Source organism: Eleutherodactylus coqui, unplaced genomic scaffold, assembly GCF_035609145.1.
Source record: "Eleutherodactylus coqui strain aEleCoq1 unplaced genomic scaffold, aEleCoq1.hap1 HAP1_SCAFFOLD_24, whole genome shotgun sequence".
Lineage (NCBI taxonomy): Eukaryota > Metazoa > Chordata > Amphibia > Anura > Eleutherodactylidae > Eleutherodactylus > Eleutherodactylus coqui.
Window position 1 is genome coordinate 898411 of NW_027102295.1, and position 72089 is coordinate 970499.

The following is a 72089-nucleotide window of genomic DNA, read 5'->3' on the forward strand; positions in this document are numbered from 1 at the left end:
GACGTGGCCGAGGACGCGGAGGGCCAAGTGAGGGTGTGGGCACAGGCCAAGCTCCTGATCCAGGTGTGTCGCAGCTGTCTGCTGCGCGATTAGGAGAGAGGCACGTTTCTGGCGTCCCCACATTCATCGCCCAATTAATGGGTCCACGCGGGAGACGGTTATTAGAAAATGAGCAGTGTGAGCAGGTCCTGTCCTGGATGGCAGAAAGTGCTTCGAGCAACCTATCGTCTACCCGCAGTTCTGCGCCGTCCACTGCTGCCAATCCGAATCCTCTGTCTGCTGCTCCTCCTTCCTCCCAGCCTCCTCACTCCACTACAATGACACCTGCTCAGGAGCGGGAACACTCCCAGGAACTGTTCTCGGGCCCCTGCTTAGATTGGGCAGCAGCGGTTCCTCTCCCACCAGAGGAGTTTATCGTCACTGATGCCCAACCATTCGAAAGTTCCCGGGGTCCGGGGGAAGAGGCTGGGGACTTCCGCCAACTGTCTCAACAACTTTCTGTGGGTGAGGAGGACGATGACGATCAGACACAGTTGTCTTGCAGTGAGGTAGTAGTAAGGGCAGTAAGTCCCAGGGAGCAGCGCACAGAGGATTCGGAGGAAGAGCAGCAGGACGATGAGGTGACTGACCCCACCTGGTGTGCAACGCTTACTCAGGAGGACAGGTCTTCAGAGGGGGAGTCAAGGGCATCAGCAGGGCAGGTTGCAAGAGGCAGTGCAGTGGCCAGGGGTAGAGGCAGGGCCAGACCGAATAATCCACCAAGTGTTTCCCAAAGCGCCCCCTCGCGCCATGCCACCCTGCGGAGGCCGAGGTGCTCTAAGGTCTGGCAGTTTTTCACAGAGACGCCTGACGACCGACGAACAGTGGTGTGCAACCTTTGTCGCGCAAAGCTCAGCCGGGGAGCCAACACCAACAGCCTCACCACCACCACCATGCGCAGACATATGATGGCCAAGCACCCCGCAAGGTGGGACAAAGGCCGTTCACCGCCTCCGGTTTGCACCCCTGCCTCTCCCCCTGTGCCCCAACCTGCCACTGAGATGCAACCCCCCTCTCAGGACACAGGCACTACCGCCTCATGGCCTGCACCCACACCCTCATCTCCGCTGTCCTCGGCCCCATCCAGCAGTGTAGTTCAGCGCACCGTTCAGCCGTCGCTTGCGCAAGTGTTCGAGCGCAAGCGCAAGTACGCCGCCACGCACCCGCACGCTCAAACGTTAACCGTCCGCATCGCAAAATTCATCAGCCTTGAGATGCTGCCGTATAGGGTTGTGGAAACGGAGTCCTTCAAAAGTATCATGGAGGCGGCGGCCCCGCGCTACTCAGTTCCCAGTCGCCACTACTTTTCCCGATGTGCCGTCCCAGCCCTGCACGACCACGTCTCCCGCAACATTGTGCGCGCCCTCACCAACGCGGTTACTGCCACGGTCCACTTAACTACGGACACGTGGACAAGCACAGGCGGGCAGGGCCACTACATCTCCCTGACGGCACATTGGGTGAATTTAGTGGAGGCTGGGACAGAGTCAGAGCCTGGGACCGCTCACGTCCTACCCACCCCCAGAATTGCGGGCCCCAGCTCGGTGGTGGTATCTGCGGAGGTGTATGCTTCCTCCACTAAAGCACCCTCCTCCTCCTCCTCCTCCTCTGTCTCACAATCAAGATGTGTTAGCAGCAGCATGTCGCCAGCAGTCGGTGTCGCGCGGTGTGGCAGCACAGCGGTGGGCAAGCGTCAGCAGGCCGTGCTGAAACTACTCAGCTTAGGCGATAAGAGGCACACGGCCCACGAACTGCTGCAGGGTCTGACACAGCAGACCGACCGCTGGCTTGCGCCGCTGAGCCTCCAACCGGGCATGGTCGTGTGTGACAACGGCCGTAACCTGGTGGCGGCTCTGCAGCTCGGCAGCCTCACGCACGTGCCATGCCTGGCCCACGTCTTTAATTTGGTGGTTCAGCGGTTTCTGAAAAGCTACCCACGCTTGTCAGACCTGCTCGTAAAGGCGCGCCGGCTCTGCGCACATTTCCGCAAGTCCCACACGGACGCTGCCACCCTGCGCACCCTGCAACATCACTTTAAGCTGCCAGTGCACCGACTGCTGTGCGACGTGCCCACACGGTGGAACTCTACGCTCCACATGTTGGCCAGGCTCTATGAACAGCGTAGAGCTATAGTCGAATACCAACTCCAACATGGGCGGCGCAGTGGGAGTCAGCCTCCTCAATTCCTTTCAGAAGAGTGGGCCTGGTTGGCAGACATCTGCCATGTCCTTGGTAATTTTGAGGAGTCTACCCAGGTGGTGAGCGGCGATGCTACAATCATTAGCGTCACCATTCCTCTGCTATGCATCTTGAGAAATTCCCTGCAAACCATAAAGGCAGCTGCTTTGCGCTCGGAAACGGGGGCGGGGGAAGACAGTATGCCACTGGATAGTCAGGGCACCCTCCTGTCTATTTCTCAGCGCGTACAGGAGGAGGAGGAGGAGCATGAGGAGGATGAGGAGGAGGGGGAAGAGACAGCTTGGCCCGCTGCTGACGGTACACCGGCTGATTGCCTGTCATCCTTTCAGCGTGTATGGCCTGAGGAGGAGGAGGAGGAGGAGGATCCTGATAGTGATCTTCCTAGTGAAGACAGCCATGTGTTGCGTACAGGTACCCTGGCACACATGGCTGACTTCATGTTAGGATGCCTTTCTCGTGACCCTCGCGTTGCACGCATTCTGGCCACTACGGATTACTGGGTGTACACACTGCTCGATCCACGGTATAAGGAGAACCTGCCCACTCTGATTCCCGAAGAGGAAAGGGGTTCGAGAGTGTTGCTATACCACAGGACCCTTGCGGACAAGCTGATGGTAAAATTCCCAGCCGACAGCGCTAGTGGCAGAAGGCGCAGTTCCGAGGGCCATGTTGCAGGGGATGTGCGTAGATCGAGCAGCATGTACATCCCAGGCAGTGCAACAGTCTTTAAGGGCCTGGCCAGCTTTATGGCTCCCCACCAAGACTGTGTCACCGCTCCCCAGTCACGGCTGAGTCGGCGGGAGCACTGCAAAAGGATGGTGAGGGAGTACGTAGCGGATCGCACGACCATCCTTGGTGACGCCTCTGCCCCCTACAACTACTGGGTGTCGAAGCTGGACACGTGGCCTGAACTAGCCCTGTATGCCCTTGAGGTGCTTGCTTGTCCTGCGGCTAGCGTGTTGTCGGAGAGGGTGTTTAGTGCGGCTGGGGGAATCATCACAGATAAGCGTAGCCGCTTGTCAACCGACAGTGCCGACAGGCTAACACTCATCAAGATGAACAAAGGCTGGATTTCCCCAGACTTCTGTTCTCCACCAGCGGACAGCAGCGATACGTAAGCAATACGTAGGCTGCACCCGCGGATGGAAGCTACGTTCTCTCTCACCATCCAAAACGGGGACATTTCTGCTTCATCAATCTGTGTCTAATATTCCTCCTCCTCCTCCTCCTGCTCCACCTCCTGAAACCTCACGTAATCACGCTGAACGGGCAATTTTTCTTAGGGCCACAAGGCTCACTCAAATAATTTTTCAGAACAATTTTTATAAGTTTCAATGCGCTTAAAAGCATTGGAACTTTAACTTGAACCAATTTTTCGTTACACTGGGCTGCCTCCAGGCCTAGTTACCACTTAAGCCACATTAACCAAAGCGATTAATGGGTTTCACCTGCCCTCTTGGCTGGCCATGGCCAATTTTTGGGATGTACATTAGTACTGTTGATACAGCAATTTTTGTGGGCCCTCGCCTACAGTGTAATCAAATTAATTTTTAGCCCACCTGCATTACAGCTGACGTTACCTCAGCTGTGTTGGGCAATGCAATGGGATATTTTTATGTACCGCCGGTGGGTTCCAGGGAGCCACCCATGCTGTAGGTGCACACGGAGTTTTTAATACATCTGTCCACTTCTAAAGAACCCCAGTCTGACTGGGGCATGCAGTGTGGGCCGAAGCCCACCTGCATTATGCACGACATTACTACCTCAGCTGTGTTGGGCAATGCAATGGGATATTTCTATGTACCGCCGGTGGCTTCCTGGCACCCACCCAGGCAGTGGGTCCACAGGGAGTTAAACCTACATGTGTCCACTTGTAAAGAACCCCAGTCTGACTGGGGCATGCAGTGTGGGCCGAAGCCCACCTGCATTACGCACGACATTACTACCTCAGCTGTGTTGGGCAATGCAATGGGATATTTCTATGTACCGCCGGTGGCTTCCTGGCACCCACCCAGGCAGTGGGTCCACAGGGAGTTAAACCTACATGTGTCCACTTGTAAAGAACCCCAGTCTGACTGGGGCATGCAGTGTGGGCCGAAGCCCACCTGCATTAACCCTTTCCAGTCCACTGTGTGACCTGTGAAGACATTAGGGTTTAAGGCTGTACAGCTCCGTTGTTGGTAGACGTCCGTCGGGGTTCTCTTACTGTATATTGCCAGCCTCTCTGCTGTCGGAGCCTATCCTACGTGTCAGCTCATGCAGTACTGGCTTTAGCCAGCATATAGCGCCGTTGTATAACAGCAGAAAAAGAGTAAGCCCCCTAGGAAAACCATATACAAATTGGATTGGAAAGGGTTAAGCACAACATTACTACCTCAGCTGTGTTGGGCAATGCAATGGGATATTTCTATGTACCGCCGGTGGCTTCCTGGCACCCACCCATGCTGTAGGTGCACACGGAGTTTTTACTACATCTGTACACTTATAAAGAACCCCAGTCAGACTGGGGCATGCAGTGTGGGCCGAAGCCCACCTGCATTAAGCACGACATTACTACCTCAGCTGTGTTGGGCAATGCAATGGGATATTTCTGTGTACCGCCAGTGGGTTCCAGGGAGCCACCCATGCTGTGGGTCGACAGGGACTTCACAATAGGGAGTTGTACCTGCCTGTGTCTATGAATTAAAAAGCCCGGTCTGACTGGGGCATGCAGACACCTTGACAGAATGAATAGTGTGTGGCACATAGGTTCCCCATTGCTATGCCCACGTGTGCAGCTCCTGATGGCGGTGGCACAGGATTCTATTTCTCATTGCTTCTGTACAGCATTGTGGGCTATCGCTCCGCCACTTTTAAAGAGAGTCGCTGCCTAGCCGTGCCAACCTCTGCAGTGTGTGCCTGCGGTCCCTCGTCATGGCAGACGCAATTCTAAATAGACATGAGCGTGGTGTGGCATGAGGGCAGCTGAAGGCTGCGCAGGGACACTTTGGTGTGCGCTGTGGGGGGGAGGGGGGGCGGTTGGGCAGCATGTAACCCAGGAGAAGTGTCAGTGGAGTGTCATGCAGGCAGTGATTGTGCTTTGTTGGAGGTAGTGTGGTGCTTAGCAAAGGTATGCCATGCTAATGAGGGCTTTTCAGAAGTAAAAGTTGTTGGGAGGGGGGGGGGGCCCACTCTTGCCGGTATTGTGGCTTAATAGTGGGACCTGGGAACTTGAGATGCAGCCCAACATGTAGCCCCTCGCCTGCCCTATCCGTCACTGTGTCATTCCCATCACTTTCCTGAATTGCCCAGATTTTCACACATGAAAACCTTAGCGAGCATCGGCGAAATACAAAAATGTTCTGGTCGCCCATTGACTTCAATGGGGTTCGTTGTTCGAAACGAACCCTCGAGCATCACGGGAAGTTCGTTACGAATAACGAACACCCGAACATTTTGCTGTTCGCTCATCTCTAATTATGACATCATAATGCAGTTTTACATTACATTATGACATCCTAATATAGTTCTATACTAAATTATAATTTCACTGTGAAAGTACCCCAGAAATATTAGATTACCATTCTTCATTTGGGGCATTTGAGTACAAAAGACAGAGGCTATTTGTCTTGATCCTGATGAATCGGCTCACTTATTACATCAGGGCCGTAGAAACACGTCGATTAAATATTATTTGTCTATCATCCTTAGCCTTCTGAAATAAAATTTATACCGTTATTACCACTGTATAAATAGCAATATAACCGTACCTGTAAATCTATTAAGGGAACGGTAATTAGCATCGGTATAGCGGATCACCACGATAAGGTGATATACCTATCCCCTGTCCTGTATGTTCTTTGGGTGTTTGTATGTTTATGTTCGTCTAGTTTTCTGATGTGTGCTGGGCCATTTGGTGGTGTGATTTAGTGTATTTTAAATAAAGTCCTATAATAAAAGTTATATTTTAATAATAGAACAGATTATCTAATCTAATATTTCTGGGGTACTTTCACAGTGAAATTGTATTTCATTTAAAGGACCCCACCTGTCCCAGTGACGACTGTATACTAAATTATAATGAAGTTCTACATTGTATCTTTTGTTATTACTAGATTGTGACATCATAATGGAGTTGTAAATTCTACCCCCTACTATAAATACATTATGACATCATAATGCAGTTTTACATTATGACATCATAATAGAGTTCTATATTACATAATAATGTTGTTCTACGTTGTATCTTTTGTTATTACTAGATTGTGACATCATAATGGAGTTGTAAATTCTATTACCTGCTATGAATAGATTATGACATCATAATGCAGTTTTACATTATGACATCATAATGGAGTTCTATACTACATTATAATGAAGTTCTACAAAGTATCTTCTGTTATTACTAGATTGTGACATCATAATGGAGTTGTAAATCCTATCCCCTACAATAAATACATTATGACATCATAATGCAGTTTCACATTATGACATCATAATGCAGTTTTACATTATGACATCATAATAGAGTTCTATACTAAAATATAATGGATTTCTACATTGTATCTTTTGTTATTACTAGATTGTGACATCTTAATGGAGTTGTAAATGCTATCCCCTACTATGAATAGATTATGATGTCATAATGCAGTTTCACATTATGACATCATAATGAAGTTCTATATTACATAATGTTTTTCTACTTTGTATCTTTTATTATTATTAGATTGTGACATAATGGAGTTGTAAATTATATTACCTGCTATAAATAAATTATGACATCATAAAGCAGTTTTACATTATGACATCATAATGGAGTTCTATACTACATTATAATGAAGTTCTACATTGTATCTTTTGTTATTACTAGATTGTGACATCATAATGGAGTTGTAAATTCAATCCCCTGCCATAAATACATTATGACATCATAATGCAGTTTTACATTATGACATCATAATGGCGTTCTATATTACATAATAATGTTTTTCTACATTGTACCTTTGGTATTACTAGATTCTGACATCATAATGGAGTTGTAAATCCTATCCCCTACTATGAATACATTATTACGTCATAATGCAGTTTCACATTATGACATCATAATGGCGTTCTATATTACATAATAATGTTGTTCTACGTTGTATCTTTTGTTACTACTAGATTGCGACATCATAATGAAGTTGTAAATTCTATCCCCTACTATAAAAACATTATGACATCATAATGCAGTTTTACATTATGACATCATAATAGAGTTCTATATTACATTATAATTATGTTGTATCTTTTGTTATTACTAGATTGTGACATCATAATGGAGTTGTAAATTCTATCCCCTACCATGAACAGATTATGACATCATAATGCAGTTTTACATTATGACATCATAATGGAGTTCTATATTACATTATCATTAAGTTGTATGTTGTATCTTTTGTTATTACTAATTTGTGACATCATAATGGAGTTTTAAATACTATCCCCTACCATGAATAGATTATGACATCTTAATGCAGTTTTACATTACATTATGACATCCTAATATAGTTCTATACTAAATTATAATGAAGTTCTACATTGTATCTTTTGTTATTACTAGATTGTGACATCATAATGCAGTTGTAAATTCTACCCCCTACTATAAATACATTATGACATCATAATGCAGTTTTACATTATGACATCATAATGGAGTTCTATATTATATTATAATGAAGTTCTACAAAGTATCTTCTGTTATTACTAGATTGTGACATCATAATGGAGTTGTAAATCCTATCCCCTACAATAAATACATTATGACATCATAATGAAGTTTCACATTATGACATCATAATGGAGTTCTATATTACATAAAAATGCTGTTCTACGTTGTATTTTTTGTTATTACTAGATTGTGACATCATAATGATATTGTAAATTCTATCCCCTACCATGAATAGATTATGACATCATAAGCAGTTTTACATTATGACATCATAATGGAGTTCCATATTACAAAGTAGTGTTGTTCTACGTTGCATCTTTTGTTATTACTAGATTGTGATATCATAATGGAGTTGTAAATTCTATTACTTGCTATGAATAGATTATGACATCATAATGCAGTTTTACATTATGACATCATAATAGAGTTCTATACTACATTATAATGAAGTTCTACATTACATCTTTTGTTATTACTATATTCTGACATCATAATGGTGTTGTAAATTCTATCCCCTACTATGAATACATTATGACGTCATAATGCAGTTTAATATTATGACATCATAATGGAGTTCTATATTACATAATAATGTTGTTCTATGTTGTATCTTTTGTTATTACTAGATTGTGACATCATAATGCAGTTGTAAATTCTATCCCCTACTATAAATACATGATGACATCATAATGCAGTTTTACATTATGACATCATAATGGAGTTCTATATTACATAATAATGTTGTTCTACGTTGTATCCTTTAATAGTACTAGATTGTGACATCATAATGGAGTTGTAAATTCTATCCCCTACCATGAATAGATTATGACATCATAATGCAGTTTTACATTACATGATGACATCATAATGGAGCTCTATATTACAATATAATGAAGTTCTACGTTGCATCTTTTGTTATTACTAATTTGTGACATCATAATGCAGTTTTAAATACTATCCCCTACCATGAATAGATTATGACATCATAATGCAGTTTTACATTACATTATGACATCCTAATATAGTTCTATACTAAATTATAATTTCACTGTGAAAGTACCCCAGAAATATTAGATTACCATTCTTCATTTGGGGCATTTGAGTACAAAAGACAGAGGCTATTTGTCTTGATCCTGATGAATCGGCTCACTTATTACATCAGGGCCGTAGAAACACGTCGATTAAATATTATTTGTCTATCATCCTTAGCCTTCTGAAATAAAATTTATACCGTTATTACCACTGTATAAATAGCAATATAACCGTACCTGTAAATCTATTAAGGGAACGGTAATTAGCATCGGTATAGCGGATCACCACGATATGGTGATATACCTATCCCCTGTCCTGTATGTTCTTTGGGTGTTTGTATGTTTATGTTCGTCTAGTTTTCTGATGTGTGCTGGGCCATTTGGTGGTGTGATTTAGTGTATTTTAAATAAAGTCCTATAATAAAAGTTATATTTTAATAATAGAACAGATTATCTAATCTAATATTTCTGGGGTACTTTCACAGTGAAATTGTATTTCATTTAAAGGACCCCACCTGTCCCAGTGACGACTGTATACTAAATTATAATGAAGTTCTACATTGTATCTTTTGTTATTACTAGATTGTGACATCATAATGGAGTTGTAAATTCTACCCCCTACTATAAATACATTATGACATCATAATGCAGTTTTACATTATGACATCATAATAGAGTTCTATATTACATAATAATGTTGTTCTACGTTGTATCTTTTGTTATTACTAGATTGTGACATCATAATGGAGTTGTAAATTCTATTACCTGCTATGAATAGATTATGACATCATAATGCAGTTTTACATTATGACATCATAATGGAGTTCTATACTACATTATAATGAAGTTCTACAAAGTATCTTCTGTTATTACTAGATTGTGACATCATAATGGAGTTGTAAATCCTATCCCCTACAATAAATACATTATGACATCATAATGCAGTTTCACATTATGACATCATAATGCAGTTTTACATTATGACATCATAATAGAGTTCTATACTACATTATAATGAAGTTCTACATTACATCTTTTGTTATTACTATATTCTGACATCATAATGGTGTTGTAAATTCTATCCCCTACTATGAATACATTATGACGTCATAATGCAGTTTAATATTATGACATCATAATGGAGTTCTATATTACATAATAATGTTGTTCTATGTTGTATCTTTTGTTATTACTAGATTGTGACATCATAATGCAGTTGTAAATTCTATCCCCTACTATAAATACATGATGACATCATAATGCAGTTTTACATTATGACATCATAATGGAGTTCTATATTACATAATAATGTTGTTCTACGTTGTATCCTTTAATAGTACTAGATTGTGACATCATAATGGAGTTGTAAATTCTATCCCCTACCATGAATAGATTATGACATCATAATGCAGTTTTACATTATGACATCATAATAGAGTTCTTTATTACATAATAATGTTGTTCTACGTTGTATCTTTTGTTATTACTAGATTGTGACATCATAATGGAGTTGTAAATTCTATTACCTGCTATGAATAGATTATGACATCATAATGCAGTTTTACATTATGACATCATAATGGAGTTCTATACTACACTAGCGTACCCGTCGCGCGTTGCTGCGAAGACAGACATACATACATACATTCGTTTTTATATATCTAGATGACGGCAGCAGCGACCACTGAGGTTTTGTAGGCCGCTGCTTCCCCCTTGCAGGCTGAATAAAATAGCCGTTGGGTGGAACATCCAATTTATCCGGCTGCTGTGGCTTCTTGGGAAGATAGCCTAGTACATGTTTGCCCACTTCCAACTCCAATGGAGACTGACTGTAAATGGCTGGCGTGCTCTAGTATTTATGGTTTCAAGCTGTACGTGTCATTGCATACAGTCTATCTATCTATCTATCTATCTATCTATCTAGGTTATTGCATACAGTCTATCTATCTATCTATCTATCTATCTATCTATCTATCTATGACATCCGGAAATGAGAGAATTAGATTCCGTACATAAAATTTGAACGCTAATTCTTTGGCGCTTTGAATTGAATAATCGAGTTGGGACCCATTAACTTTTCCTATTTATGACATAATCAATGCTCGTGCCAAATTTCAAGTTTCTATGACATTGGGAAGTGAGAGAATTAAATTCCGTACATAAAATTTGGACGCTAATTCTTTTGCGCTTAGAATTGAATAATCGAGTTGGGATGAGACATAAGGCCTTGCCCATAAGCATTCCCCAACCTCCAAGAACTGAACCTACCTACCTGAATGAGATTTTGTAGGCCGCTGCTTCCCCCTTGCGGGCTGAATAAAATAGCCGTTGGGTGGAACATACAATTTATCCGGCTGCTGTGGCTTCTTAGGAAGATATCCTAGTACTTGTTTACCCACTTCCAACTCCAATGGTAATTGGCTGGCGTGCTCTAGTGGTTCCAAGCTGTACGTGTCATAATACAGCCTTAATGACATCACAATGCAGCTTTATAGAACATGTTGGGGCATGTTCAAGGGCGTCAGATGTTGATGACATCAGTGATGACATCACAATAGCAGGTGGCTTACTTATTCGATCTACGTGGGGGGGGGCGTAACTTTCGACGACGCTCGCGCGCCATTTATCGTAGAATATTTGTACTATGCCTATAATCTTCCCAGGAGTGTACTTAACAACTTCCCAAAGTTTCATGGCGATCGGATGAATGGTGTAGTAGCGCATAAAGGACAAACAGACACGCACGCACGCAGACAGACATACATTCAATTTTATATATATAGATGTTGGGGCATGTTCAAGGGCGTCCGATGTTGATGACATCAGTGATGACATCACAATAGCAGGTGGCTTACTTATTCGATCTACGTGGGGGGGGGCGTAACTTTCGACGACGCTCGCGCGCCATTTATCGTAGGATATTTGTACTATGCCTATAATCTTCCCAGGAGTGTACTCAACAACTTCCCAAAGTTTCATGGCGATCGGATGAATGGTGTAGTAGCGCATAAAGGACAAACACGCACGCAGACACGCACGCACGCACGCAGACAGACATACATTCAATTTTATATATATAGATTATAATGAAGTTCTACAAAGTATCTTCTGTTATTACTAGATTGTGACATCATAATGGAGTTGTAAATCCTATCCCCTACAATAAATACATTATGACATCATAATGCAGTTTCACATTATGACATCATAATGCAGTTTTACATTATGACATCATAATAGAGTTCTATACTACATTTTAATGAAGTTCTACATTACATCTTTGTTATTACTATATTCTGACATCATAATGGTGTTGTAAATTCTATCCCCTACTATGAATACATTATGACGTCATAATGCAGTTTAATATTATGACATCATAATGGAGTTCTATATTACATAATAATGTTGTTCTATGTTGTATCTTTTGTTATTACTAGATTGTGACATCATAATGCAGTTGTAAATTCTATCCCCTACTATAAATACATGATGACATCATAATGCAGTTTTACATTATGACATCATAATGGAGTTCTATATTACATAATAATGTTGTTCTATGTTGTATCCTTTAATAGTACTAGATTGTGACATCATAATGGAGTTGTAAATTCTATCCCCTACCATGAATAGATTATGACATCATAATGCAGTTTTACATTACATTATGACATCATAATGGAGTTCTATATTACATAATAATGTTGTTCTACGTTGTATCTTTTGTTATTACTAGATTGTGACATCATAATGGAGTTGTAAATTCTATTACCTGCTATGAATAGATTATGACATCATAATGCAGTTTTACATTATGACATCATAATGGAGTTCTATACTACATTATAATGAAGTTCTACAAAGTATCTTCTGTTATTACTAATTTGTGACATCATAATGCAGTTTTAAATACTATCCCCTACCATGAATAGATTATGACATCATAATGCAGTTTTACATTACATTATGACATCCTAATATAGTTCTATACTAAATTATAATTTCACTGTGAAAGTACCCCAGAAATATTAGATTACCATTCTTCATTTGGGGCATTTGAGTACAAAAGACAGAGGCTATTTGTCTTGATCCTGATGAATCGGCTCACTTATTACATCAGGGCCGTAGAAACACGTCGATTAAATATTATTTGTCTATCATCCTTAGCCTTCTGAAATAAAATTTATACCGTTATTACCACTGTATAAATAGCAATATAACCGTACCTGTAAATCTATTAAGGGAACGGTAATTAGCATCGGTATAGCGGATCACCACGATAAGGTGATATACCTATCCCCTGTCCTGTATGTTCTTTGGGTGTTTGTATGTTTATGTTCGTCTAGTTTTCTGATGTGTGCTGGGCCATTTGGTGGTGTGATTTAGTGTATTTTAAATAAAGTCCTATAATAAAAGTTATATTTTAATAATAGAACAGATTATCTAATCTAATATTTCTGGGGTACTTTCACAGTGAAATTGTATTTCATTTAAAGGACCCCACCTGTCCCAGTGACGACTGTATACTAAATTATAATGAAGTTCTACATTGTATCTTTTGTTATTACTAGATTGTGACATCATAATGGAGTTGTAAATTCTACCCCCTACTATAAATACATTATGACATCATAATGCAGTTTTACATTATGACATCATAATAGAGTTCTATATTACATAATAATGTTGTTCTACGTTGTATCTTTTGTTATTACTAGATTGTGACATCATAATGGAGTTGTAAATTCTATTACCTGCTATGAATAGATTATGACATCATAATGCAGTTTTACATTATGACATCATAATGGAGTTCTATACTACATTATAATGAAGTTCTACAAAGTATCTTCTGTTATTACTAGATTGTGACATCATAATGGAGTTGTAAATCCTAACCCCTACAATAAATACATTATGACATCATAATGCAGTTTCACATTATGACATCATAATGGCGTTCTATATTACATAATAATGTTTTTCTACATTGTATCTTTTGTTATTACTAGATTCTGACATCATAATGGAGTTGTAAATCCTATCCCATACTATGAATACATTATTACGTCATAATGCAGTTTCACATTATGACATCATAATGGAGTTCTATATTACATAATAATGTTGTTCTTCGTTGTATCTTTTGTTATTACTAGATTCTGACATCATAATGGAGTTGTAAATTCTATTACCTGCTATGAATAGATTATGACATCATAATGCAGTTTTACATTACGACATCAAAATAGAGTTCTATACTACATTATAATGAAGTTCTACATTGTATCTTTTGTTATTACTAAATTGTGACATCATAATGGAGTTGTAAATCCTATCCACTACAATGAATACATTATGACATCATAATGCAGTTTCACATTATGACATCATAATGGAGTTCTATATTACATAAAAATGCTGTTCTACATTGTATCTTTTGTTATTACTAGATTGTGACATCATAATGGAGTTGTAAATTCTACCCCCTACTATAAATACATTATGACATCATAATGAAGTTTCACATTATGACATCATAATGAGTTCTATATTACATAAAAAGGCTGTTCTACATTGTATCTTTTGTTATTACTAGATTGTGACATCATAATGATATTGTAAATTTGATCCCCTACCATGAATAGATTATGACATCCTAATGCAGTTTTACATTACGACATCATAATAAAGTTCTATACTAAAATATAATGGATTTCTACATTGTATCTTTTGTTATTACTAGATTGTGACATCATAATGGAGTTGTAAATGCTATCCCCTACTATGAATAGATTATGATGTCATAATGCAGTTTCACATTATGACATCATAATGAAGTTCTATATTACATAATGTTTTTCTACTTTGTATCTTTTATTATTATTAGATTGTGACATTATGGAGTTGTAAATTATATTACCTGCTATAAATAAATTATGACATCATCAAGCAGTTTTACATTATGACATCATAATGGAGTTCTATACTACATTATAATGAAGTTCTACATTGTATCTTTTGTTATTACTAGATTGTGACATCATAATGGAGTTGTAAATTCAATCCCCTGCCATAAATACATTATGACATCATAATGCAGTTTTACATTATGACATCATAATGGCGTTCTATATTACATAATAATGTTTTTCTACATTGTATCTTTTGTTATTACTAGATTCTGACATCATAATGGAGTTGTAAATCCTATCCCCTACTATGAATACATTATTACGTCATAATGCAGTTTCACATTATGACATCATAATGGCGTTCTATATTACATAATAATGTTGTTCTACGTTGTATCTTAGATTGCGACATCATAATGAAGTTGTAAATTCTATCCCCTACTATAAAAACATTATGACATCATAGTGCAGTTTTACATTATGACATCATAATAGAGTTCTATATTACATTATAATTATGTTGTATCTTTTGTTATTACTAGATTGTGACATCATAATGGAGTTGTAAATTCTATCCCCTACCATGAACAGATTATGACATCATAATGCAGTTTTACATTACATTATGACATCCTAATATAGTTCTATACTAAATTATAATGAAGTTCTACATTGTATCTTTTGTTATTACTAGATTGTGACATCATAATGCAGTTGTAAATTCTACCCCCTACTATAAATACATTATGACATCATAATGCAGTTTTACATTATGACATCATAATGGAGTTCTATATTATATTATAATGAAGTTCTACAAAGTATCTTCTGTTATTACTAGATTGTGACATCATAATGGAGTTGTAAATCCTATCCCCTACAATAAATACATTATGACATATAATGAAGTTTCACATTATGACATCATAATGGAGTTCTATATTACATAAAAATGCTGTTCTACGTTGTATTTTTTGTTATTACTAGATTGTGACATCATAATAATATTGTAAATTCTATCCCCTACCATGAATAGATTATGACATCATAATGCAGTTTTACATTATGACATCATAATGGAGTTCTATATTACAAAGTAGTGTTGTTCTACGTTGCATCTTTTGTTATTACTAGATTGTGATATCATAATGGAGTTGTAAATTCTATTACTTGCTATGAATAGATTATGACATCATAATGCAGTTTTACATTATGACATCATAATAGAGTTCTATACTACATTATAATGAAGTTCTACATTACATCTTTTGTTATTACTAGATTCTGAAATCATAATGGTGTTGTAAATTCTATCCCCTACTATGAATACATTATGACGTCATAATGCAGTTTAATATTATGACATCATAATGGAGTTCTATATTACATAATAATGTTGTTCTATGTTGTATCTTTTGTTATTACTAGATTGTGACATCATAATGCAGTTGTAAATTCTATCCCCTACTATAAATACATGATGACATCATAATGCAGTTTTACATTATGACATCATAATGGAGTTCTATATTACATAATAATGTTGTTCTACGTTGTATCCTTTAATAGTACTAGATTGTGACATCATAATGGAGTTGTAAATTCTATCCCCTACCATGAATAGATTATGACATCATAATGCAGTTTTACATTACATGATGACATCATAATGGAGCTCTATATTACAATATAATGAAGTTCTACGTTGCATCTTTTGTTATTACTAATTTGTGACATCATAATGCAGTTTTAAATACTATCCCCTACCATGAATAGATTATGACATCATAATGCAGTTTTACATTACATTATGACATCCTAATATAGTTCTATACTAAATTATAATTTCACTGTGAAAGTACCCCAGAAATATTAGATTACCATTCTTCATTTGGGGCATTTGAGTACAAAAGACAGAGGCTATTTGTCTTGATCCTGATGAATCGGCTCACTTATTACATCAGGGCCGTAGAAACACGTCGATTAAATATTATTTGTCTATCATCCTTAGCCTTCTGAAATAAAATTTATACCGTTATTACCACTGTATAAATAGCAATATAACCGTACCTGTAAATCTATTAAGGGAACGGTAATTAACATCGGTATAGCGGATCACCACGATAAGGTGATATACCTATCCCCTGTCCTGTATGTTCTTTGGGTGTTTGTATGTTTATGTTCGTCTAGTTTTCTGATGTGTGCTGGGCCATTTGGTGGTGTGATTTAGTGTATTTTAAATAAAGTCCTATAATAAAAGTTATATTTTAATAATAGAACAGATTATCTAATCTAATATTTCTGGGGTACTTTCACAGTGAAATTGTATTTCATTTAAAGGACCCCACCTGTCCCAGTGACGACTGTATACTAAATTATAATGAAGTTCTACATTGTATCTTTTGTTATTACTAGATTGTGACATCATAATGGAGTTGTAAATTCTACCCCCTACTATAAATACATTATGACATCATAATGCAGTTTTACATTATGACATCATAATAGAGTTCTATATTACATAATAATGTTGTTCTACGTTGTATCTTTTGTTATTACTAGATTGTGACATCATAATGGAGTTGTAAATTCTATTACCTGCTATGAATAGATTATGACATCATAATGCAGTTTTACATTATGACATCATAATGGAGTTCTATACTACATTATAATGAAGTTCTACAAAGTATCTTCTGTTATTACTAGATTGTGACATCATAATGGAGTTGTAAATCCTATCCCCTACAATAAATACATTATGACATCATAATGCAGTTTCACATTATGACATCATAATGCAGTTTTACATTATGACATCATAATAGAGTTCTATACTACATTATAATGAAGTTCTACATTACATCTTTTGTTATTACTATATTCTGACATCATAATGGTGTTGTAAATTCTATCCCCTACTATGAATACATTATGACGTCATAATGCAGTTTAATATTATGACATCATAATGGAGTTCTATATTACATAATAATGTTGTTCTATGTTGTATCTTTTGTTATTACTAGATTGTGACATCATAATGCAGTTGTAAATTCTATCCCCTACTATAAATACATGATGACATCATAATGCAGTTTTACATTATGACATCATAATGGAGTTCTATATTACATAATAATGTTGTTCTACGTTGTATCCTTTAATAGTACTAGATTGTGACATCATAATGGAGTTGTAAATTCTATCCCCTACCATGAATAGATTATGACATCATAATGCAGTTTTACATTATGACATCATAATAGAGTTCTTTATTACATAATAATGTTGTTCTACGTTGTATCTTTTGTTATTACTAGATTGTGACATCATAATGGAGTTGTAAATTCTATTACCTGCTATGAATAGATTATGACATCATAATGCAGTTTTACATTATGACATCATAATGGAGTTCTATACTACACTAGCGTACCCGTCGCGCGTTGCTGCGAAGACAGACATACATACATACATTCGTTTTTATATATCTAGATGACGGCAGCAGCGACCACTGAGGTTTTGTAGGCCGCTGCTTCCCCCTTGCAGGCTGAATAAAATAGCCGTTGGGTGGAACATCCAATTTATCCGGCTGCTGTGGCTTCTTGGGAAGATAGCCTAGTACATGTTTGCCCACTTCCAACTCCAATGGAGACTGACTGTAAATGGCTGGCGTGCTCTAGTATTTATGGTTTCAAGCTGTACGTGTCATTGCATACAGTCTATCTATCTATCTATCTATCTATCTATCTATCTAGGTTATTGCATACAGTCTATCTATCTATCTATCTATCTATCTATCTATCTATCTATGACATCCGGAAATGAGAGAATTAGATTCCGTACATAAAATTTGAACGCTAATTCTTTGGCGCTTTGAATTGAATAATCGAGTTGGGACCCATTAACTTTTCCTATTTATGACATAATCAATGCTCGTGCCAAATTTCAAGTTTCTATGACATTGGGAAGTGAGAGAATTAAATTCCGTACATAAAATTTGGACGCTAATTCTTTTGCGCTTAGAATTGAATAATCGAGTTGGGATGAGACATAAGGCCTTGCCCATAAGCATTCCCCAACCTCCAAGAACTGAACCTACCTACCTGAATGAGATTTTGTAGGCCGCTGCTTCCCCCTTGCGGGCTGAATAAAATAGCCGTTGGGTGGAACATACAATTTATCCGGCTGCTGTGGCTTCTTAGGAAGATATCCTAGTACTTGTTTACCCACTTCCAACTCCAATGGTAATTGGCTGGCGTGCTCTAGTGGTTCCAAGCTGTACGTGTCATAATACAGCCTTAATGACATCACAATGCAGCTTTATAGAACATGTTGGGGCATGTTCAAGGGCGTCAGATGTTGATGACATCAGTGATGACATCACAATAGCAGGTGGCTTACTTATTCGATCTACGTGGGGGGGGGCGTAACTTTCGACGACGCTCGCGCGCCATTTATCGTAGAATATTTGTACTATGCCTATAATCTTCCCAGGAGTGTACTTAACAACTTCCCAAAGTTTCATGGCGATCGGATGAATGGTGTAGTAGCGCATAAAGGACAAACAGACACGCACGCACGCAGACAGACATACATTCAATTTTATATATATAGATGTTGGGGCATGTTCAAGGGCGTCCGATGTTGATGACATCAGTGATGACATCACAATAGCAGGTGGCTTACTTATTCGATCTACGTGGGGGGGGGGCGTAACTTTCGACGACGCTCGCGCGCCATTTATCGTAGGATATTTGTACTATGCCTATAATCTTCCCAGGAGTGTACTCAACAACTTCCCAAAGTTTCATGGCGATCGGATGAATGGTGTAGTAGCGCATAAAGGACAAACACGCACGCAGACACGCACGCACGCACGCAGACAGACATACATTCAATTTTATATATATAGATTATAATGAAGTTCTACAAAGTATCTTCTGTTATTACTAGATTGTGACATCATAATGGAGTTGTAAATCCTATCCCCTACAATAAATACATTATGACATCATAATGCAGTTTCACATTATGACATCATAATGCAGTTTTACATTATGACATCATAATAGAGTTCTATACTACATTTTAATGAAGTTCTACATTACATCTTTGTTATTACTATATTCTGACATCATAATGGTGTTGTAAATTCTATCCCCTACTATGAATACATTATGACGTCATAATGCAGTTTAATATTATGACATCATAATGGAGTTCTATATTACATAATAATGTTGTTCTATGTTGTATCTTTTGTTATTACTAGATTGTGACATCATAATGCAGTTGTAAATTCTATCCCCTACTATAAATACATGATGACATCATAATGCAGTTTTACATTATGACATCATAATGGAGTTCTATATTACATAATAATGTTGTTCTATGTTGTATCCTTTAATAGTACTAGATTGTGACATCATAATGGAGTTGTAAATTCTATCCCCTACCATGAATAGATTATGACATCATAATGCAGTTTTACATTACATTATGACATCATAATGGAGTTCTATATTACATAATAATGTTGTTCTACGTTGTATCTTTTGTTATTACTAGATTGTGACATCATAATGGAGTTGTAAATTCTATTACCTGCTATGAATAGATTATGACATCATAATGCAGTTTTACATTATGACATCATAATGGAGTTCTATACTACATTATAATGAAGTTCTACAAAGTATCTTCTGTTATTACTAATTTGTGACATCATAATGCAGTTTTAAATACTATCCCCTACCATGAATAGATTATGACATCATAATGCAGTTTTACATTACATTATGACATCCTAATATAGTTCTATACTAAATTATAATTTCACTGTGAAAGTACCCCAGAAATATTAGATTACCATTCTTCATTTGGGGCATTTGAGTACAAAAGACAGAGGCTATTTGTCTTGATCCTGATGAATCGGCTCACTTATTACATCAGGGCCGTAGAAACACGTCGATTAAATATTATTTGTCTATCATCCTTAGCCTTCTGAAATAAAATTTATACCGTTATTACCACTGTATAAATAGCAATATAACCGTACCTGTAAATCTATTAAGGGAACGGTAATTAGCATCGGTATAGCGGATCACCACGATAAGGTGATATACCTATCCCCTGTCCTGTATGTTCTTTGGGTGTTTGTATGTTTATGTTCGTCTAGTTTTCTGATGTGTGCTGGGCCATTTGGTGGTGTGATTTAGTGTATTTTAAATAAAGTCCTATAATAAAAGTTATATTTTAATAATAGAACAGATTATCTAATCTAATATTTCTGGGGTACTTTCACAGTGAAATTGTATTTCATTTAAAGGACCCCACCTGTCCCAGTGACGACTGTATACTAAATTATAATGAAGTTCTACATTGTATCTTTTGTTATTACTAGATTGTGACATCATAATGGAGTTGTAAATTCTACCCCCTACTATAAATACATTATGACATCATAATGCAGTTTTACATTATGACATCATAATAGAGTTCTATATTACATAATAATGTTGTTCTACGTTGTATCTTTTGTTATTACTAGATTGTGACATCATAATGGAGTTGTAAATTCTATTACCTGCTATGAATAGATTATGACATCATAATGCAGTTTTACATTATGACATCATAATGGAGTTCTATACTACATTATAATGAAGTTCTACAAAGTATCTTCTGTTATTACTAGATTGTGACATCATAATGGAGTTGTAAATCCTAACCCCTACAATAAATACATTATGACATCATAATGCAGTTTCACATTATGACATCATAATGGCGTTCTATATTACATAATAATGTTTTTCTACATTGTATCTTTTGTTATTACTAGATTCTGACATCATAATGGAGTTGTAAATCCTATCCCATACTATGAATACATTATTACGTCATAATGCAGTTTCACATTATGACATCATAATGGAGTTCTATATTACATAATAATGTTGTTCTTCGTTGTATCTTTTGTTATTACTAGATTCTGACATCATAATGGAGTTGTAAATTCTATTACCTGCTATGAATAGATTATGACATCATAATGCAGTTTTACATTACGACATCAAAATAGAGTTCTATACTACATTATAATGAAGTTCTACATTGTATCTTTTGTTATTACTAAATTGTGACATCATAATGGAGTTGTAAATCCTATCCACTACAATGAATACATTATGACATCATAATGCAGTTTCACATTATGACATCATAATGGAGTTCTATATTACATAAAAATGCTGTTCTACATTGTATCTTTTGTTATTACTAGATTGTGACATCATAATGGAGTTGTAAATTCTACCCCCTACTATAAATACATTATGACATCATAATGAAGTTTCACATTATGACATCATAATGAGTTCTATATTACATAAAAAGGCTGTTCTACATTGTATCTTTTGTTATTACTAGATTGTGACATCATAATGATATTGTAAATTTGATCCCCTACCATGAATAGATTATGACATCCTAATGCAGTTTTACATTACGACATCATAATAAAGTTCTATACTAAAATATAATGGATTTCTACATTGTATCTTTTGTTATTACTAGATTGTGACATCATAATGGAGTTGTAAATGCTATCCCCTACTATGAATAGATTATGATGTCATAATGCAGTTTCACATTATGACATCATAATGAAGTTCTATATTACATAATGTTTTTCTACTTTGTATCTTTTATTATTATTAGATTGTGACATTATGGAGTTGTAAATTATATTACCTGCTATAAATAAATTATGACATCATCAAGCAGTTTTACATTATGACATCATAATGGAGTTCTATACTACATTATAATGAAGTTCTACATTGTATCTTTTGTTATTACTAGATTGTGACATCATAATGGAGTTGTAAATTCAATCCCCTGCCATAAATACATTATGACATCACAATGCAGTTTTACATTATGACATCATAATGGCGTTCTATATTACATAATAATGTTTTTCTACATTGTATCTTTTGTTATTACTAGATTCTGACATCATAATGGAGTTGTAAATCCTATCCCCTACTATGAATACATTATTACGTCATAATGCAGTTTCACATTATGACATCATAATGGCGTTCTATATTACATAATAATGTTGTTCTACGTTGTATCTTAGATTGCGACATCATAATGAAGTTGTAAATTCTATCCCCTACTATAAAAACATTATGACATCATAGTGCAGTTTTACATTATGACATCATAATAGAGTTCTATATTACATTATAATTATGTTGTATCTTTTGTTATTACTAGATTGTGACATCATAATGGAGTTGTAAATTCTATCCCCTACCATGAACAGATTATGACATCATAATGCAGTTTTACATTACATTATGACATCCTAATATAGTTCTATACTAAATTATAATGAAGTTCTACATTGTATCTTTTGTTATTACTAGATTGTGACATCATAATGCAGTTGTAAATTCTACCCCCTACTATAAATACATTATGACATCATAATGCAGTTTTACATTATGACATCATAATGGAGTTCTATATTATATTATAATGAAGTTCTACAAAGTATCTTCTGTTATTACTAGATTGTGACATCATAATGGAGTTGTAAATCCTATCCCCTACAATAAATACATTATGACATATAATGAAGTTTCACATTATGACATCATAATGGAGTTCTATATTACATAAAAATGCTGTTCTACGTTGTATTTTTTGTTATTACTAGATTGTGACATCATAATAATATTGTAAATTCTATCCCCTACCATGAATAGATTATGACATCATAATGCAGTTTTACATTATGACATCATAATGGAGTTCTATATTACAAAGTAGTGTTGTTCTACGTTGCATCTTTTGTTATTACTAGATTGTGATATCATAATGGAGTTGTAAATTCTATTACTTGCTATGAATAGATTATGACATCATAATGCAGTTTTACATTATGACATCATAATAGAGTTCTATACTACATTATAATGAAGTTCTACATTACATCTTTTGTTATTACTAGATTCTGAAATCATAATGGTGTTGTAAATTCTATCCCCTACTATGAATACATTATGACGTCATAATGCAGTTTAATATTATGACATCATAATGGAGTTCTATATTACATAATAATGTTGTTCTATGTTGTATCTTTTGTTATTACTAGATTGTGACATCATAATGCAGTTGTAAATTCTATCCCCTACTATAAATACATGATGACATCATAATGCAGTTTTACATTATGACATCATAATGGAGTTCTATATTACATAATAATGTTGTTCTACGTTGTATCCTTTAATAGTACTAGATTGTGACATCATAATGGAGTTGTAAATTCTATCCCCTACCATGAATAGATTATGACATCATAATGCAGTTTTACATTACATGATGACATCATAATGGAGCTCTATATTACAATATAATGAAGTTCTACGTTGCATCTTTTGTTATTACTAATTTGTGACATCATAATGCAGTTTTAAATACTATCCCCTACCATGAATAGATTATGACATCATAATGCAGTTTTACATTACATTATGACATCCTAATATAGTTCTATACTAAATTATAATTTCACTGTGAAAGTACCCCAGAAATATTAGATTACCATTCTTCATTTGGGGCATTTGAGTACAAAAGACAGAGGCTATTTGTCTTGATCCTGATGAATCGGCTCACTTATTACATCAGGGCCGTAGAAACACGTCGATTAAATATTATTTGTCTATCATCCTTAGCCTTCTGAAATAAAATTTATACCGTTATTACCACTGTATAAATAGCAATATAACCGTACCTGTAAATCTATTAAGGGAACGGTAATTAACATCGGTATAGCGGATCACCACGATAAGGTGATATACCTATCCCCTGTCCTGTATGTTCTTTGGGTGTTTGTATGTTTATGTTCGTCTAGTTTTCTGATGTGTGCTGGGCCATTTGGTGGTGTGATTTAGTGTATTTTAAATAAAGTCCTATAATAAAAGTTATATTTTAATAATAGAACAGATTATCTAATCTAATATTTCTGGGGTACTTTCACAGTGAAATTGTATTTCATTTAAAGGACCCCACCTGTCCCAGTGACGACTGTATACTAAATTATAATGAAGTTCTACATTGTATCTTTTGTTATTACTAGATTGTGACATCATAATGGAGTTGTAAATTCTACCCCCTACTATAAATACATTATGACATCATAATGCAGTTTTACATTATGACATCATAATAGAGTTCTATATTACATAATAATGTTGTTCTACGTTGTATCTTTTGTTATTACTAGATTGTGACATCATAATGGAGTTGTAAATTCTATTACCTGCTATGAATAGATTATGACATCATAATGCAGTTTTACATTATGACATCATAATGGAGTTCTATACTACATTATAATGAAGTTCTACAAAGTATCTTCTGTTATTACTAGATTGTGACATCATAATGGAGTTGTAAATCCTATCCCCTACAATAAATACATTATGACATCATAATGCAGTTTCACATTATGACATCATAATGCAGTTTTACATTATGACATCATAATAGAGTTCTATACTACATTATAATGAAGTTCTACATTACATCTTTTGTTATTACTATATTCTGACATCATAATGGTGTTGTAAATTCTATCCCCTACTATGAATACATTATGACGTCATAATGCAGTTTAATATTATGACATCATAATGGAGTTCTATATTACATAATAATGTTGTTCTATGTTGTATCTTTTGTTATTACTAGATTGTGACATCATAATGCAGTTGTAAATTCTATCCCCTACTATAAATACATGATGACATCATAATGCAGTTTTACATTATGACATCATAATGGAGTTCTATATTACATAATAATGTTGTTCTACGTTGTATCCTTTAATAGTACTAGATCGTGACATCATAATGGAGTTGTAAATTCTATCCCCTACCATGAATAGATTATGACATCATAATGCAGTTTTACATTCAATGATGACATCATAATGGAGCTCTATATTACAATATAATGAAGTTCTACGTTGCATCTTTTGTTATTACTAATTTGTGACATCATAATGCAGTTTTAAATACTATCCCCTACCATGAATAGATTATGACATCATAATGCAGTTTTACATTACATTATGACATCCTAATATAGTTCTATACTAAATTATAATTTCACTGTGAAAGTACCCCAGAAATATTAGATTACCATTCTTCATTTGGGGCATTTGAGTACAAAAGACAGAGGCTATTTGTCTTGATCCTGATGAATCGGCTCACTTATTACATCAGGGCCGTAGAAACACGTCGATTAAATATTATTTGTCTATCATCCTTAGCCTTCTGAAATAAAATTTATACCGTTATTACCACTGTATAAATAGCAATATAACCGTACCTGTAAATCTATTAAGGGAACGGTAATTAACATCGGTATAGCGGATCACCACGATAAGGTGATATACCTATCCCCTGTCCTGTATGTTCTTTGGGTGTTTGTATGTTTATGTTCGTCTAGTTTTCTGATGTGTGCTGGGCCATTTGGTGGTGTGATTTAGTGTATTTTAAATAAAGTCCTATAATAAAAGTTATATTTTAATAATAGAACAGATTATCTAATCTAATATTTCTGGGGTACTTTCACAGTGAAATTGTATTTCATTTAAAGGACCCCACCTGTCCCAGTGACGACTGTATACTAAATTATAATGAAGTTCTACATTGTATCTTTTGTTATTACTAGATTGTGACATCATAATGGAGTTGTAAATTCTACCCCCTACTATAAATACATTATGACATCATAATGCAGTTTTACATTATGACATCATAATAGAGTTCTATATTACATAATAATGTTGTTCTACGTTGTATCTTTTGTTATTACTAGATTGTGACATCATAATGGAGTTGTAAATTCTATTACCTGCTATGAATAGATTATGACATCATAATGCAGTTTTACATTATGACATCATAATGGAGTTCTATACTACATTATAATGAAGTTCTACAAAGTATCTTCTGTTATTACTAGATTGTGACATCATAATGGAGTTGTAAATCCTATCTCCTACAATAAATACATTATGACATCATAATGCAGTTTCACATTATGACATCATAATGCAGTTTTACATTATGACATCATAATAGAGTTCTATACTACATTATAATGAAGTTCTACATTACATCTTTTGTTATTACTATATTCTGACATCATAATGGTGTTGTAAATTCTATCCCCTACTATGAATACATTATGACGTCATAATGCAGTTTAATATTATGACATCATAATGGAGTTCTATATTACATAATAATGTTGTTCTATGTTGTATCTTTTGTTATTACTAGATTGTGACATCATAATGCAGTTGTAAATTCTATCCCCTACTATAAATACATGATGACATCATAATGCAGTTTTACATTATGACATCATAATGGAGTTCTATATTACATAATAATGTTGTTCTACGTTGTATCCTTTAATAGTACTAGATTGTGACATCATAATGGAGTTGTAAATTCTATCCCCTACCATGAATAGATTATGACATCATAATGCAGTTTTACATTACATGATGACATCATAATGGAGCTCTATATTACAATATAATGAAGTTCTACGTTGCATCTTTTGTTATTACTAATTTGTGACATCATAATGCAGTTTTAAATACTATCCCCTACCATGAATAGATTATGACATCATAATGCAGTTTTACATTACATTATGACATCCTAATATAGTTCTATACTAAATTATAATTTCACTGTGAAAGTACCCCAGAAATATTAGATTACCATTCTTCATTTGGGGCATTTGAGTACAAAAGACAGAGGCTATTTGTCTTGATCCTGATGAATCGGCTCACTTATTACATCAGGGCCGTAGAAACACGTCGATTAAATATTATTTGTCTATCATCCTTAGCCTTCTGAAATAAAATTTATACCGTTATTACCACTGTATAAATAGCAATATAACCGTACCTGTAAATCTATTAAGGGAACGGTAATTAACATCGGTATAGCGGATCACCACGATAAGGTGATATACCTATCCCCTGTCCTGTATGTTCTTTGGGTGTTTGTATGTTTATGTTCGTCTAGTTTTCTGATGTGTGCTGGGCCATTTGGTGGTGTGATTTAGTGTATTTTAAATAAAGTCCTATAATAAAAGTTATATTTTAATAATAGAACAGATTATCTAATCTAATATTTCTGGGGTACTTTCACAGTGAAATTGTATTTCATTTAAAGGACCCCACCTGTCCCAGTGACGACTGTATACTAAATTATAATGAAGTTCTACATTGTATCTTTTGTTATTACTAGATTGTGACATCATAATGGAGTTGTAAATTCTACCCCCTACTATAAATACATTATGACATCATAATGCAGTTTTACATTATGACATCATAATAGAGTTCTATATTACATAATAATGTTGTTCTACGTTGTATCTTTTGTTATTACTAGATTGTGACATCATAATGGAGTTGTAAATTCTATTACCTGCTATGAATAGATTATGACATCATAATGCAGTTTTACATTATGACATCATAATGGAGTTCTATACTACATTATAATGAAGTTCTACAAAGTATCTTCTGTTATTACTAGATTGTGACATCATAATGGAGTTGTAAATCCTATCCCCTACAATAAATACATTATGACATCATAATGCAGTTTCACATTATGACATCATAATGCAGTTTTACATTATGACATCATAATAGAGTTCTATACTACATTATAATGAAGTTCTACATTACATCTTTTGTTATTACTATATTCTGACATCATAATGGTGTTGTAAATTCTATCCCCTACTATGAATACATTATGACGTCATAATGCAGTTTAATATTATGACATCATAATGGAGTTCTATATTACATAATAATGTTGTTCTATGTTGTATCTTTTGCTATTACTAGATTGTGACATCATAATGCAGTTGTAAATTCTATCCCCTACTATAAATACATGATGACATCATAATGCAGTTTTACATTATGACATCATAATGGAGTTCTATATTACATAATAATGTTGTTCTACGTTGTATCCTTTAATAGTACTAGATTGTGACATCATAATGGAGTTGTAAATTCTATCCCCTACCATGAATAGATTATGACATCATAATGCAGTTTTACATTACATGATGACATCATAATGAAGCTCTATATTACAATATAATGAAGTTCTACGTTGCATCTTTTGTTATTACTAATTTGTGACATCATAATGCAGTTTTAAATACTATCCCCTACCATGAATAGATTATGACATCATAATGCAGTTTTACATTACATTATGACATCCTAATATAGTTCTATACTAAATTATAATTTCACTGTGAAAGTACCCCAGAAATATTAGATTACCATTCTTCATTTGGGGCATTTGAGTACAAATGACAGAGGCTATTTGTCTTGATCCTGATGAATCGGCTCACTTATTACATCAGGGCCGTAGAAACACGTCGATTAAATATTATTTGTCTATCATCCTTAGCCTTCTGAAATAAAATTTATACCGTTATTACCACTGTATAAATAGCAATATAACCGTACTTGTAAATCTATTAAGGGAACGGTAATTAACATCGGTATAGCGGATCACCACGATAAGGTGATATACCTATCCCCTGTCCTGTATGTTCTTTGGGTGTTTGTATGTTTATGTTCGTCTAGTTTTCTGATGTGTGCTGGGCCATTTGGTGGTGTGATTTAGTGTATTTTAAATAAAGTCCTATAATAAAAGTTATATTTTAATAATAGAACAGATTATCTAATCTAATATTTCTGGGGTACTTTCACAGTGAAATTGTATTTCATTTAAAGGACCCCACCTGTCCCAGTGACGACTGTATACTAAATTATAATGAAGTTCTACATTGTATCTTTTGTTATTACTAGATTGTGACATCATAATGGAGTTGTAAATTCTACCCCCTACTATAAATACATTATGACATCATAATGCAGTTTTACATTATGACATCATAATAGAGTTCTATATTACATAATAATGTTGTTCTACGTTGTATCTTTTGTTATTACTAGATTGTGACATCATAATGGAGTTGTAAATTCTATTACCTGCTATGAATAGATTATGACATCATAATGCAGTTTTACATTATGACATCATAATGGAGTTCTATACTACATTATAATGAAGTTCTACAAAGTATCTTCTGTTATTACTAGATTGTGACATCATAATAGAGTTGTAAATTCTACCCCCTACTATAAATACATTATGACATCATAATGAAGTTTCACATTATGACATCATAATGAGTTCTATATTACATAAAAAGGCTGTTCTACATTGTATCTTTTGTTATTACTAGATTGTGACATCATAATGATATTGTAAATTTGATCCCCTACCATGAATAGATTATGACATCCTAATGCAGTTTTACATTACGACATCATAATAGAGTTCTATACTAAAATATAATGGATTTCTACATTGTATCTTTTGTTATTACTAGATTGTGACATCATAATGGAGTTGTAAATGCTATCCCCTACTATGAATAGATTATGATGTCACAATGCAGTTTCACATTATGACATCATAATGAAGTTCTATATTACATAATGTTTTTCTACTTTGTATCTTTTATTATTATTAGATTGTGACATTATTGAGTTGTAAATTATATTACCTGCTATAAATAAATTATGACATCATAAAGCAGTTTTACATTATGACATCATAATGGAGTTCTATACTACATTATAATGAAGTTCTACATTGTATCTTTTGTTATTACTAGATTGTGACATCATAATGGAGTTGTAAATTCAATCCCCTGCCATAAATACATTATGACATCATAATGCAGTTTTACATTATGACATCATAATGGCATTCTATATTACATAATAATGTTTTTCTACATTGTATCTTTTGTTATTACTAGATTCTGACATCATAATGGAGTTGTAAATCCTATCCCCTACTATGAATACATTTTTACGTCATAATGCAGTTTCACATTATGACATCATAATGGCGTTCTATATTACATAATAATGTTGTTCTACGTTGTATCTTAGATTGCGACATCATAATGAAGTTGTAAATTCTATCCCCTACTATAAAAACATTATGACATCATAATGCAGTTTTACATTATGACATCATAATAGAGTTCTATATTACATTATAATTATGTTGTATCTTTTGTTATTACTAGATTGTGACATCATAATGGAGTTGTAAATTCTATCCCCTACCATGAACAGATTATGACATCATAATGCAGTTTTACATTACATTATGACATCCTAATATAGTTCTATACTAAATTATAATGAAGTTCTACATTGTATCTTTTGTTATTACTAGATTGTGACATCATAATGCAGTTGTAAATTCTACCCCCTACTATAAATACATTATGACATCATAATGCAGTTTTACATTATGACATCATAATGGAGTTCTATATTATATTATAATGAAGTTCTACAAAGTATCTTCTGTTATTACTAGATTGTGACATCATAATGGAGTTGTAAATCCTATCCCCTACAATAAATACATTATGACATATAATGAAGTTTCACATTATGACATCATAATGGAGTTCTATATTACATAAAAATGCTGTTCTACGTTGTATTTTTTGTTATTACTAGATTGTGACATCATAATGATATTGTAAATTCTATCCCCTACCATGAATAGATTATGACATCATAATGCAGTTTTACATTATGACATCATAATGGAGTTCTATATTACAAAGTAGTGTTGTTCTACGTTGCATCTTTTGTTATTACTAGATTGTGATATCATAATGGAGTTGTAAATTCTATTACTTGCTATGAATAGATTATGACATCATAATGCAGTTTTACATTATGACATCATAATAGAGTTCTATACTACATTATAATGAAGTTCTACATTACATCTTTTGTTATTACTAGATTCTGAAATCATAATGGTGTTGTAAATTCTATCCCCTACTATGAATACATTATGACGTCATAATGCAGTTTAATATTATGACATCATAATGGAGTTCTATATTACATAATAATGTTGTTCTATGTTGTATCTTTTGTTATTACTAGATTGTGACATCATAATGCAGTTGTAAATTCTATCCCCTACTATAAATACATGATGACATCATAATGCAGTTTTACATTATGACATCATAATGGAGTTCTATATTACATAATAATGTTGTTCTACGTTGTATCCTTTAATAGTACTAGATTGTGACATCATAATGGAGTTGTAAATTCTATCCCCTACCATGAATAGATTATGACATCATAATGCAGTTTTACATTACATGATGACATCATAATGGAGCTCTATATTACAATATAATGAAGTTCTACGTTGCATCTTTTGTTATTACTAATTTGTGACATCATAATGCAGTTTTAAATACTATCCCCTACCATGAATAGATTATGACATCATAATGCAGTTTTACATTACATTATGACATCCTAATATAGTTCTATACTAAATTATAATTTCACTGTGAAAGTACCCCAGAAATATTAGATTACCATTCTTCATTTGGGGCATTTGAGTACAAAAGACAGAGGCTATTTGTCTTGATCCTGATGAATCGGCTCACTTATTACATCAGGGCCGTAGAAACACGTCGATTAAATATTATTTGTCTATCATCCTTAGCCTTCTGAAATAAAATTTATACCGTTCTTACCACTGTATAAATAGCAATATAACCGTACCTGTAAATCTATTAAGGGAACGGTAATTAACATCGGTATAGCGGATCACCACGATAAGGTGATATACCTATCCCCTGTCCTGTATGTTCTTTGGGTGTTTGTATGTTTATGTTCGTCTAGTTTTCTGATGTGTGCTGGGCCATTTGGTGGCGTGATTTAGTGTATTTTAAATAAAGTCCTATAATAAAAGTTATATTTTATTAATAGAACAGATTATCTAATCTAATATTTCTGGGGTACTTTCACAGTGAAATTGTATTTCATTTAAAGGACCCCACCTGTCCCAGTGACGACTGTATACTAAATTATAATGAAGTTCTACATTGTATCTTTTGTTATTACTAGATTGTGACATCATAATGCAGTTTTACATTATGACATCATAATAGAGTTCTATATTATATAATAATGTTGTTCTACGTTGTATCTTTTGTTATTACTAGATTGTGACATCATAATGGAGTTGTAAATTCTATTACCTGCTATGAATAGATTATGACATCATAATGCAGTTTTACATTATGACATCATAATGGAGTTCTATACTACATTATAATGAAGTTCTACAAAGTATCTTCTGTTATTACTAGATTGTGACATCATAATGGAGTTGTAAATCCTATCCCCTACAATAAATACATTATGACATCATAATGCAGTTTCACATTATGACATCATAATGGCGTTCTATATTACATAATAATGTTTTTCTACATTGTATCTTTTGTTATTACTAGATTCTGACATCATAATGGAGTTGTAAATCCTATCCCATACTATGAATACATTATTACGTCATAATGCAGTTTCACATTATGACATCATAATGGAGTTCTATATTACATAATAATGTTGTTCTACGTTGTATCTTTTGTTATTACTAGATTCTGACATCATAATGGAGTTGTAAATTCTATTACCTGCTATGAATAGATTATGACATCATAATGCAGTTTTACATTACGACATCAAAATAGAGTTCTATACTACATTATAATGAAGTTCTACATTGTATCTTTTGCTATTACAAGATTGTGACATCATAATGGAGTTGTAAATTCTATCCCCTACCATGAATAGATTATGACATCATAATGCAGTTTTACATTACGTTATGACATCATAACAGAGTTCTATACTAAATTATAATGAAGTTGTACATTGTATCTTTTGTTATTACTAAATTGTGACATCATAATGGAGTTGTAAATCCTATCCACTACAATGAATACATTATGACATCATAATGCAGTTTCACGTTATGACATCATAATGGAGTTCTATATTACATAAAAATGCTGTTCTACATTGTATCTTTTGTTATTACTAGATTGTGACATCATAATGGAGTTGTAAATTCTACCCCCTACTATAAATACATTATGACATCATAATGAAGTTTCACATTATGACATCAGAATGAGTTGTATATTACATAAAAAGGCTGTTCTACATTGTATCTTTTGTTATTACTAGATTGTGACATCATAATGATATTGTAAATTTGATCCCCTACCATGAATAGATTATGACATCCTAATGCAGTTTTACATTACGACATCATAATAGAGTTCTATACTAAAATATAATGGATTTCTACATTGTATCTTTTGTTATTACTAGATTGTGACATCTTAATGGAGTTGTAAATGCTATCCCCTACTATGAATAGATTATGATGTCATAATGCAGTTTCACATTATGACATCATAATGAAGTTCTATATTACATAATGTTTTTCTACTTTGTATCTTTTATTATTATTAGATTGTGACATAATGGAGTTGTAAATTATATTACCTGCTATAAATACATTATGACATCATAATGCAGTTTTACATTATGACATCATAATGGCGTTCTATATTACATAATAATGTTTTTCTACATTGTATCTTTTGTTATTACTAGATTCTGACATCATAATGGAGTTGTAAATCCTATCCCCTACTATGAATACATTATTACGTCATAATGCAGTTTCACATTATGACATCATAATGGCGTTCTATATTACATAATAATGTTGTTCTACGTTGTATCTTTTGTTACTACTAGATTGCGACATCATAATGAAGTTGTAAATTCTATCCCCTACTATAAAAACATTATGACATCATAATGCAGTTTTACATTATGACATCATAATAGAGTTCTATATTACATTATAATTATTTGTATCTTTTGTTATTACTAGATTGTGACATCATAATGGAGTTGTAAATTCTATCCCCTACCATGAACAGATTATGACATCATAATGCAGTTTTACATTATGACATCATAATGGAGTTCTATATTACATTATCATTAAGTTGTATGTTGTATCTTTTGTTATTACTAATTTGTGACATCATAATGGAGTTTTAAATACTATCCCCTACCATGAATAGATTATGACATCTTAATGCAGTTTTACATTACATTATGACATCCTAATATAGTTCTATACTAAATTATAATGAAGTTCTACATTGTATCTTTTGTTATTACTAGATTGTGACATCATAATGCAGTTGTAAATTCTACCCCCTACTATAAATACATTATGACATCATAATGCAGTTTTAGATTATGACATCATAATGGAGTTCTATATTATATTATAATGAAGTTCTACAAAGTATCTTCTGTTATTACTAGATTGTGACATCATAATGGAGTTGTAAATCCTATCCCCTACAATAAATACATTATGACATCATAATGAAGTTTCACATTATGACATCATAATGGAGTTCTATATTACATAAAAATGCTGTTCTACGTTGTATTTTTTGTTATTACTAGATTGTGACATCATAATGATATTGTAAATTCTATCCCCTACCATGAATAGATTATGACATCATAAGCAGTTTTACATTATGACATCATAATGGAGTTCCATATTACAAAGTAGTGTTGTTCTACGTTGCATCTTTTGTTATTACTAGATTGTGATATCATAATGGAGTTGTAAATTCTATTACTTGCTATGAATAGATTATGACATCATAATGCAGTTTTACATTATGACATCATAATAGAGTTCTATACTACATTATAATGAAGTTCTACATTACATCTTTTGTTATTACTATATTCTGACATCATAATGGTGTTGTAAATTCTATCCCCTACTATGAATACATTATGACGTCATAATGCAGTTTAATATTATGACATCATAATGGAGTTCTATATTACATAATAATGTTGTTCTATGTTGTATCTTTTGTTATTACTAGATTGTGACATCATAATGCAGTTGTAAATTCTATCCCCTACTATAAATACATGATGACATCATAATGCAGTTTTACATTATGACATCATAATGGAGTTCTATATTACATAATAATGTTGTTCTACGTTGTATCCTTTAATAATACTAGATTGTGACATCATAATGGAGTTGTAAATTCTATCCCCTACCATGAATAGATTATGACATCATAATGCAGTTTTACATTACATGATAACATCATAATGGAGCTCTATATCTATATATATAAAATTGAATGTATGTGTGTCTGCGTGCGTGCGTGCGTGTCTGCGTGCGTGTTTGTCCTTTATGCGCTACTACACCATTCATCCGATCGCCATGAAACTTTGGGAAGTTGTTGAGTACACTCCTGGGAAGATTATAGGCATAGTACAAATATCCTACGATAAATGGCGCGCGAGCGTCGTCGAAAGTTACGCCCCCCCCCACGTAGATCGAATAAGTAAGCCACCTGCTATTGTGATGTCATCACTGATGTCATCAACATCGGACGCCCTTGAACATGCCCCAACATGTTCTATAAAGCTGCATTGTGATGTCATTAAGGCTCTATTATGACACGTACAGCTTGGAACCACTAGAGCACGCCAGCCAATTACCATTGGAGTTGGAAGTGGGTAAACAAGTACTAGGATATCTTCCTAAGAGGCCACAGCAGCCGGATAAATTGTATGTTCCACCCAACGGCTATTTTATTCAGCCCGCAAGGGGGAAGCAGCGGCCTACAAAATCTAATTCTCTCATTTCCTGATGTCATAGATAGATAGTTAGATAGATAGATAGATAGATAGATAGATAGACTGTATGCAATAACCCTGATAGATAGATAGATAGATAGATAGACTGTATGCAATGACACGTACAGCTTGAAACCATAAATACTAGAGCACGCCAGCCATTTACAGTCAGTCTCCATTGAAGTTGGAAGTGGGCAAACATGTACTAGGCCAGTGATGGCGAACCTTTTAGGGACCGAGTGCCCAAACTACAACCCAAAACCCACTTATGTATCGCAAAGTGCCAACACGTCAGGGGGCGGGGCTTATCACAACGTATAATTTTACCCCCGTCGTTCTAAAAAGGACAAGGCTGTTTCAGAATAGACCGGGTGCAGATTCTGACTGCTTTTTGGACGCGGAAATACTGCAGAATGTGCTCAGCGGAGATTTCTGTGGAAAATTCTGAAGCATTTCCGCATCTAAAAAGCAGTCAAAATCTGCACCCGGTCTATTCTGAAAGAGCCCTGCCCATTTCTGCCACATGTACACATACCCCAGCGGTAATAGTGACACCTTCACCCCAGCGATAATAGTGACATCCCACAGCAGTAATAATAGTGACACTCCCCCCATTAGTAATAAGAGTGACATACCCCAGCGGTAAACCTCAGTGGTCGCTGCTGCCGTCATCTAGATATATAAAAACGTAGTATGTATGTATGTCTGTCTTCGCAGCAACGCGCGAACATGCCCCAACATGTTCTCATAAGCTGCATTGTGATGTCATTAAGGCTCTATTATGACACGTACAGCTTGGAACCACTAGAGCACGCCAGCCAATTACCATTGGAGTTGGAAGTGGGTAAACAAGTACTAGGATATCTTCCTAAGAAGCCACAGCAGCCGGATAAATTGTATGTTCCACCCAACGGCTATTTTATTCAGCCCGCAAGGGGGAAGCAGCGGCCTACAAAATCTCATTCAGGTAGGTAGGTTCAGTTCTTGGAGGTTGGGGAATGCTTATGGGCAAGGCCTTATGTCTCATCCCAACTCGATTATTCAATTCTAAGCGCAAAAGAATTAGCGTCCAAATTTTATGTACGGAATTTAATTCTCTCATTTCCCAATGTCATAGAAACTTGAAATTTGGCTCGAGCATTGATTATGTCATAAATAGGAAAAGTTAATGGGTCCCAACTCGATTATTCAATTCAAAGCGCCAAAGAATTAGCGTTCAAATTTTACGTACGGAATCTAATTCTCTCATTTCCTGATGTCATAAATAGATAGATAGATAGATAGACTGTATGCAATAACCCAGATAGATAGATAGATAGATAGATAGACAGACTGTATGCAATGACACGTACAGCTTGGAACCATAAATACTAGAGGACGCCAGCCATTTACAGTCAGTCTCCATTGGAGTTGGAAGTGGGCAAACATGTACTAGGCTATCTTCCCAAGAAGCCACAGCAGCCGGATAAATTGGATGTTCCACACAACGGCTATTTTATTCAGCCTGCAAGGGGGAAGCAGCGGCCTACAAAACCTCAGTGGTCGCTGCTGCCGTCATCTAGATATATAAAAACGAATGTATGTATGTCTGTCTGTCTTCGCAGCAACGCGCGACGGGTACGCTAGTTACAATATAATGAAGTTCTACGTTGCATCTTTTGTTATTACTAATTTGTGACATCATAATGCAGTTTTAAATACTATCCCCTACCATGAATAGATTATGACATCATAATGCAGTTTTACATTACATTATGACATCCTAATATAGTTCTATACTAAATTATAATTTCACTGTGAAAGTACCCCAGAAATATTAGATTACCATTCTTCATTTGGGGCATTTGAGTACAAAAGACAGAGGCTATTTGTCTTGATCCTGATGAATCAGCTCACTTATTACATCAGGGCCGTAGAAACACGTCGATTAAATATTATTTGTCTATCATCCTTAGCCTTCTGAAATAAAATTTATACCGTTATTACCACTGTATAAATAGCAATATAACCGTACCTGTAAATCTATTAAGGGAACGGTAATTAACATCGGTATAGCGGATCACCACGATAAGGTGATATACCTATCCCCTGTCCTGTATGTTCTTTGGGTGTTTGTATGTTTATGTTCGTCTAGTTTTCTGATGTGTGCTGGGCCATTTGGTGGTGTGATTTAGTGTATTTTAAATAAAGTCCTATAATAAAAGTTATATTTTAATAATAGAACAGATTATCTAATCTAATATTTCTGGGGTACTTTCACAGTGAAATTGTATTTCATTTAAAGGACCCCACCTGTCCCAGTGACGACTGTATACTAAATTATAATGAAGTTCTACATTGTATCTTTTGTTATTACTAGATTGTGACATCATAATGGAGTTGTAAATTCTACCCCCTACTATAAATACATTATGACATCATAATGCAGTTTTACATTATGACATCATAATAGAGTTCTATATTACATAATAATGTTGTTCTACATTGTATCTTTTGTTATTACTAGATTGTGACATCATAATGGAGTTGTAAATTCTATTACCTGCTATGAATAGATTATGACATCATAATGCAGTTTTACATTATGACATCATAATGGAGTTCTATACTACATTATAATGAAGTTCTACAAAGTATCTTCTGTTATTACTAGATTGTGACATCATAATGGAGTTGTAAATCCTATCCCCTACAATAAATACATTATGACATCATAATGCAGTTTCACATTATGACATCATAATGCAGTTTTACATTATGACATCATAATAGAGTTCTATACTACATTATAATGAAGTTCTACATTACATCTTTTGTTATTACTATATTCTGACATCATAATGGTGTTGTAAATTCTATCCCCTACTATGAATACATTATGACGTCATAATGCAGTTTAATATTATGACATCATAATGGAGTTCTATATTACATAATAATGTTGTTCTATGTTGTATCTTTTGTTATTACTAGATTGTGACATCATAATGCAGTTGTAAATTCTATCCCCTACTATAAATACATGATGACATCATAATGCAGTTTTACATTATGACATCATAATGGAGTTCTATATTACATAATAATGTTGTTCTACGTTGTATCCTTTAATAGTACTAGATTGTGACATCATAATGGAGTTGTAAATTCTATCCCCTACCATGAATAGATTATGACATCATAATGCAGTTTTACATTACATGATGACATCATAATGGAGCTCTATATTACAATATAATGAAGTTCTACGTTGCATCTTTTGTTATTACTAATTTGTGACATCATAATGCAGTTTTAAATACTATCCCCTACCATGAATAGATTATGACATCATAATGCAGTTTTACATTACATTATGACATCCTAATATAGTTCTATACTAAATTATAATTTCACTGTGAAAGTACCCCAGAAATATTAGATTACCATTCTTCATTTGGGGCATTTGAGTACAAAAGACAGAGGCTATTTGTCTTGATCCTGATGAATCGGCTCACTTATTACATCAGGGCCGTAGAAACACGTCGATTAAATATTATTTGTCTATCATCCTTAGCCTTCTGAAATAAAATTTATACCGTTATTACCACTGTATAAATAGCAATATAACCGTACCTGTAAATCTATTAAGGGAACGGTAATTAACATCGGTATAGCGGATCACCACGATAAGGTGATATACCTATCCCCTGTCCTGTATGTTCTTTGGGTGTTTGTATGTTTATGTTCGTCTAGTTTTCTGATGTGTGCTGGGCCATTTGGTGGTGTGATTTAGTGTATTTTAAATAAAGTCCTATAATAAAAGTTATATTTTAATAATAGAACAGATTATCTAATCTAATATTTCTGGGGTACTTTCACAGTGAAATTGTATTTCATTTAAAGGACCCCACCTGTCCCAGTGACGACTGTATACTAAATTATAATGAAGTTCTACATTGTATCTTTTGTTATTACTAGATTGTGACATCATAATGGAGTTGTAAATTCTACCCCCTACTATAAATACATTATGACATCATAATGCAGTTTTACATTATGACATCATAATAGAGTTCTATATTACATAATAATGTTGTTCTACGTTGTATCTTTTGTTATTACTAGATTGTGACATCATAATGGAGTTGTAAATTCTATTACCTGCTATGAATAGATTATGACATCATAATGCAGTTTTACATTATGACATCATAATGGAGTTCTATACTACATTATAATGAAGTTCTACAAAGTATCTTCTGTTATTACTAGATTGTGACATCATAATGGAGTTGTAAATCCTATCCCCTACAATAAATACATTATGACATCATAATGCAGTTTCACATTATGACATCATAATGCAGTTTTACATTATGACATCATAATAGAGTTCTATACTACATTATAATGAAGTTCTACATTACATCTTTTGTTATTACTATATTCTGACATCATAATGGTGTTGTAAATTCTATCCCCTACTATGAATACATTATGACGTCATAATGCAGTTTAATATTATGACATCATAATGGAGTTCTATATTACATAATAATGTTGTTCTATGTTGTATCTTTTGTTATTACTAGATTGTGACATCATAATGCAGTTGTAAATTCTATCCCCTACTATAAATACATGATGACATCATAATGCAGTTTTACATTATGACATCATAATGGAGTTCTATATTACATAATAATGTTGTTCTACGTTGTATCCTTTAATAGTACTAGATTGTGACATCATAATGGAGTTGTAAATTCTATCCCCTACCATGAATAGATTATGACATCATAATGCAGTTTTACATTACATGATGACATCATAATGAAGCTCTATATTACAATATAATGAAGTTCTACGTTGCATCTTTTGTTATTACTAATTTGTGACATCATAATGCAGTTTTAAATACTATCCCCTACCATGAATAGATTATGACATCATAATGCAGTTTTACATTACATTATGACATCCTAATATAGTTCTATACTAAATTATAATTTCACTGTGAAAGTACCCCAGAAATATTAGATTACCATTCTTCATTTGGGGCATTTGAGTACAAAAGACAGAGGCTATTTGTCTTGATCCTGATGAATCGGCTCACTTATTACATCAGGGCCGTAGAAACACGTCGATTAAATATTATTTGTCTATCATCCTTAGCCTTCTGAAATAAAATTTATACCGTTATTACCACTGTATAAATAGCAATATAACCGTACCTGTAAATCTATTAAGGGAACGGTAATTAACATCGGTATAGCGGATCACCACGATAAGGTGATATACCTATCCCCTGTCCTGTATGTTCTTTGGGTGTTTGTATGTTTATGTTCGTCTAGTTTTCTGATGTGTGCTGGGCCATTTGGTGGTGTGATTTAGTGTATTTTAAATAAAGTCCTATAATAAAAGTTATATTTTAATAATAGAACAGATTATCTAATCTAATATTTCTGGGGTACTTTCACAGTGAAATTGTATTTCATTTAAAGGACCCCACCTGTCCCAGTGACGACTGTATACTAAATTATAATGAAGTTCTACATTGTATCTTTTGTTATTACTAGATTGTGACATCATAATGGAGTTGTAAATTCTACCCCCTACTATAAATACATTATGACATCATAATGCAGTTTTACATTATGACATCATAATAGAGTTCTATATTACATAATAATGTTGTTCTACGTTGTATCTTTTGTTATTACTAGATTGTGACATCATAATGGAGTTGTAAATTCTATTACCTGCTATGAATAGATTATGACATCATAATGCAGTTTTACATTATGACATCATAATGGAGTTCTATACTACATTATAATGAAGTTCTACAAAGTATCTTCTGTTATTACTAGATTGTGACATCATAATGGAGTTGTAAATCCTATCCCCTACAATAAATACATTATGACATCATAATGCAGTTTCACATTATGACATCATAATGCAGTTTTACATTATGACATCATAATAGAGTTCTATACTACATTATAATGAAGTTCTACATTACATCTTTTGTTATTACTATATTCTGACATCATAATGGTGTTGTAAATTCTATCCCCTACTATGAATACATTATGACGTCATAATGCAGTTTAATATTATGACATCATAATGGAGTTCTATATTACATAATAATGTTGTTCTATGTTGTATCTTTTGTTATTACTAGATTGTGACATCATAATGCAGTTGTAAATTCTATCCCCTACTATAAATACATGATGACATCATAATGCAGTTTTACATTATGACATCATAATGGAGTTCTATATTACATAATAATGTTGTTCTACGTTGTATCCTTTAATAGTACTAGATTGTGACATCATAATGGAGTTGTAAATTCTATCCCCTACCATGAATTGATTATGACATCATAATGCAGTTTTACATTACATGATGACATCATAATGAAGCTCTATATTACAATATAATGAAGTTCTACGTTGCATCTTTTGTTATTACTAATTTGTGACATCATAATGCAGTTTTAAATACTATCCCCTACCATGAATAGATTATGACATCATAATGCAGTTTTACATTACATTATGACATCCTAATATAGTTCTATACTAAATTATAATTTCACTGTGAAAGTACCCCAGAAATATTAGATTACCATTCTTCATTTGGGGCATTTGAGTACAAAAGACAGAGGCTATTTGTCTTGATCCTGATGAATCGGCTCACTTATTACATCAGGGCCGTAGAAACACGTCGATTAAATATTATTTGTCTATCATCCTTAGCCTTCTGAAATAAAATTTATACCGTTATTACCACTGTATAAATAGCAATATAACCGTACCTGTAAATCTATTAAGGGAACGGTAATTAACATCGGTATAGCGGATCACCACGATAAGGTGATATACCTATCCCCTGTCCTGTATGTTCTTTGGGTGTTTGTATGTTTATGTTCGTCTAGTTTTCTGATGTGTGCTGGGCCATTTGGTGGTGTGATTTAGTGTATTTTAAATAAAGTCCTATAATAAAAGTTATATTTTAATAATAGAACAGATTATCTAATCTAATATTTCTGGGGTACTTTCACAGTGAAATTGTATTTCATTTAAAGGACCCCACCTGTCCCAGTGACGACTGTATACTAAATTATAATGAAGTTCTACATTGTATCTTTTGTTATTACTAGATTGTGACATCATAATGGAGTTGTAAATTCTACCCCCTACTATAAATACATTATGACATCATAATGCAGTTTTACATTATGACATCATAATAGAGTTCTATATTACATAATAATGTTGTTCTACGTTGTATCTTTTGTTATTACTAGATTGTGACATCATAATGGAGTTGTAAATTCTATTACCTGCTATGAATAGATTATGACATCATAATGCAGTTTTACATTATGACATCATAATGGAGTTCTATACTACATTATAATGAAGTTCTACAAAGTATCTTCTGTTATTACTAGATTGTGACATCATAATGGAGTTGTAAATCCTATCCCCTACAATAAATACATTATGACATCATAATGCAGTTTCACATTATGACATCATAATGCAGTTTTACATTATGACATCATAATAGAGTTCTATACTACATTATAATGAAGTTCTACATTACATCTTTTGTTATTACTATATTCTGACATCATAATGGTGTTGTAAATTCTATCCCCTACTATGAATACATTATGACGTCATAATGCAGTTTAATATTATGACATCATAATGGAGTTCTATATTACATAATAATGTTGTTCTATGTTGTATCTTTTGTTATTACTAGATTGTGACATCATAATGCAGTTGTAAATTCTATCCCCTACTATAAATACATGATGACATCATAATGCAGTTTTACATTATGACATCATAATGGAGTTCTATATTACATAATAATGTTGTTCTACGTTGTATCCTTTAATAATACTAGATTGTGACATCATAATGGAGTTGTAAATTCTATCCCCTACCATGAATAGATTATGACATCATAATGCAGTTTTACATTACATGATAACATCATAATGGAGCTCTATATTACAATATAATGAAGTTCTACGTTGCATCTTTTGTTATTACTAATTTGTGACATCATAATGCAGTTTTAAATACTATCCCCTACCATGAATAGATTATGACATCATAATGCAGTTTTACATTACATTATGACATCCTAATATAGTTCTATACTAAATTATAATTTCACTGTGAAAGTACCCCAGAAATATTAGATTACCATTCTTCATTTGGGGCATTTGAGTACAAAAGACAGAGGCTATTTGTCTTGATCCTGATGAATCGGCTCACTTATTACATCAGGGCCGTAGAAACACGTCGATTAAATATTATTTGTCTATCATCCTTAGCCTTCTGAAATAAAATTTATACCGTTATTACCACTGTATAAATAGCAATATAACCGTACCTGTAAATCTATTAAGGGAACGGTAATTAACATCGGTATAGCGGATCACCACGATAAGGTGATATACCTATCCCCTGTCCTGTATGTTCTTTGGGTGTTTGTATGTTTATGTTCGTCTAGTTTTCTGATGTGTGCTGGGCCATTTGGTGGTGTGATTTAGTGTATTTTAAATAAAGTCCTATAATAAAAGTTATATTTTAATAATAGAACAGATTATCTAATCTAATATTTCTGGGGTACTTTCACAGTGAAATTGTATTTCATTTAAAGGACCCCACCTGTCCCAGTGACGACTGTATACTAAATTATAATGAAGTTCTACATTGTATCTTTTGTTATTACTAGATTGTGACATCATAATGGAGTTGTAAATTCTACCCCCTACTATAAATACATTATGACATCATAATGCAGTTTTACATTATGACATCATAATAGAGTTCTATATTACATAATAATGTTGTTCTACGTTGTATCTTTTGTTATTACTAGATTGTGACATCATAATGGAGTTGTAAATTCTATTACCTGCTATGAATAGATTATGACATCATAATGCAGTTTTACATTATGACATCATAATGGAGTTCTATACTACACTAGCGTACCCGTCGCGCGTTGCTGCGAAGACAGACATACATACATACATTCGTTTTTATATATCTAGATGACGGCAGCAGCGACCACTGAGGTTTTGTAGGCCGCTGCTTCCCCCTTGCAGGCTGAATAAAATAGCCGTTGGGTGGAACATCCAATTTATCCGGCTGCTGTGGCTTCTTGGGAAGATAGCCTAGTACATGTTTGCCCACTTCCAACTCCAATGGAGACTGACTGTAAATGGCTGGCGTGCTCTAGTATTTATGGTTTCAAGCTGTACGTGTCATTGCATACAGTCTATCTATCTATCTATCTATCTATCTATCTATCTATCTATCTATCTATCTATCTAGGTTATTGCATACAGTCTATCTATCTATCTATCTATCTATCTATGACATCCGGAAATGAGAGAATTAGATTCCGTACATAAAATTTGAACGCTAATTCTTTGGCGCTTTGAATTGAATAATCGAGTTGGGACCCATTAACTTTTCCTATTTATGACATAATCAATGCTCGTGCCAAATTTCAAGTTTCTATGACATTGGGAAGTGAGAGAATTAAATTCCGTACATAAAATTTGGACGCTAATTCTTTTGCGCTTAGAATTGAATAATCGAGTTGGGATGAGACATAAGGCCTTGCCCATAAGCATTCCCCAACCTCCAAGAACTGAACCTACCTACCTGAATGAGATTTTGTAGGCCGCTGCTTCCCCCTTGCGGGCTGAATAAAATAGCCGTTGGGTGGAACATACAATTTATCCGGCTGCTGTGGCTTCTTAGGAAGATATCCTAGTACTTGTTTACCCACTTCCAACTCCAATGGTAATTGGCTGGCGTGCTCTAGTGGTTCCAAGCTGTACGTGTCATAATACAGCCTTAATGACATCACAATGCAGCTTTATAGAACATGTTGGGGCATGTTCAAGGGCGTCAGATGTTGATGACATCAGTGATGACATCACAATAGCAGGTGGCTTACTTATTCGATCTACGTGGGGGGGGGCGTAACTTTCGACGACGCTCGCGCGCCATTTATCGTAGGATATTTGTACTATGCCTATAATCTTCCCAGGAGTGTACTTAACAACTTCCCAAAGTTTCATGGCGATCGGATGAATGGTGTAGTAGCGCATAAAGGACAAACAGACACGCACGCACGCAGACACGCACGCACGCAGACAGACATACATTCAATTTTATATATATAGATGTTGGGGCATGTTCAAGGGCGTCCGATGTTGATGACATCAGTGATGACATCACAATAGCAGGTGGCTTACTTATTCGATCTACGTGGGGGGGGGGCGTAACTTTCGACGACGCTCGCGCGCCATTTATCGTAGGATATTTGTACTATGCCTATAATCTTCCCAGGAGTGTACTCAACAACTTCCCAAAGTTTCATGGCGATCGGATGAATGGTGTAGTAGCGCATAAAGGACAAACACGCACGCAGACACGCACGCACGCAGACAGACATACATTCAATTTTATATATATAGATTATAATGAAGTTCTACAAAGTATCTTCTGTTATTACTAGATTGTGACATCATAATGGAGTTGTAAATCCTATCCCCTACAATAAATACATTATGACATCATAATGCAGTTTCACATTATGACATCATAATGCAGTTTTACATTATGACATCATAATAGAGTTCTATACTACATTTTAATGAAGTTCTACATTACATCTTTTGTTATTACTATATTCTGACATCATAATGGTGTTGTAAATTCTATCCCCTACTATGAATACATTATGACGTCATAATGCAGTTTAATATTATGACATCATAATGGAGTTCTATATTACATAATAATGTTGTTCTATGTTGTATCTTTTGTTATTACTAGATTGTGACATCATAATGCAGTTGTAAATTCTATCCCCTACTATAAATACATGATGACATCATAATGCAGTTTTACATTATGACATCATAATGGAGTTCTATATTACATAATAATGTTGTTCTACGTTGTATCCTTTAATAGTACTAGATTGTGACATCATAATGGAGTTGTAAATTCTATCCCCTACCATGAATAGATTATGACATCATAATGCAGTTTTACATTACATGATGACATCATAATGGAGCTCTATATTACAATATAATGAAGTTCTACATTGCATCTTTTGTTATTACTAATTTGTGACATCATAATGCAGTTTTAAATACTATCCCCTACCATGAATAGATTATGACATCATAATGCAGTTTTACATTACATTATGACATCCTAATATAGTTCTATACTAAATTATAATTTCACTGTGAAAGTACCCCAGAAATATTAGATTACCATTCTTCATTTGGGGCATTTGAGTACAAAAGACAGAGGCTATTTGTCTTGATCCTGATGAATCGGCTCACTTATTACATCAGGGCCGTAGAAACACGTCGATTAAATATTATTTGTCTATCATCCTTAGCCTTCTGAAATAAAATTTATACCGTTATTACCACTGTATAAATAGCAATATAACCGTACCTGTAAATCTATTAAGGGAACGGTAATTAGCATCGGTATAGCGGATCACCACGATAAGGTGATATACCTATCCCCTGTCCTGTATGTTCTTTGGGTGTTTGTATGTTTATGTTCGTCTAGTTTTCTGATGTGTGCTGGGCCATTTGGTGGTGTGATTTAGTGTATTTTAAATAAAGTCCTATAATAAAAGTTATATTTTAATAATAGAACAGATTATCTAATCTAATATTTCTGGGGTACTTTCACAGTGAAATTGTATTTCATTTAAAGGACCCCACCTGTCCCAGTGACGACTGTATACTAAATTATAATGAAGTTCTACATTGTATCTTTTGTTATTACTAGATTGTGACATCATAATGGAGTTGTAAATTCTACCCCCTACTATAAATACATTATGACATCATAATGCAGTTTTACATTATGACATCATAATAGAGTTCTATATTACATAATAATGTTGTTCTACGTTGTATCTTTTGTTATTACTAGATTGTGACATCATAATGGAGTTGTAAATTCTATTACCTGCTATGAATAGATTATGACATCATAATGCAGTTTTACATTATGACATCATAATGGAGTTCTATACTACATTATAATGAAGTTCTACAAAGTATCTTCTGTTATTACTAGATTGTGACATCATAATGGAGTTGTAAATCCTATCCCCTACAATAAATACATTATGACATCATAATGCAGTTTCACATTATGACATCATAATGCAGTTTTACATTATGACATCATAATAGAGTTCTATACTACATTATAATGAAGTTCTACATTACATCTTTTGTTATTACTATATTCTGACATCATAATGGTGTTGTAAATTCTATCCCCTACTATGAATACATTATGACATCATAATGCAGTTTAATATTATGACATCATAATGGAGTTCTATATTACATAATAATGTTGTTCTATGTTGTATCTTTTGTTATTACTAGATTGTGACATCATAATGCAGTTGTAAATTCTATCCCCTACTATAAATACATGATGACATCATAATGCAGTTTTACATTATGACATCATAATGGAGTTCTATATTACATAATAATGTTGTTCTACGTTGTATCCTTTAATAGTACTAGATTGTGACATCATAATGGAGTTGTAAATTCTATCCCCTACCATGAATAGATTATGACATCATAATGCAGTTTTACATTATGACATCATAATAGAGTTCTATATTACATAATAATGTTGTTCTACGTTGTATCTTTTGTTATTACTAGATTGTGACATCATAATGGAGTTGTAAATTCTATTACCTGCTATGAATAGATTATGACATCATAATGCAGTTTTACATTATGACATCATAATGGAGTTCTATACTACACTAGCGTACCCGTCGCGCGTTGCTGCGAAGACAGACATACATACATACATTCGTTTTTATATATCTAGATGACGGCAGCAGCGACCACTGAGGTTTTGTAGGCCGCTGCTTCCCCCTTGCAGGCTGAATAAAATAGCCGTTGGGTGGAACATCCAATTTATCCGGCTGCTGTGGCTTCTTGGGAAGATAGCCTAGTACATGTTTGCCCACTTCCAACTCCAATGGAGACTGACTGTAAATGGCTGGCGTGCTCTAGTATTTATGGTTTCAAGCTGTACGTGTCATTGCATACAGTCTATCTATCTATCTATCTATCTATCTCGGTTATTGCATACAGTCTATCTATCTATCTATCTATCTATCTATCTATGACATCCGGAAATGAGAGAATTAGATTCCGTACATAAAATTTGAACGCTAATTCTTTGGCGCTTTGAATTGAATAATCGAGTTGGGACCCATTAACTTTTCCTATTTATGACATAATCAATGCTCGTGCCAAATTTCAAGTTTCTATGACATTGGGAAGTGAGAGAATTAAATTCCGTACATAAAATTTGGACGCTAATTCTTTTGCGCTTAGAATTGAATAATCGAGTTGGGATGAGACATAAGGCCTTGCCCATAAGCATTCCCCAACCTCCAAGAACTGAACCTACCTACCTGAATGAGATTTTGTAGGCCGCTGCTTCCCCCTTGCGGGCTGAATAAAATAGCCGTTGGGTGGAACATACAATTTATCCGGCTGCTGTGGCTTCTTAGGAAGATATCCTAGTACTTGTTTACCCACTTCCAACTCCAATGGTAATTGGCTGGCGTGCTCTAGTGGTTCCAAGCTGTACGTGTCATAATACAGCCTTAATGACATCACAATGCAGCTTTATAGAACATGTTGGGGCATGTTCAAGGGCGTCAGATGTTGATGACATCAGTGATGACATCACAATAGCAGGTGGCTTACTTATTCGATCTACGTGGGGGGGGGGCGTAACTTTCAACGACGCTCGCGCGCCATTTATCGTAGGATATTTGTACTATGCCTATAATCTTCCCAGGAGTGTACTTAACAACTTCCCAAAGTTTCATGGCGATCGGATGAATGGTGTAGTAGCGCATAAAGGACAAACAGACACGCACGCACGCAGACACGCACGCACGCAGACAGACATACATTCAATTTTATATATATAGATGTTGGGGCATGTTCAAGGGCGTCCGATGTTGATGACATCAGTGATGACATCACAATAGCAGGTGGCTTACTTATTCGATCTACGTGGGGGGGGGGGGCGTAACTTTCGACGACGCTCGCGCGCCATTTATCGTAGGATATTTGTACTATGCCTATAATCTTCCCAGGAGTGTACTCAACAACTTCCCAAAGTTTCATGGCGATCGGATGAATGGTGTAGTAGCGCATAAAGGACAAACACGCACGCAGACACGCACGCACGCACGCAGACAGACATACATTCAATTTTATATATATAGATTATAATGAAGTTCTACAAAGTATCTTCTGTTATTACTAGATTGTGACATCATAATGGAGTTGTAAATCCTATCCCCTACAATAAATACATTATGACATCATAATGCAGTTTCACATTATGACATCATAATGCAGTTTTACATTATGACATCATAATAGAGTTCTATACTACATTTTAATGAAGTTCTACATTACATCTTTGTTATTACTATATTCTGACATCATAATGGTGTTGTAAATTCTATCCCCTACTATGAATACATTATGACGTCATAATGCAGTTTAATATTATGACATCATAATGGAGTTCTATATTACATAATAATGTTGTTCTATGTTGTATCTTTTGTTATTACTAGATTGTGACATCATAATGCAGTTGTAAATTCTATCCCCTACTATAAATACATGATGACATCATAATGCAGTTTTACATTATGACATCATAATGGAGTTCTATATTACATAATAATGTTGTTCTACGTTGTATCCTTTAATAGTACTAGATTGTGACATCATAATGGAGTTGTAAATTCTATCCCCTACCATGAATAGATTATGACATCATAATGCAGTTTTACATTACATGATGACATCATAATGGAGCTCTATATTACAATATAATGAAGTTCTACGTTGCATCTTTTGTTATTACTAATTTGTGACATCATAATGCAGTTTTAAATACTATCCCCTACCATGAATAGATTATGACATCATAATGCAGTTTTACATTACATTATGACATCCTAATATAGTTCTATACTAAATTATAATTTCACTGTGAAAGTACCCCAGAAATATTAGATTACCATTCTTCATTTGGGGCATTTGAGTACAAAAGACAGAGGCTATTTGTCTTGATCCTGATGAATCGGCTCACTTATTACATCAGGGCCGTAGAAACACGTCGATTAAATATTATTTGTCTATCATCCTTAGCCTTCTGAAATAAAATTTATACCGTTATTACCACTGTATAAATAGCAATATAACCGTACCTGTAAATCTATTAAGGGAACGGTAATTAGCATCGGTATAGCGGATCACCACGATAAGGTGATATACCTATCCCCTGTCCTGTATGTTCTTTGGGTGTTTGTATGTTTATGTTCGTCTAGTTTTCTGATGTGTGCTGGGCCATTTGGTGGTGTGATTTAGTGTATTTTAAATAAAGTCCTATAATAAAAGTTATATTTTAATAATAGAACAGATTATCTAATCTAATATTTCTGGGGTACTTTCACAGTGAAATTGTATTTCATTTAAAGGACCCCACCTGTCCCAGTGACGACTGTATACTAAATTATAATGAAGTTCTACATTGTATCTTTTGTTATTACTAGATTGTGACATCATAATGGAGTTGTAAATTCTACCCCCTACTATAAATACATTATGACATCATAATGCAGTTTTACATTATGACATCATAATAGAGTTCTATATTACATAATAATGTTGTTCTACGTTGTATCTTTTGTTATTACTAGATTGTGACATCATAATGGAGTTGTAAATTCTATTACCTGCTATGAATAGATTATGACATCATAATGCAGTTTTACATTATGACATCATAATGGAGTTCTATACTACATTATAATGAAGTTCTACAAAGTATCTTCTGTTATTACTAGATTGTGACATCATAATGGAGTTGTAAATCCTAACCCCTACAATAAATACATTATGACATCATAATGCAGTTTCACATTATGACATCATAATGGCGTTCTATATTACATAATAATGTTTTTCTACATTGTATCTTTTGTTATTACTAGATTCTGACATCATAATGGAGTTGTAAATCCTATCCCATACTATGAATACATTATTACGTCATAATGCAGTTTCACATTATGACATCATAATGGAGTTCTATATTACATAATAATGTTGTTCTTCGTTGTATCTTTTGTTATTACTAGATTCTGACATCATAATGGAGTTGTAAATTCTATTACCTGCTATGAATAGATTATGACATCATAATGCAGTTTTACATTACGACATCAAAATAGAGTTCTATACTACATTATAATGAAGTTCTACATTGTATCTTTTGTTATTACTAAATTGTGACATCATAATGGAGTTGTAAATCCTATCCACTACAATGAATACATTATGACATCATAATGCAGTTTCACATTATGACATCATAATGGAGTTCTATATTACATAAAAATGCTGTTCTACATTGTATCTTTTGTTATTACTAGATTGTGACATCATAATGGAGTTGTAAATTCTACCCCCTACTATAAATACATTATGACATCATAATGAAGTTTCACATTATGACATCATAATGAGTTCTATATTACATAAAAAGGCTGTTCTACATTGTATCTTTTGTTATTACTAGATTGTGACATCATAATGATATTGTAAATTTGATCCCCTACCATGAATAGATTATGACATCCTAATGCAGTTTTACATTACGACATCATAATAAAGTTCTATACTAAAATATAATGGATTTCTACATTGTATCTTTTGTTATTACTAGATTGTGACATCATAATGGAGTTGTAAATGCTATCCCCTACTATGAATAGATTATGATGTCATAATGCAGTTTCACATTATGACCTCATAATGAAGTTCTATATTACATAATGTTTTTCTACTTTGTATCTTTTATTATTATTAGATTGTGACATTATGGAGTTGTAAATTATATTACCTGCTATAAATAAATTATGACATCATCAAGCAGTTTTACATTATGACATCATAATGGAGTTCTATACTACATTATAATGAAGTTCTACATTGTATCTTTTGTTATTACTAGATTGTGACATCATAATGGAGTTGTAAATTCAATCCCCTGCCATAAATACATTATGACATCATAATGCAGTTTTACATTATGACATCATAATGGCGTTCTATATTACATAATAATGTTTTTCTACATTGTATCTTTTGTTATTACTAGATTCTGACATCATAATGGAGTTGTAAATCCTATCCCCTACTATGAATACATTATTACGTCATAATGCAGTTTCACATTATGACATCATAATGGCGTTCTATATTACATAATAATGTTGTTCTACGTTGTATCTTAGATTGCGACATCATAATGAAGTTGTAAATTCTATCCCCTACTATAAAAACATTATGACATCATAGTGCAGTTTTACATTATGACATCATAATAGAGTTCTATATTACATTATAATTATGTTGTATCTTTTGTTATTACTAGATTGTGACATCATAATGGAGTTGTAAATTCTATCCCCTACCATGAACAGATTATGACATCATAATGCAGTTTTACATTACATTATGACATCCTAATATAGTTCTATACTAAATTATAATGAAGTTCTACATTGTATCTTTTGTTATTACTAGATTGTGACATCATAATGCAGTTGTAAATTCTACCCCCTACTATAAATACATTATGACATCATAATGCAGTTTTACATTATGACATCATAATGGAGTTCTATATTATATTATAATGAAGTTCTACAAAGTATCTTCTGTTATTACTAGATTGTGACATCATAATGGAGTTGTAAATCCTATCCCCTACAATAAATACATTATGACATATAATGAAGTTTCACATTATGACATCATAATGGAGTTCTATATTACATAAAAATGCTGTTCTACGTTGTATTTTTTGTTATTACTAGATTGTGACATCATAATGATATTGTAAATTCTATCCCCTACCATGAATAGATTATGACATCATAATGCAGTTTTACATTATGACATCATAATGGAGTTCTATATTACAAAGTAGTGTTGTTCTACGTTGCATCTTTTGTTATTACTAGATTGTGATATCATAATGGAGTTGTAAATTCTATTACTTGCTATGAATAGATTATGACATCATAATGCAGTTTTACATTATGACATCATAATAGAGTTCTATACTACATTATAATGAAGTTCTACATTACATCTTTTGTTATTACTAGATTCTGAAATCATAATGGTGTTGTAAATTCTATCCCCTACTATGAATACATTATGACGTCATAATGCAGTTTAATATTATGACATCATAATGGAGTTCTATATTACATAATAATGTTGTTCTATGTTGTATCTTTTGTTATTACTAGATTGTGACATCATAATGCAGTTGTAAATTCTATCCCCTACTATAAATACATGATGACATCATAATGCAGTTTTACATTATGACATCATAATGGAGTTCTATATTACATAATAATGTTGTTCTACGTTGTATCCTTTAATAGTACTAGATTGTGACATCATAATGGAGTTGTAAATTCTATCCCCTACCATGAATAGATTATGACATCATAATGCAGTTTTACATTACATGATGACATCATAATGGAGCTCTATATTACAATATAATGAAGTTCTACGTTGCATCTTTTGTTATTACTAATTTGTGACATCATAATGCAGTTTTAAATACTATCCCCTACCATGAATAGATTATGACATCATAATGCAGTTTTACATTACATTATGACATCCTAATATAGTTCTATACTAAATTATAATTTCACTGTGAAAGTACCCCAGAAATATTAGATTACCATTCTTCATTTGGGGCATTTGAGTACAAAAGACAGAGGCTATTTGTCTTGATCCTGATGAATCGGCTCACTTATTACATCAGGGCCGTAGAAACACGTCGATTAAATATTATTTGTCTATCATCCTTAGCCTTCTGAAATAAAATTTATACCGTTATTACCACTGTATAAATAGCAATATAACCGTACCTGTAAATCTATTAAGGGAACGGTAATTAGCATCGGTATAGCGGATCACCACGATAAGGTGATATACCTATCCCCTGTCCTGTATGTTCTTTGGGTGTTTGTATGTTTATGTTCGTCTAGTTTTCTGATGTGTGCTGGGCCATTTGGTGGTGTGATTTAGTGTATTTTAAATAAAGTCCTATAATAAAAGTTATATTTTAATAATAGAACAGATTATCTAATCTAATATTTCTGGGGTACTTTCACAGTGAAATTGTATTTCATTTAAAGGACCCCACCTGTCCCAGTGACGACTGTATACTAAATTATAATAAAGTTCTACATTGTATCTTTTGTTATTACTAGATTGTGACATCATAATGGAGTTGTAAATTCTACCCCCTACTATAAATACATTATGACATCATAATGCAGTTTTACATTATGACATCATAATAGAGTTCTATATTACATAATAATGTTGTTCTACGTTGTATCTTTTGTTATTACTAGATTGTGACATCATAATGGAGTTGTAAATTCTATTACCTGCTATGAATAGATTATGACATCATAATGCAGTTTTACATTATGACATCATAATGGAGTTCTATACTACATTATAATGAAGTTCTACAAAGTATCTTCTGTTATTACTAGATTGTGACATCATAATGGAGTTGTAAATCCTAACCCCTACAATAAATACATTATGACATCATAATGCAGTTTCACATTATGACATCATAATGGCGTTCTATATTACATAATAATGTTTTTCTACATTGTATCTTTTGTTATTACTAGATTCTGACATCATAATGGAGTTGTAAATCCTATCCCATACTATGAATACATTATTACGTCATAATGCAGTTTCACATTATGACATCATAATGGAGTTCTATATTACATAATAATGTTGTTCTTCGTTGTATCTTTTGTTATTACTAGATTCTGACATCATAATGGAGTTGTAAATTCTATTACCTGCTATGAATAGATTATGACATCATAATGCAGTTTTACATTACGACATCAAAATAGAGTTCTATACTACATTATAATGAAGTTCTACATTGTATCTTTTGTTATTACTAAATTGTGACATCATAATGGAGTTGTAAATCCTATCCACTACAATGAATACATTATGACATCATAATGCAGTTTCACATTATGACATCATAATGGAGTTCTATATTACATAAAAATGCTGTTCTACATTGTATCTTTTGTTATTACTAGATTGTGACATCATAATGGAGTTGTAAATTCTACCCCCTACTATAAATACATTATGACATCATAATGAAGTTTCACATTATGACATCATAATGAGTTCTATATTACATAAAAAGGCTGTTCTACAGTGTATCTTTTGTTATTACTAGATTGTGACATCATAATGATATTGTAAATTTGATCCCCTACCATGAATAGATTATGACATCCTAATGCAGTTTTACATTACGACATCATAATAAAGTTCTATACTAAAATATAATGGATTTCTACATTGTATCTTTTGTTATTACTAGATTGTGACATCATAATGGAGTTGTAAATGCTATCCCCTACTATGAATAGATTATGATGTCATAATGCAGTTTCACATTATGACATCATAATGAAGTTCTATATTACATAATGTTTTTCTACTTTGTATCTTTTATTATTATTAGATTGTGACATTATGGAGTTGTAAATTATATTACCTGCTATAAATAAATTATGACATCATCAAGCAGTTTTACATTATGACATCATAATGGAGTTCTATACTACATTATAATGAAGTTCTACATTGTATCTTTTGTTATTACTAGATTGTGACATCATAATGGAGTTGTAAATTCAATCCCCTGCCATAAATACATTATGACATCATAATGCAGTTTTACATTATGACATCATAATGGCGTTCTATATTACATAATAATGTTTTTCTACATTGTATCTTTTGTTATTACTAGATTCTGACATCATAATGGAGTTGTAAATCCTATCCCCTACTATGAATACATTATTACGTCATAATGCAGTTTCACATTATGACATCATAATGGCGTTCTATATTACATAATAATGTTGTTCTACGTTGTATCTTAGATTGCGACATCATAATGAAGTTGTAAATTCTATCCCCTACTATAAAAACATTATTACATCATAGTGCAGTTTTACATTATGACATCATAATAGAGTTCTATATTACATTATAATTATGTTGTATCTTTTGTTATTACTAGATTGTGACATCATAATGGAGTTGTAAATTCTATCCCCTACCATGAACAGATTATGACATCATAATGCAGTTTTACATTACATTATGACATCCTAATATAGTTCTATACTAAATTATAATGAAGTTCTACATTGTATCTTTTGTTATTACTAGATTGTGACATCATAATGCAGTTGTAAATTCTACCCCCTACTATAAATACATTATGACATCATAATGCAGTTTTACATTATGACATCATAATGGAGTTCTATATTATATTATAATGAAGTTCTACAAAGTATCTTCTGTTATTACTAGATTGTGACATCATAATGGAGTTGTAAATCCTATCCCCTACAATAAATACATTATGACATATAATGAAGTTTCACATTATGACATCATAATGGAGTTCTATATTACATAAAAATGCTGTTCTACGTTGTATTTTTTGTTATTACTAGATTGTGACATCATAATGATATTGTAAATTCTATCCCCTACCATGAATAGATTATGACATCATAATGCAGTTTTACATTATGACATCATAATGGAGTTCTATATTACAAAGTAGTGTTGTTCTACGTTGCATCTTTTGTTATTACTAGATTGTGATATCATAATGGAGTTGTAAATTCTATTACTTGCTATGAATAGATTATGACATCATAATGCAGTTTTACATTATGACATCATAATAGAGTTCTATACTACATTATAATGAAGTTCTACATTACATCTTTTGTTATTACTAGATTCTGAAATCATAATGGTGTTGTAAATTCTATCCCCTACTATGAATACATTATGACGTCATAATGCAGTTTAATATTATGACATCATAATGGAGTTCTATATTACATAATAATGTTGTTCTATGTTGTATCTTTTGTTATTACTAGATTGTGACATCATAATGCAGTTGTAAATTCTATCCCCTACTATAAATACATGATGACATCATAATGCAGTTTTACATTATGACATCATAATGGAGTTCTATATTACATAATAATGTTGTTCTACGTTGTATCCTTTAATAGTACTAGATTGTGACATCATAATGGAGTTGTAAATTCTATCCCCTACCATGAATAGATTATGACATCATAATGCAGTTTTACATTACATGATGACATCATAATGGAGCTCTATATTACAATATAATGAAGTTCTACGTTGCATCTTTTGTTATTACTAATTTGTGACATCATAATGCAGTTTTAAATACTATCCCCTACCATGAATAGATTATGACATCATAATGCAGTTTTACATTACATTATGACATCCTAATATAGTTCTATACTAAATTATAATTTCACTGTGAAAGTACCCCAGAAATATTAGATTACCATTCTTCATTTGGGGCATTTGAGTACAAAAGACAGAGGCTATTTGTCTTGATCCTGATGAATCGGCTCACTTATTACATCAGGGCCGTAGAAACACGTCGATTAAATATTATTTGTCTATCATCCTTAGCCTTCTGAAATAAAATTTATACCGTTATTACCACTGTATAAATAGCAATATAACCGTACCTGTAAATCTATTAAGGGAACGGTAATTAACATCGGTATAGCGGATCACCACGATAAGGTGATATACCTATCCCCTGTCCTGTATGTTCTTTGGGTGTTTGTATGTTTATGTTCGTCTAGTTTTCTGATGTGTGCTGGGCCATTTGGTGGTGTGATTTAGTGTATTTTAAATAAAGTCCTATAATAAAAGTTATATTTTAATAATAGAACAGATTATCTAATCTAATATTTCTGGGGTACTTTCACAGTGAAATTGTATTTCATTTAAAGGACCCCACCTGTCCCAGTGACGACTGTATACTAAATTATAATGAAGTTCTACATTGTATCTTTTGTTATTACTAGATTGTGACATCATAATGGAGTTGTAAATTCAACCCCCTACTATAAATACATTATGACATCATAATGCAGTTTTACATTATGACATCATAATAGAGTTCTATATTACATAATAATGTTGTTCTACGTTGTATCTTTTGTTATTACTAGATTGTGACATCATAATGGAGTTGTAAATTCTATTACCTGCTATGAATAGATTATGACATCATAATGCAGTTTTACATTATGACATCATAATGGAGTTCTATACTACATTATAATGAAGTTCTACAAAGTATCTTCTGTTATTACTAGATTGTGACATCATAATGGAGTTGTAAATCCTATCCCCTACAATAAATACATTATGACATCATAATGCAGTTTCACATTATGACATCATAATGCAGTTTTACATTATGACATCATAATAGAGTTCTATACTACATTATAATGAAGTTCTACATTACATCTTTTGTTATTACTATATTCTGACATCATAATGGTGTTGTAAATTCTATCCCCTACTATGAATACATTATGACGTCATAATGCAGTTTAATATTATGACATCATAATGGAGTTCTATATTACATAATAATGTTGTTCTATGTTGTATCTTTTGTTATTACTAGATTGTGACATCATAATGCAGTTGTAAATTCTATCCCCTACTATAAATACATGATGACATCATAATGCAGTTTTACATTATGACATCATAATGGAGTTCTATATTACATAATAATGTTGTTCTACGTTGTATCCTTTAATAGTACTAGATTGTGACATCATAATGGAGTTGTAAATTCTATCCCCTACCATGAATAGATTATGACATCATAATGCAGTTTTACATTACATGATGACATCATAATGGAGCTCTATATTACAATATAATGAAGTTCTACGTTGCATCTTTTGTTATTACTAATTTGTGACATCATAATGCAGTTTTAAATACTATCCCCTACCATGAATAGATTATGACATCATAATGCAGTTTTACATTACATTATGACATCCTAATATAGTTCTATACTAAATTATAATTTCACTGTGAAAGTACCCCAGAAATATTAGATTACCATTCTTCATTTGGGGCATTTTAGTACAAAAGACAGAGGCTATTTGTCTTGATCCTGATGAATCGGCTCACTTATTACATCAGGGCCGTAGAAACACGTCGATTAAATATTATTTGTCTATCATCCTTAGCCTTCTGAAATAAAATTTATACCGTTATTACCACTGTATAAATAGCAATATAACCGTACCTGTAAATCTATTAAGGGAACGGTAATTAACATCGGTATAGCGGATCACCACGATAAGGTGATATACCTATCCCCTGTCCTGTATGTTCTTTGGGTGTTTGTATGTTTATGTTCGTCTAGTTTTCTGATGTGTGCTGGGCCATTTGGTGGTGTGATTTAGTGTATTTTAAATAAAGTCCTATAATAAAAGTTATATTTTAATAATAGAACAGATTATCTAATCTAATATTTCTGGGGTACTTTCACAGTGAAATTGTATTTCATTTAAAGGACCCCACCTGTCCCAGTGACGACTGTATACTAAATTATAATGAAGTTCTACATTGTATCTTTTGTTATTACTAGATTGTGACATCATAATGGAGTTGTAAATTCTACCCCCTACTATAAATACATTATGACATCATAATGCAGTTTTACATTATGACATCATAATAGAGTTCTATATTACATAATAATGTTGTTCTACGTTGTATCTTTTGTTATTACTAGATTGTGACATCATAATGGAGTTGTAAATTCTATTACCTGCTATGAATAGATTATGACATCATAATGCAGTTTTACATTATGACATCATAATGGAGTTCTATACTACATTATAATGAAGTTCTACAAAGTATCTTCTGTTATTACTAGATTGTGACATCATAATGGAGTTGTAAATCCTATCCCCTACAATAAATACATTATGACATCATAATGCAGTTTCACATTATGACATCATAATGCAGTTTTACATTATGACATCATAATAGAGTTCTATACTACATTATAATGAAGTTCTACATTACATCTTTTGTTATTACTATATTCTGACATCATAATGGTGTTGTAAATTCTATCCCCTACTATGAATACATTATGACGTCATAATGCAGTTTAATATTATGACATCATAATGGAGTTCTATATTACATAATAATGTTGTTCTATGTTGTATCTTTTGTTATTACTAGATTGTGACATCATAATGCAGTTGTAAATTCTATCCCCTACTATAAATACATGATGACATCATAATGCAGTTTTACATTATGACATCATAATGGAGTTCTATATTACATAATAATGTTGTTCTACGTTGTATCCTTTAATAGTACTAGATTGTGACATCATAATGGAGTTGTAAATTCTATCCCCTACCATGAATAGATTATGACATCATAATGCAGTTTTACATTACATGATGACATCATAATGGAGCTCTATATTACAATATAATGAAGTTCTACGTTGCATCTTTTGTTATTACTAATTTGTGACATCATAATGCAGTTTTAAATACTATCCCCTACCATGAATAGATTATGACATCATAATGCAGTTTTACATTACATTATGACATCCTAATATAGTTCTATACTAAATTATAATTTCACTGTGAAAGTACCCCAGAAATATTAGATTACCATTCTTCATTTGGGGCATTTGAGTACAAAAGACAGAGGCTATTTGTCTTGATCCTGATGAATCGGCTCACTTATTACATCAGGGCCGTAGAAACACGTCGATTAAATATTATTTGTCTATCATCCTTAGCCTTCTGAAATAAAATTTATACCGTTATTACCACTGTATAAATAGCAATATAACCGTACCTGTAAATCTATTAAGGGAACGGTAATTAACATCGGTATAGCGGATCACCACGATAAGGTGATATACCTATCCCCTGTCCTGTATGTTCTTTGGGTGTTTGTATGTTTATGTTCGTCTAGTTTTCTGATGTGTGCTGGGCCATTTGGTGGTGTGATTTAGTGTATTTTAAATAAAGTCCTATAATAAAAGTTATATTTTAATAATAGAACAGATTATCTAATCTAATATTTCTGGGGTACTTTCACAGTGAAATTGTATTTCATTTAAAGGACCCCACCTGTCCCAGTGACGACTGTATACTAAATTATAATGAAGTTCTACATTGTATCTTTTGTTATTACTAGATTGTGACATCATAATGGAGTTGTAAATTCTACCCCCTACTATAAATACATTATGACATCATAATGCAGTTTTACATTATGACATCATAATAGAGTTCTATATTACATAATAATGTTGTTCTACGTTGTATCTTTTGTTATTACTAGATTGTGACATCATAATGGAGTTGTAAATTCTATTACCTGCTATGAATAGATTATGACATCATAATGCAGTTTTACATTATGACATCATAATGGAGTTCTATACTACATTATAATGAAGTTCTACAAAGTATCTTCTGTTATTACTAGATTGTGACATCATAATGGAGTTGTAAATCCTATCCCCTACAATAAATACATTATGACATCATAATGCAGTTTCACATTATGACATCATAATGCAGTTTTACATTATGACATCATAATAGAGTTCTATACTACATTATAATGAAGTTCTACATTACATCTTTTGTTATTACTATATTCTGACATCATAATGGTGTTGTAAATTCTATCCCCTACTATGAATACATTATGACGTCATAATGCAGTTTAATATTATGACATCATAATGGAGTTCTATATTACATAATAATGTTGTTCTATGTTGTATCTTTTGTTATTACTAGATTGTGACATCATAATGCAGTTGTAAATTCTATCCCCTACTATAAATACATGATGACATCATAATGCAGTTTTACATTATGACATCATAATGGAGTTCTATATTACATAATAATGTTGTTCTACGTTGTATCCTTTAATAGTACTAGATTGTGACATCATAATGGAGTTGTAAATTCTATCCCCTACCATGAATAGATTATGACATCATAATGCAGTTTTACATTACATGATGACATCATAATGGAGCTCTATATTACAATATAATGAAGTTCTACGTTGCATCTTTTGTTATTACTAATTTGTGACATCATAATGCAGTTTTAAATACTATCCCCTACCATGAATAGATTATGACATCATAATGCAGTTTTACATTACATTATGACATCCTAATATAGTTCTATACTAAATTATAATTTCACTGTGAAAGTACCCCAGAAATATTAGATTACCATTCTTCATTTGGGGCATTTGAGTACAAAAGACAGAGGCTATTTGTCTTGATCCTGATGAATCGGCTCACTTATTACATCAGGGCCGTAGAAACACGTCGATTAAATATTATTTGTCTATCATCCTTAGCCTTCTGAAATAAAATTTATACCGTTATTACCACTGTATAAATAGCAATATAACCGTACCTGTAAATCTATTAAGGGAACGGTAATTAACATCGGTATAGCGGATCACCACGATAAGGTGATATACCTATCCCCTGTCCTGTATGTTCTTTGGGTGTTTGTATGTTTATGTTCGTCTAGTTTTCTGATGTGTGCTGGGCCATTTGGTGGTGTGATTTAGTGTATTTTAAATAAAGTCCTATAATAAAAGTTATATTTTAATAATAGAACAGATTATCTAATCTAATATTTCTGGGGTACTTTCACAGTGAAATTGTATTTCATTTAAAGGACCCCACCTGTCCCAGTGACGACTGTATACTAAATTATAATGAAGTTCTACATTGTATCTTTTGTTATTACTAGATTGTGACATCATAATGGAGTTGTAAATTCTACCCCCTACTATAAATACATTATGACATCATAATGCAGTTTTACATTATGACATCATAATAGAGTTCTATATTACATAATAATGTTGTTCTACGTTGTATCTTTTGTTATTACTAGATTGTGACATCATAATGGAGTTGTAAATTCTATTACCTGCTATGAATAGATTATGACATCATAATGCAGTTTTACATTATGACATCATAATGGAGTTCTATACTACATTATAATGAAGTTCTACAAAGTATCTTCTGTTATTACTAGATTGTGACATCATAATGGAGTTGTAAATCCTATCCCCTACAATAAATACATTATGACATCATAATGCAGTTTCACATTATGACATCATAATGCAGTTTTACATTATGACATCATAATAGAGTTCTATACTACATTATAATGAAGTTCTACATTACATCTTTTGTTATTACTATATTCTGACATCATAATGGTGTTGTAAATTCTATCCCCTACTATGAATACATTATGACGTCATAATGCAGTTTAATATTATGACATCATAATGGAGTTCTATATTACATAATAATGTTGTTCTATGTTGTATCTTTTGTTATTACTAGATTGTGACATCATAATGCAGTTGTAAATTCTATCCCCTACTATAAATACATGATGACATCATAATGCAGTTTTACATTATGACATCATAATGGAGTTCTATATTACATAATAATGTTGTTCTACGTTGTATCCTTTAATAGTACTAGATTGTGACATCATAATGGAGTTGTAAATTCTATCCCCTACCATGAATAGATTATGACATCATAATGCAGTTTTACATTACATGATGACATCATAATGGAGCTCTATATTACAATATAATGAAGTTCTACGTTGCATCTTTTGTTATTACTAATTTGTGACATCATAATGCAGTTTTAAATACTATCCCCTACCATGAATAGATTATGACATCATAATGCAGTTTTACATTACATTATGACATCCTAATATAGTTCTATACTAAATTATAATTTCACTGTGAAAGTACCCCAGAAATATTAGATTACCATTCTTCATTTGGGGCATTTGAGTACAAAAGACAGAGGCTATTTGTCTTGATCCTGATGAATCGGCTCACTTATTACATCAGGGCCGTAGAAACACGTCGATTAAATATTATTTGTCTATCATCCTTAGCCTTCTGAAATAAAATTTATACCGTTATTACCACTGTATAAATAGCAATATAACCGTACCTGTAAATCTATTAAGGGAACGGTAATTAACATCGGTATAGCGGATCACCACGATAAGGTGATATACCTATCCCCTGTCCTGTATGTTCTTTGGGTGTTTGTATGTTTATGTTCGTCTAGTTTTCTGATGTGTGCTGGGCCATTTGGTGGTGTGATTTAGTGTATTTTAAATAAAGTCCTATAATAAAAGTTATATTTTAATAATAGAACAGATTATCTAATCTAATATTTCTGGGGTACTTTCACAGTGAAATTGTATTTCATTTAAAGGACCCCACCTGTCCCAGTGACGACTGTATACTAAATTATAATGAAGTTCTACATTGTATCTTTTGTTATTACTAGATTGTGACATCATAATGGAGTTGTAAATTCTACCCCCTACTATAAATACATTATGACATCATAATGCAGTTTTACATTATGACATCATAATAGAGTTCTATATTACATAATAATGTTGTTCTACGTTGTATCTTTTGTTATTACTAGATTGTGACATCATAATGGAGTTGTAAATTCTATTACCTGCTATGAATAGATTATGACATCATAATGCAGTTTTACATTATGACATCATAATGGAGTTCTATACTACATTATAATGAAGTTCTACAAAGTATCTTCTGTTATTACTAGATTGTGACATCATAATGGAGTTGTAAATCCTATCCCCTACAATAAATACATTATGACATCATAATGCAGTTTCACATTATGACATCATAATGCAGTTTTACATTATGACATCATAATAGAGTTCTATACTACATTATAATGAAGTTCTACATTACATCTTTTGTTATTACTATATTCTGACATCATAATGGTGTTGTAAATTCTATCCCCTACTATGAATACATTATGACGTCATAATGCAGTTTAATATTATGACATCATAATGGAGTTCTATATTACATAATAATGTTGTTCTATGTTGTATCTTTTGCTATTACTAGATTGTGACATCATAATGCAGTTGTAAATTCTATCCCCTACTATAAATACATGATGACATCATAATGCAGTTTTACATTATGACATCATAATGGAGTTCTATATTACATAATAATGTTGTTCTACGTTGTATCCTTTAATAGTACTAGATTGTGACATCATAATGGAGTTGTAAATTCTATCCCCTACCATGAATAGATTATGACATCATAATGCAGTTTTACATTACATGATGACATCATAATGAAGCTCTATATTACAATATAATGAAGTTCTACGTTGCATCTTTTGTTATTACTAATTTGTGACATCATAATGCAGTTTTAAATACTATCCCCTACCATGAATAGATTATGACATCATAATGCAGTTTTACATTACATTATGACATCCTAATATAGTTCTATACTAAATTATAATTTCACTGTGAAAGTACCCCAGAAATATTAGATTACCATTCTTCATTTGGGGCATTTGAGTACAAATGACAGAGGCTATTTGTCTTGATCCTGATGAATCGGCTCACTTATTACATCAGGGCCGTAGAAACACGTCGATTAAATATTATTTGTCTATCATCCTTAGCCTTCTGAAATAAAATTTATACCGTTATTACCACTGTATAAATAGCAATATAACCGTACTTGTAAATCTATTAAGGGAACGGTAATTAACATCGGTATAGCGGATCACCACGATAAGGTGATATACCTATCCCCTGTCCTGTATGTTCTTTGGGTGTTTGTATGTTTATGTTCGTCTAGTTTTCTGATGTGTGCTGGGCCATTTGGTGGTGTGATTTAGTGTATTTTAAATAAAGTCCTATAATAAAAGTTATATTTTAATAATAGAACAGATTATCTAATCTAATATTTCTGGGGTACTTTCACAGTGAAATTGTATTTCATTTAAAGGACCCCACCTGTCCCAGTGACGACTGTATACTAAATTATAATGAAGTTCTACATTGTATCTTTTGTTATTACTAGATTGTGACATCATAATGGAGTTGTAAATTCTACCCCCTACTATAAATACATTATGACATCATAATGCAGTTTTACATTATGACATCATAATAGAGTTCTATATTACATAATAATGTTGTTCTACGTTGTATCTTTTGTTATTACTAGATTGTGACATCATAATGGAGTTGTAAATTCTATTACCTGCTATGAATAGATTATGACATCATAATGCAGTTTTACATTATGACATCATAATGGAGTTCTATACTACATTATAATGAAGTTCTACAAAGTATCTTCTGTTATTACTAGATTGTGACATCATAATGGAGTTGTAAATTCTACCCCCTACTATAAATACATTATGACATCATAATGAAGTTTCACATTATGACATCATAATGAGTTCTATATTACATAAAAAGGCTGTTCTACATTGTATCTTTTGTTATTACTAGATTGTGACATCATAATGATATTGTAAATTTGATCCCCTACCATGAATAGATTATGACATCCTAATGCAGTTTTACATTACGACATCATAATAGAGTTCTATACTAAAATATAATGGATTTCTACATTGTATCTTTTGTTATTACTAGATTGTGACATCATAATGGAGTTGTAAATGCTATCCCCTACTATGAATAGATTATGATGTCACAATGCAGTTTCACATTATGACATCATAATGAAGTTCTATATTACATAATGTTTTTCTACTTTGTATCTTTTATTATTATTAGATTGTGACATTATGGAGTTGTAAATTATATTACCTGCTATAAATAAATTATGACATCATAAAGCAGTTTTACATTATGACATCATAATGGAGTTCTATACTACATTATAATGAAGTTCTACATTGTATCTTTTGTTATTACTAGATTGTGACATCATAATGGAGTTGTAAATTCAATCCCCTGCCATAAATACATTATGACATCATAATGCAGTTTTACATTATGACATCATAATGGCGTTCTATATTACATAATAATGTTTTTCTACATTGTATCTTTTGTTATTACTAGATTCTGACATCATAATGGAGTTGTAAATCCTATCCCCTACTATGAATACATTTTTACGTCATAATGCAGTTTCACATTATGACATCATAATGGCGTTCTATATTACATAATAATGTTGTTCTACGTTGTATCTTAGATTGCGACATCATAATGAAGTTGTAAATTCTATCCCCTACTATAAAAACATTATGACATCATAATGCAGTTTTACATTATGACATCATACTAGAGTTCTATATTACATTATAATTATGTTGTATCTTTTGTTATTACTAGATTGTGACATCATAATGGAGTTGTAAATTCTATCCCCTACCATGAACAGATTATGACATCATAATGCAGTTTTACATTACATTATGACATCCTAATATAGTTCTATACTAAATTATAATGAAGTTCTACATTGTATCTTTTGTTATTACTAGATTGTGACATCATAATGCAGTTGTAAATTCTACCCCCTACTATAAATACATTATGACATCATAATGCAGTTTTACATTATGACATCATAATGGAGTTCTATATTATATTATAATGAAGTTCTACAAAGTATCTTCTGTTATTACTAGATTGTGACATCATAATGGAGTTGTAAATCCTATCCCCTACAATAAATACATTATGACATATAATGAAGTTTCACATTATGACATCATAATGGAGTTCTATATTACATAAAAATGCTGTTCTACGTTGTATTTTTTGTTATTACTAGATTGTGACATCATAATGATATTGTAAATTCTATCCCCTACCATGAATAGATTATGACATCATAATGCAGTTTTACATTATGACATCATAATGGAGTTCTATATTACAAAGTAGTGTTGTTCTACGTTGCATCTTTTGTTATTACTAGATTGTGACATCATAATGGAGTTGTAAATTCTATTACTTGCTATGAATAGATTATGACATCATAATGCAGTTTTACATTATGACATCATAATAGAGTTCTATACTACATTATAATGAAGTTCTACATTACATCTTTTGTTATTACTAGATTCTGAAATCATAATGGTGTTGTAAATTCTATCCCCTACTATGAATACATTATGACGTCATAATGCAGTTTAATATTATGACATCATAATGGAGTTCTATATTACATAATAATGTTGTTCTATGTTGTATCTTTTGTTATTACTAGATTGTGACATCATAATGCAGTTGTAAATTCTATCCCCTACTATAAATACATGATGACATCATAATGCAGTTTTACATTATGACATCATAATGGAGTTCTATATTACATAATAATGTTGTTCTACGTTGTATCCTTTAATAGTACTAGATTGTGACATCATAATGGAGTTGTAAATTCTATCCCCTACCGTGAATAGATTATGACATCATAATGCAGTTTTACATTACATGATGACATCATAATGGAGCTCTATATTACAATATAATGAAGTTCTACGTTGCATCTTTTGTTATTACTAATTTGTGACATCATAATGCAGTTTTAAATACTATCCCCTACCATGAATAGATTATGACATCATAATGCAGTTTTACATTACATTATGACATCCTAATATAGTTCTATACTAAATTATAATTTCACTGTGAAAGTACCCCAGAAATATTAGATTACCATTCTTCATTTGGGGCATTTGAGTACAAAAGACAGAGGCTATTTGTCTTGATCCTGATGAATCGGCTCACTTATTACATCAGGGCCGTAGAAACACGTCGATTAAATATTATTTGTCTATCATCCTTAGCCTTCTGAAATAAAATTTATACCGTTATTACCACTGTATAAATAGCAATATAACCGTACCTGTAAATCTATTAAGGGAACGGTAATTAACATCGGTATAGCGGATCACCACGATAAGGTGATATACCTATCCCCTGTCCTGTATGTTCTTTGGGTGTATGTTTATGTTCGTCTAGTTTTCTGATGTGTGCTGGGCCATTTGGTGGCGTGATTTAGTGTATTTTAAATAAAGTCCTATAATAAAAGTTATATTTTATTAATAGAACAGATTATCTAATCTAATATTTCTGGGGTACTTTCACAGTGAAATTGTATTTCATTTAAAGGACCCCACCTGTCCCAGTGACGACTGTATACTAAATTATAATGAAGTTCTACATTGTATCTTTTGTTATTACTAGATTGTGACATCATAATGCAGTTTTACATTATGACATCATAATAGAGTTCTATATTATATAATAATGTTGTTCTACGTTGTATCTTTTGTTATTACTAGATTGTGACATCATAATGGAGTTGTAAATCCTATCCCCTACAATAAATACATTATGACATCATAATGCAGTTTCACATTATGACATCATAATGGCGTTCTATATTACATAATAATGTTTTTCTACATTGTATCTTTTGTTATTACTAGATTCTGACATCATAATGGAGTTGTAAATCCTATCCCATACTATGAATACATTATTACGTCATAATGCAGTTTCACATTATGACATCATAATGGAGTTCTATATTACATAATAATGTTGTTCTACGTTGTATCTTTTGTTATTACTAGATTCTGACATCATAATGGAGTTGTAAATTCTATTACCTGCTATGAATAGATTATGACATCATAATGCAGTTTTACATTACGACATCAAAATAGAGTTCTATACTACATTATAATGAAGTTCTACATTGTATCTTTTGCTATTACAAGATTGTGACATCATAATGGAGTTGTAAATTCTATCCCCTACCATGAATAGATTATGACATCATAATGCAGTTTTACATTACGTTATGACATCATAACAGAGTTCTATACTAAATTATAATGAAGTTGTACATTGTATCTTTTGTTATTACTAAATTGTGACATCATAATGGAGTTGTAAATCCTATCCACTACAATGAATACATTATGACATCATAATGCAGTTTCACGTTATGACATCATAATGGAGTTCTATATTACATAAAAATGCTGTTCTACATTGTATCTTTTGTTATTACTAGATTGTGACATCATAATGGAGTTGTAAATTCTACCCCCTACTATAAATACATTATGACATCATAATGAAGTTTCACATTATGACATCAGAATGAGTTGTATATTACATAAAAAGGCTGTTCTACATTGTATCTTTTGTTATTACTAGATTGTGAC